At 39.9% G+C, this 72089-nt stretch overlaps 2 protein-coding genes and 1 non-coding gene across 4 annotated transcripts; 1 reads left to right on the forward strand and 2 right to left on the reverse strand.

Annotated features, from left to right (window-relative positions):
• The first annotated feature begins 18452 nt into the window (after positions 1 to 18452).
• On the forward strand, positions 18453 to 23152 carry LOC110917398 (DEAD-box ATP-dependent RNA helicase 15). Of its 2 annotated transcripts, none has more exons than XM_022161963.2 (12): positions 18453 to 18611; positions 18718 to 18838; positions 19529 to 19629; positions 19950 to 20122; positions 20236 to 20467; positions 20570 to 20688; positions 21073 to 21129; positions 21207 to 21391; positions 21880 to 22024; positions 22102 to 22185; positions 22770 to 22833; positions 22916 to 23152. In XM_022161963.2, exons 2-12 carry the CDS (start codon positions 18720 to 18722, stop codon positions 22924 to 22926), a joined length of 1290 nt encoding a protein of 429 aa, XP_022017655.1. In that variant the 5' UTR covers positions 18453 to 18611; positions 18718 to 18719; the 3' UTR covers positions 22927 to 23152. The 2 variants fall into 2 exon arrangements, with proteins under 2 accessions (XP_022017655.1, XP_022017656.1); XM_022161964.2 differs by having other exon boundaries at positions 18491 to 18611; positions 19844 to 20122.
• Positions 23153 to 25731: 2579 nt separating this feature from the next.
• On the reverse strand, positions 25732 to 31883 carry LOC110918082 (RNA polymerase I-specific transcription initiation factor rrn3). Its single transcript, XM_022162461.2, has 15 exons — positions 31647 to 31883; positions 30861 to 30944; positions 30698 to 30769; positions 30542 to 30613; positions 30224 to 30460; positions 30032 to 30142; positions 28737 to 28850; positions 28491 to 28616; positions 28334 to 28402; positions 28120 to 28226; positions 27725 to 27808; positions 27518 to 27605; positions 26523 to 26642; positions 26265 to 26452; positions 25732 to 26183 (listed from the first exon to the last, which is right to left on the reverse strand). The coding sequence occupies exons 1-15, from the start codon at positions 31731 to 31733 to the stop codon at positions 25940 to 25942; spliced, it is 1803 nt and encodes a 600-aa protein (XP_022018153.1). The 5' UTR covers positions 31734 to 31883; the 3' UTR covers positions 25732 to 25939.
• A 5458-nt stretch (positions 31884 to 37341) lies between these two features.
• Positions 37342 to 37448, reverse strand: LOC118488717. The gene has a single exon (XR_004885261.1). It is a non-coding gene; the product is annotated as a small nucleolar RNA R71 (small nucleolar RNA).
• Between the last annotated feature and the right edge of the window lie 34641 nt (positions 37449 to 72089).

Below are 72089 nucleotides of genomic sequence, written 5' to 3' on the forward strand. Positions count from 1 at the left end.
ACCCACTTTCAATTTCCATCTTGCTAAACCACTTACACCCAAGGGTGAAGGATCACGCATAAGGAGTCTCGGTGCTTACGGATTGCCAAAGACCTCTCTACGACGCTATTAACCATCCATTTTTCGTCTAGTTTCTTCCCTAGCCTTGAGCTAGTAGTAAGTGACTCTAAACGCCTTCTTGATCTATTCTAAAGTGGTTAATATGAACTTTGTCGGTTGAAAATCATGAACATACTAAATCACATACTAAAAGTTTACAAAAATGATAAACATGATGGATAAAAGCAATGTAATGGTGTAAAACTCATAAAACTAGTTTTATTATGATTATTTAGTGTTGTGTGATGCTAGTAGTAGCTCGGGTCGTCATCTAACCCGGCTAAGTCATGTTCATGTAGCATGACTTAGAATATGTTAAAGTATAAAAGGGGTTAAATGATGAACACTACTACATGTCAAGCATGAACTTGTGTAAAGACAATCTTTCTTATGAAATAGACTTGTAAACTAGTAGATCTACGGATCTACAAGTGGTATTTTCAAAGAACCAAGCGTCAAAAGAAATCATATTTTCTAAACCGGGTTTTACATGAACAAGAGTGATTTTTGTAAACACACAAGTGTGTAGACACTTGTGTAACACAAAGTTTTGACAAAAGAGCCATTTTTGTAAACGTTGACAAGAAGTTGTAAAGATGTAACTTCTTTAAAAACGAGACTCTTAAGAAACCAAGTTGATTTATACAAAGATCCACTAAAAGTAATGGAAAGTTACTACATATTTTTGATAAACCACAAGTTCATGTATTTTTGCAATTTATATCTATTTTGACTAGTTTGATGGTTGAATATTGTTGATTGAGAAAATTGTTGTTGGAAATTATAAAAGAAAATGATACGCATGAAAGCGTGGCCACCTCCAGTTACAGGGGAAACTCTGGCGAAATTTTTCCAAAAACCTAACACTTGGAAATATTTTCATCACAAGTGTTATAAATATATTTCTAACTTGATTTCAAAAATGTAAATTTCGCCACGATTTTATTTACAACATTTCTAAGTGTCGGAGGTGGGATTTTCACAAAATAAAACTTGATAAATATATATTTGATATATATATATTTTTCATAACAACACTTGTGAGATTTTTATGATTATTTTGTGAACTATACAAATATTATTTTTAGGGTAAAAATAATATTACCAAATATTAACGATTCCAAGATAATACGAACGCCATCACAATAAATATTAAGTTACAACGGTATTATTAATACCACCCGATCTTTTACCATAACTTACGCATTTTCGGAAAAATACTAGTGAATGTGTATTTTGACAAGGATATTATTTTGGAAGATTATATGGAATAAAATATAATATTTTTGGGAAAAATATTTATATTTTGGAAGTAGAATATTTTAGACAAACGAAATAAAATATATTGTATTAAGTGAGACTTAATAATAAATTTCGAAGTTATACGAACGCACGTGTATTAAAACCCTCATCCTTGGGAAGGAAAATATTTACCAAATAATTACGAAGTGTACATACGAAATAGTTGTCTAACTATTTCCCAAAGACATTAAACCTTAAGCTAAGGCACGACCGTCCGTCTAATAGAAATTAGTACGTGTAGGCATGGTTGTAAAAGTCCCGCCTAGGCTCCGAGTACTCCCCGAGTACTCACTACAAGGTAGGCTGCCGAGGCACGAGTACTTGTCTCTCAGGCCAGTTACTCCCCAAGTAATCTCCGCCTAAGCCGAGTACTTCCCGAGTACTCCCGAATCCGACTAGGGAGCGCCTAGCGACTTTTACAACCATGCGTGTAGGTCGTCGCATAGCAGATTGATCAGGAGATTTTCTTGATAGAGACGCACCACTGTGAGTTCCTGTCCCCCTTTTCTCTTAACTGTTTTCAGTTTTCTAAACTGCGGGGGTGAAATACATGTTACTATGATTACAAGTACTTTTTACATGGTATGGTTAGCGTAAGGAGGGTTATTACTTAGATCATGTGAGTGGGTAGGCGCAACTTGAGGCCATTAATCCTCATTGTAGGACCGAGGGACAGTAGCGGTAGATCTATCTGGGTGTAGCGAGCCCAACCCCTGAGCCCGCCTAATGGACCAGGTGGTGACTTTGTACCCATCGCGAAATCTGCTAGGTTTGAGTCTTCCTACTACACGTCACACATATTAATGGCCTTGCAAACCATTGGTGATCTCTGTTTTTTTTTCCTTATTTGCTACATACCAGGATTTTTATACTTACAAAGGTTTACATACTCACTACACATGAACTCGCTCAACTTTATGTTGACTTTTCAAACTACATGTATTTAAGGAAACTAACGAATCTGGCACGGTATGCACGTATTTTCAAGCTGCGTTTGAATAAAGAAGTCATCCAGGGTTTAGAAGGTGTAACCTCTTCCTGGACGGGTTACATATCCCTAAACCTAGTATTGTTTTAAAGTCTTTTGATAAGTTTTATGAACTCATTTAAATCAAGTCAAGGTTGTAACTTATTTTGTGATTGTTGAAAATGGGATTTTCTAAACTTTATTATTGGATGAACATCACATGTTTTTATCATATAGCATTGTTATGATTGTTGCTACGGTATTAAGAAGTCACACCAATTAACCCACGCTTCCACAAAGCTAGGGTGTGACATATTATGGCACCGGGGTCTAAATATGCTGTTTTGACTATTGGTTAGTCGGTTACTAAACTCCTTCACAGGTTATCTGTGACAACCCTCACAAAACCAGGTATCCGTACGACTTAATTAGCTATTAACTGTTGCCTAATTACTGTGCTTAACTGAGATTTCTGATAAACTGCTACTTGATTGTTGATACATGTACATGTCTGCATCATACTTTGATTTTTCCTGTCACTACATTATTTATTTACTGAACTCTAGTGACAAACTTGATGCACAAAAAGCACAGTAGCACTAAACGGATACACAGTGAACATGCTGATGTAGCCAGCGTCAGGCAGACACTGCCTCTAAAGGCCTGAATGAGCCAAAATTATTTTACTACACCATAGTGTGTGTAAGGATACAAGGGTTGTATGATTACGTCTCTAGGAATAAGATACAGAGATTGGATGTGCCTAAAACGTACTTTAAGCACGGAACACAGCACTTTTATTTACACACTAGCTTCTAGCTAATAAATAAAGTGCCAAAATATGAGGAATTATTCCTGACACTTTGCAGAATAAATTGTGTCGCTAAAAATATTATTTATGACGCTTAAAGGATATCTTAAGCACTTTAACGGATTACTATCCGACCGAACAACCGGACAATACCCGGAACATAAAAATATTGCCAAAATTAATATTGGTATTTTTCTGAGCCAGTTAGGGTCCCTGATTACCCTAACACCCGCTTTCTAATGCATTAAACAACTAACGGGGTTAGACCTCTCACTTAACGCACTTAACCAAACTGAACCGTAACTGAACGATTGGAAACGAACCGGATACCATTACATTCTAATGAAATCGGCCAACTAGTGGGACCCGGGGAGAGTACACCTTTGAATATTTAATTAGATTTCGCAAAGACCGAGACGACATTCTCTATATATATCACACTCTCTCACACACACAAACACACTCAAGATCACCAACTCTCTCTCTCCCTCCCCCTTGCTCCCTCTCGGCCGAACCACACACCCACACCCAACCATTTTTCGGTTCTTGATTCACCCATTCCAAGTCCATACAAGTGTCGGGGATCACGTACAACGAAGCTTGGAACAAACGGAACGCCAAGGACCTCTACCGTTTGCTTTTATCCACGCAGTTTTCGACTAGAATCTTCCCTAGCCCCGAGCTAGAGGTATATTGTTTAAAACTCGTTATTAATCATGTCTAAAGTGGTTAAAAGGATTTTTATCGGTTAAATGTCGGTAACCCGCTTCATGAATCTTTAAAGTCTACTAAAAAGTGAAAATCGTTGGATAAAAGAACATAACGCGTGTAAATGTCGTAGTATTTGAATATGTTGGTTTTTATGGCCCGATCTACGATGTGGTGGCTCTTATCATCGTTTAACCCGACTTTGTTAAGATCACGTATCTTGACATACACTTGTTTCTTTTGTACAAGGGTTAAAAGGTGAAACTCCACCACACGGGAATCATGAACTTGTGTAAAAATGTTTTAACGTGAAAAATAGTATTTAAAACGAGCCGATCTACGTATGTACAAGTGGTATATACGTAGGACCGGGTGTCGAGAAAATCATGTTTTATAAAAGTTGTATAACATGTTAACAAATGTGATTTTTATAATCTATAAGTGTATAAACACTTGTGAAATGAAAGATTCGACAAAATAACAATTTTTATAAAAATTGTCGGAAGTTGTAAAGAGTGATTTGTTCCAAAAACGGGGTTTTTGCAAGAATAAACTATTTTATACCTAGATCCACTAAATATAACGAGATCTACATAATAGTTTTAGAAAAACTACAAGTTCATGTAATATTGTGATTTTACATACTAGTCTACGAATTCGAAGTGTTGAAACTTGCTGATTATGTTGGAAATTGATTGATTGAAATAAAAGAAGTGATTTTGTAAAAGAAAATGATACGCTTGAAAGCGTGGCCACCTCCAGTTACAGGGGAAACTCTGGCGAAATTTTCTAAAAATCTAACACTTAGAATTATTTACAAGTGTTAGACTACTTTTGACATGTTTTCAAAACTATATTTCGCCATGACTTTATTTATTAAATAATCGGAGGTGGGATTTTCACAAAACCAAACGTGATAAATATATATTCGGTAAATATATTTTGTCACAACACTGTTTATGATTATTTTGTGAAAATGTATAAATATTATTTTTAGAGTAAAAATAATATTTGCTAACTTGTCAAACCCAAAATAATACAAACGCTTATACGACAAGCATAAAAGTTACAATGGTAATTTCTATTACCACCTAATCATTTAAAACGTAACTTACGCATTACGCGGAAATATTCATCGACACGTATGTTGTCAACGTATTATTTTGGAAAGTATTATGTAAAGAGAAAATATATTATTTTGAGAAAAATAATTATATTTTGGAATGAGAAATAAAAATATATTAAGTGGGACTTAATGAGATAGTATAAATACACATGTATTTAAATCCCCCATCCTTGGGAAGGAAAGTAAAATACCAAGTATGTACACGGAACGGTTGTCTAACCGTCTCCTAAAAATATAAGTTATAAAGCTAAGGCACGGCCATCCGTCTAATAGAATTAGCACCTGTAGGTCGTTGCACAGCTTCGGATATTCGGATTACTTGGTAGAGATACGCATTCACTGTGAGTTCATGTCCCCCTTTTCTCTAACTGTTTTCAGTTTACTTAACTGCGGGGGTGAAATACATGTTACTATAATTTACGAGTACTTTACAACGGTATGTTTAACGTAAGGAGGTGTTATACGATCATGTGAGTGGATAGGAACAACATGGGGCCATTAGTCCTCATGGAGGGACCGAGGGACAGGAGCGGTAGATCTATCTGGGTGTAGCGAGCCCAGCCCCCGGCCAAACTAGAAACGGACCGTGGGGTGACTTTGTCCACATACTTTGCCGTGGCATAAATCTGCTAGGTTTGAGTCTCCCTATTTGCACTTCACATATGTCAGTGGCCTTGCAAACCATTGATGATCACAAGTCCTCTTACACTGCTACATACCACAACTATTTTCATACTCACAAATGTTTTACATACTCACTTACACATGAACTCGCTCAACATTATTGTTGATTTTTCAACTCACATGTATTTCAGGAAATTAAACGGATCTGGCACGGTATGGAACGTTTTCCGCTGCACTGGTCATGAAGTCATCAGGGTTTAGGGTTGTGTCTCTTACCTGGACAAGACACAATCCCTAAATCACGTTTACGTTTTGTTATAAGTTGTAATGTTACTGAACAAGGTTATGGTTGCATGTTAAAAACAATGGTATTGTATTATGTTTTCAAAAACTTAATGGATGACTTGCATGGTTTTTAAATTCATATAGCTTTGTTATGATTAAGCTATGGTATTAAGAAGTCACACAAATTAACCACGCTTCCGCAAAGCCAGGGTGTGACAGCTTGGTATCAGAGCTCTGATCATAGCGAACTAGGATTCTTTCTCGAGTCTAGACTATGATCACTAGGGCTCTCACGAAAACATTTTTCTGCATACCACTTAAGTCCAGATCCACAAACTTTTTACAAACAAATGTTGAGCACATTTTATTCATTATTCTAGGCTCAGTCTGGGAGGCTGAGGTTCAGGCTAGTGGGACTAGGAGTGTTGGCTAGTGGGACTAGGAGTGTTGGCTAGTGGGACTAGGAGTGTTGGCTAGTGGGACTAGGAGTGTTGGCTAGTGGGACTAGGAGTGTTGGCTAGTGGGACTAGGAATGTTGGCTAGCGAGACTAGGAAGGACAGTCTGGGAGGCTGGGAGGCTAGTGGGACTAGGTGGATTATGTGATTATTATCTGGTAACTTATGTGACTATTTGATTTACCCATAGTGTCGGATGACATTGTGTCATCGGAGCGTGAGGTGCATACCTCAGATTTACACGAGCACGGACGACGATGACTTTCGGCACCCTCTGGTAGAGATTCCGGCACCCATACCTTGTGCCTATGAGCCTATTGATGGCGATCCTGCTGAGTACCTCCCTATTGTTGCGATTCCGGCACCGATTCCTCTTGCTTCTTACCCTGCTTATGAGCTTATGCCAGACGCCGATGCCGACGGCGACATCGAGCTTTACGAGGACGAGCCATTTGAGGACGAGGATCCTGACGTAGCTCCTCTACCTGCTGGTGGTCTCTTGATGATAGCTGACGTTCCAGCTGGAGACTCGCCCATTCACTCACCAGTCCCGAACTCTTTAGAGTCTGTGGCATCTGTATCATCTCGCGGGGCGAGCGCGCAGCAGTTTATTCACGACTCAGACCCTGATCAGGCGTCTTCAGCTGCCCCTGTTCCGAGCTACGCGTTTGAGCATGATGAGATCGAGGATTCTGACCCTGTTTTCCCTCCAGGATTTGATCCTGACCATGATATCGAGTATATTCCTATGGATGAGCATATAGAGGACCCTGATGATCCTATCGATCCCGTTGACCCAGATTTTGACTTTGACATGGCGTTCGACGACCCCGAGCCTGCCATAGCCCCAGAGCAGGCAGCTGCTTTTGATCCTTTACCTGAGCATGACCCTGTTCATGCTGATTTTCCTCTTGAGCCTGTTGATGCTGTTCCCCCTGTAGGTGTTCCTGTGATCGAGGGCGATCATGTTGCTGCTGATCCCATTGTTCCTTTACCCGTAGGTGACATACCTGCTGATCCTGTTATTGATCCTGTCGATCCTGTTATTGCACCTGTTGACCCCGTTATTGCTCCTATCGATCCTTTACCCATCGAGCCTGAGCACGCTCTTTTTGCTGAGCACATGGATCCTCCAGATGAGGAGGCACAGCACGGGTGGATACCGGCGGACGAGGATGTTCCACCGTTTCCCCCACATCACACTGGCACACATCATACTGATTTCTCATTTCAGATCCCATCATTTATTCCTCCAGCGGGGCCTGGAGAGGGCTCTTCAGCCCACCCTCTCGGTCATGTACCGATGACCATGCCATTCATGCCTCAGATAGCATCTATCCCATCTTCTGTTGCACCTATCGATCTTACCAGCACGCCATTACTTTGGTCATCTTCCTCACCGATGCCACCCACAGATCCATACCACCCATTTTATTTGGGCCATACTATTGAGGATCTTTTGATGTCGTTTGTACACCAGCACGAGTCTCATTCACAGCGACTCCAGGAGCTCGAGAGAGCTCAGTTGTCTTTTGGTCCATATCTTGGTCAGACATCTTCGTCATTTCAGCCTTTTCGATCATTTCCTCCTGACATTGCTGCCCGACTTACGACTATGGAGCAGCAGATTGCATCTGTTGATCCGTACTCAGCAGGCGATGGAGGAGGACTGGTATCACTTACGCCGCTTACTTTTCGCTCACTTTCCCCCTCCCCCACCCCCATCCGCATAGGGCTCATTGGTACTGTAGTGGTAGGCGATGGTGAGACGACCGCGATTGTGACTGCACAGCCTTTTGGAGACCATCTGACGATACAGATTTTTGCTGATATTTGTTGATGTACTGGTTGTATGTGACACTGATGTGATGTTGTTTTTGACAGGGGTGATGTAGCCCCTATTTGATTTGTGATTGTATGATACAGTGACGTGCTGACACACTTGCTACACTTTATGGTCTCGATATATATAACAATCGCTGTATTCTCACCATATCTGATTCACTTGATTGCTTATTTATGTTTTGTGACATGGGATGTTGTGTGTGATATATTGATAACATGAGATGTTATATGCTATTACTATTACTATATACGTATGTTTACTTTGGCCTAATCGACGTACGCATCTTTAGAAGATGGCACCAAGACGTCAACCGCAGCCGATGCCCACTACTCCTGAAGAACTACAGCAAGTTATTGCTGCAGCCATTGCTCAGTATGCTGCCTCGCAAGAAGGACCAAGCGGAAGTAACACGAACATCAACGGCAACCAAAATCCTCCTCATGGGTGCACCTACAAACAATTCTTGGACTGTAAGCCCATCAACTTCGACGGCACAGGTGGTGCTGTTGCTTTCGTTCGCTGGGCAGAAAAGACTGATTCCACCATCCGCATGAGCAAATGTGCGCTCGACCAGCAGGTCACTTACATCTCAGGGCTGTTTCTAGACGGAGCCCTATCTTGGTGGAACTTACAAGTGCAAACACTAGGCGAAGCTGCCGCCTACGCCCTGACTTGGGCCGAATTGAAAGAGCTTATGCGCAAGAAGTATTGTTCCCGTGCAGAAATTCAAAGGTTGGAGACTGAATTTTGGCACCTAAAGATGGATGGGCCAAAGGTTGCAGAATACGTCCAGAGGTTTCATGACCTATCTCAAGTGGTTCCTTATATGGTCACGCCTGAATACAAGCGAATTGAGCGTTTCATTTGGGGGTTAGCTCCCCAAATCATTAGCATGGTGACCTCCGCCAGACCGGCAACTATTACGGAAGCCATTGATTTGAGCGTGGCTCTCACTGAGGAGGCAATTCGTTTGAACAAGTTTGATGAAGTCAAGGCAAAGAAGACAGAGACTCACGTTGAGTCCTCAGGAGACAACAAAAGGAAGTTTTCAAACTTCAAACAAGGCGTCAGTATGGCAGTAAAGAAAGGAAAATCAGCTGGTAGTACCAAGAAAGGGAAAGGGTACCAGGGCACCCAGCCCAAATGCAACAACTGCCAACGCCACCATACTGGCAATTGTAACGTGAAAGTTTGTGAATCTTGTGGAAAACCGGGCCACTCAAAGGAATCATGTTGGGTTAGTGTAGAGGCCAGGGAGGATATATGAATAGAAACGATAATCGTGGTGGTTTGGGAAATCGCCCACAAGGGAATAATCGAGGCTACAATGCAAATCAAGCCGGAACTGCCAATCAAAACAACCCGCCAGTTGGGGGCGGTGCGGGAAGTGGAAAAAGATTAGGATGTTTTCATTGCGGTGACATTGGGCACTTCAAGAAGGATTGCCCGGGATTGAACCAAGCCCGTGGAAGGGTGTTCCAGATCGGTGCACAGGAAGCGCGCCAGGATCCCAACGTTGTTACTGGTACGTTCCCTGTAAATCAACGTTATGCATCTGTTCTGTTTGATACTGGTGCCGACTATAGCTTCGTATCACTAGAATTTAAGAATATACTTGGGCTAGCCGCTAATAAGTTAGACATTCCCTACGTAATCGAATTGGCTAATGGAAAGTTGATAAAAGCCAATGATGTGATCAGAGGCTGTGTGATTGAATTAGGAGAACGCGAGTTTACTCTAGATCTACTACCAGTCCAGTTAGGAAGCTTCGACGTGGTAGTAGGGATGGATTGGTTAACGAGAAACAAGGCTGAGATAGTGTGTCACGAAAAGGTTATTCGTATCCCGACCGGTGATGGTGAGACCATTGTTGTTCATGGAGAAAAGCGTGAGACGCCGTTAAGGATGATTAGTTGCCTGAAAGCAAGAAAGTGTCTGAAGAAAGGATGTGTTGCTTTTCTAGCACACATTGTGGATAAGAAGGCTGCTGAGCCGAAGATCAAAGACATCCCTGTCGTGAGGGAGTATCCCGAAGTCTTTCCTGAAGACTTGCCTGGCTTGCCACCTCAAAGGCAAGTGGAGTTTCACATCGACTTAGTACCAGGCGCTGCGCCTGTGGCTAAGGCACCTTATAGACTTGCTCCGTCTGAGATGCAGGAATTGTCGACACAACTTCAAGAGTTGTTAGACAAGGGTTTTATCCGACCAAGCTTCTCGCCTTGGGGAGCTCCAGTCTTGTTTGTGAAGAAGAAGGACGGTAGTTTCCGTATGTGTATCGACTACAGAGAGTTGAACAAGCTAACGATCAAGAATAGGTATCCCCTGCCAAGAATCGATGATCTGTTCGACCAGCTTCAAGGTTCAAGCTTCTATTCAAAGATCGATCTTCGATCCGGATACCATCAACTTCGGATACAGGAGGAGAGTATCCCGACGACAGCTTTCAGAACTCGTTATGGACACTACGAGTTTCTCGTTATGCCGTTTGGTTTGACAAACGCACCTGCAGTGTTCATGGATTTGATGAACCGAGTTTGTAAGCCGTACTTGGATAAGTTCGTGATCGTATTCATCGATGACATCCTGATTTACTCAAGGACGAAGGCTGAGCACGAGCAACATCTTAGAGCTATTCTGGAGCTGCTAAAGAAGGAACAGTTGTACGCCAAGTCCTCTAAGTGCGAGTTTTGGCTACGCGAAGTCCAGTTTCTTGGACATGTGGTTAATGGGGATGGAATTCATGTTGATCCCACCAAGATCGAGGCAATCAAGAATTGGGAAACGCCTACAACGCCAACCGAGATTCGGCAATTCTTGGGTTTGGCTGGCTACTATCGAAGGTTCATCGAGGATTTCTCGAAAATCGCTCAACCTTTGACGCTCCTCACGCAGAAAGATAAGAAGTTTGATTGGGGAATCAAACAGGATGAAGCATTTCAAGTGTTGAAGGACAAGCTTTGTAACGCGCCAATCTTAGCTCTACCGGAAGGTACCGACGATTTTGTGGTATATTGCGACGCATCGCGTCAAGGATTGGGTTGTGTGTTGATGCAACGTCAAAAGGTCATCGCTTACGCATCACGCCAACTGAAGGTGCACGAAAAGAATTATACCACGCATGATCTGGAGCTAGGCGCAGTGGTTTTTGCTTTGAAGATCTGGAGACACTACCTGTATGGTACGAAGTGCACAATCTTCACAGATCACAAGAGCCTCCAGCATATATTCAACCAGAAGGAGTTGAATATGAGGCAAAGACGATGGGTTGAATTATTGAACGATTATGACTGCGAGATAAAGTATCACCCAGGAAAGGCGAATGTAGTCGCCGATGCCCTAAGTCGTAAGGAAAGGATCAAGCCCCTAAGGGTTAGGGCTATGGAAATGATAATCCAAACCGATCTCTCCTCGCGCGTTCGTGCAGCGCAGAAAGAAGCTCTCAAGGAGGAGAACCTTGAGAAAGAGTATCTCCGTGGGATGGAGAAGATATTGGTGCCAAACGAGGAAGGAACGTTATGTTTTGGGAAAAGGATTTGGGTTCCTCTATTTGGTGAATTAAGGGAAGTTATTTTCGATGAAGCGCACAAGTCACGGTACTCTATCCACCCTGGATCGGATAAAATGTACCAAGATCTCAAAAATTACTATTGGTGGCCTAGGATGAAAGGCGACGTTGCAATTTACGTGAGCAAATGTTTAACGTGCGCTAAGGTCAAGGCGGAATACCAGAAGCCCTCAGGACTTCTGCAACAACCTGAGATTCCCAAATGGAAATGGGAACAAATCTCAATGGATTTTGTTACAAAACTGCCAAGAACGCCAAGAGGCCATGATATGATTTGGGTAATTGTTGACCGCCTAACAAAGTCCGCACACTTTCTGCCAATCAAGGAGAAGGACAGTACTAGTAAACTTGCAGAAATTTACTTGAGAGAGATCGTAGCACGACATGGAGTACCCCTCTCGATCATCTCTGATAGAGATGGAAGGTTTGTATCGAGGATATGGCAATCTTTCCAAGAAGCTTTTGGCTCACAATTGAATCTGAGCACTGCGTTCCATCCGCAAACTGACGGCCAGAGCGAGCGAACAATACAGACTTTGGGAGACATGCTGAGAGCATGTGCTATGGATTTGGGCGGTAGCTGGGATAAACACTTACCTTTGGTCGAATTCTCATACAACAACAGCTACCACACCAGTATTGGTGTCGCGCCTTTTGAAGCCCTTTACGGACGCAAGTGTCGATCACCACTATGTTGGGCTGACGCAGGTGATAGGCAGCTTGCCGGTCCCGAAATCGTCCAAGAGACGACAGACAAGATTGCGCAGATTCTTAAACGCATCGAAGCCGCTCGCCACAGACACAAGGCCTATGCGGATCCAAACCGAAAACATGTGGATTTTCAAGTTGGAGAGATGGTGTTGTTGAAAGTATCACCCTGGAAGGGTGTGGCACGCTTTGGAAAGCGTGGGAAGTTAAATCCACGCTACATTGGTCCTTTCAGAATTCTAGAAAGAATTGGAACCGTAGCATACAAGTTGGACCTACCTGCTGAACTAAATGGTGTCCACGATACATTTCATGTATCCAATTTAAAGAAGAGTCCAACTCAAGTTGAAGTTGCCATTCCTATCGACGAGATTCATGTTGACGACACGCTCCACTTCGTAGAAGCACCTGTCGAGGTCACAGATTGGAAGGTTAACAGGACCCGCCGGAGCAGTGTCAAACTCGTCAAGGTTCGCTGGAATGCCAGACATGGTCCTGAATACACCTGGGAGCGTGAGGACCGGATGAAAGAGAAATACCCCCACTTATTTCCTAAAAACTCTGCATCCACAAGCAGAACTTAAATTTCAGGACGAAATTTATTTAACGGGGGGAGAATGTGACAACCCTCACAAAACCAGGTATCCGTACGACTTAATTAGCTATTAACTGTTGCCTAATTACTGTGCTTAACTGAGATTTCTGATAAACTGCTACTTGATTGTTGATACATGTACATGTCTGCATCATACTTTGATTTTTCCTGTCACTACATTATTTATTTACTGAACTCTAGTGACAAACTTGATGCACAAAAAGCACAGTAGCACTAAACGGATACACAGTGAACATGCTGATGTAGCCAGCGTCAGGCAGACACTGCCTCTAAAGGCCTGAATGAGCCAAAATTATTTTACTACACCATAGTGTGTGTAAGGATACAAGGGTTGTATGATTACGTCTCTAGGAATAAGATACAGAGATTGGATGTGCCTAAAACGTACTTTAAGCACGGAACACAGCACTTTTATTTACACACTAGCTTCTAGCTAATAAATAAAGTGCCAAAATATGAGGAATTATTCCTGACACTTTGCAGAATAAATTGTGTCGCTAAAAATATTATTTATGACGCTTAAAGGATATCTTAAGCACTTTAACGGATTACTATCCGACCGAACAACCGGACAATACCCGGAACATAAAAATATTGCCAAAATTAATATTGGTATTTTTCTGAGCCAGTTAGGGTCCCTGATTACCCTAACACCCGCTTTCTAATGCATTAAACAACTAACGGGGTTAGACCTCTCACTTAACGCACTTAACCAAACTGAACCGTAACTGAACGATTGGAAACGAACCGGATACCATTACATTCTAATGAAATCGGCCAACTAGTGGGACCCGGGGAGAGTACACCTTTGAATATTTAATTAGATTTCGCAAAGACCGAGACGACATTCTCTATATATATCACACTCTCTCACACACACAAACACACTCAAGATCACCAACTCTCTCTCTCCCTCCCCCTTGCTCCCTCTCGGCCGAACCACACACCCACACCCAACCATTTTTCGGTTCTTGATTCACCCATTCCAAGTCCATACAAGTGTCGGGGATCACGTACAACGAAGCTTGGAACAAACGGAACGCCAAGGACCTCTACCGTTTGCTTTTATCCACGCAGTTTTCGACTAGAATCTTCCCTAGCCCCGAGCTAGAGGTATATTGTTTAAAACTCGTTATTAATCATGTATAAAGTGGTTAAAAGGATTTTTATCGGTTAAATGTCGGTAACCCGCTTCATGAATCTTTAAAGTCTACTAAAAAGTGAAAATCGTTGGATAAAAGAACATAACGCGTGTAAATGTCGTAGTATTTGAATATGTTGGTTTTTATGGCCCGATCTACGATGTGGTGGCTCTTATCATCGTTTAACCCGACTTTGTTAAGATCACGTATCTTGACATACACTTGTTTCTTTTGTACAAGGGTTAAAAGGTGAAACTCCACCACACGGGAATCATGAACTTGTGTAAAAATGTTTTAACGTGAAAAATAGTATTTAAAACGAGCCGATCTACGTATGTACAAGTGGTATATACGTAGGACCGGGTGTCGAGAAAATCATGTTTTATAAAAGTTGTATAACATGTTAACAAATGTGATTTTTATAATCTATAAGTGTATAAACACTTGTGAAATGAAAGATTCGACAAAATAACAATTTTTATAAAAATTGTCGGAAGTTGTAAAGAGTGATTTGTTCCAAAAACGGGGTTTTTGCAAGAATAAACTATTTTATACCTAGATCCACTAAATATAACGAGATCTACATAATAGTTTTAGAAAAACTACAAGTTCATGTAATATTGTGATTTTACATACTAGTCTACGAATTCGAAGTGTTGAAACTTGCTGATTATGTTGGAAATTGATTGATTGAAATAAAAGAAGTGATTTTGTAAAAGAAAATGATACGCTTGAAAGCGTGGCCACCTCCAGTTACAGGGGAAACTCTGGCGAAATTTTCTAAAAATCTAACACTTAGAATTATTTACAAGTGTTAGACTACTTTTGACATGTTTTCAAAACTATATTTCGCCATGACTTTATTTATTAAATAATCGGAGGTGGGATTTTCACAAAACCAAACGTGATAAATATATATTCGGTAAATATATTTTGTCACAACACTGTTTATGATTATTTTGTGAAAATGTATAAATATTATTTTTAGAGTAAAAATAATATTTGCTAACTTGTCAAACCCAAAATAATACAAACGCTTATACGACAAGCATAAAAGTTACAATGGTAATTTCTATTACCACCTAATCATTTAAAACGTAACTTACGCATTACGCGGAAATATTCATCGACACGTATGTTGTCAACGTATTATTTTGGAAAGTATTATGTAAAGAGAAAATATATTATTTTGAGAAAAATAATTATATTTTGGAATGAGAAATAAAAATATATTAAGTGGGACTTAATGAGATAGTATAAATACACATGTATTTAAATCCCCCATCCTTGGGAAGGAAAGTAAAATACCAAGTATGTACACGAAACGGTTGTCTAACCGTCTCCTAAAAATATAAGTTATAAAGCTAAGGCACGGCCATCCGTCTAATAGAATTAGCACCTGTAGGTCGTTGCACAGCTTCGGATATTCGGATTACTTGGTAGAGATACGCATTCACTGTGAGTTCATGTCCCCCTTTTCTCTAACTGTTTTCAGTTTACTTAACTGCGGGGGTGAAATACATGTTACTATAATTTACGAGTACTTTACAACGGTATGTTTAACGTAAGGAGGTGTTATACGATCATGTGAGTGGATAGGAACAACATGGGGCCATTAGTCCTCATGGAGGGACCGAGGGACAGGAGCGGTAGATCTATCTGGGTGTAGCGAGCCCAGCCCCCGGCCAAACTAGAAACGGACCGTGGGGTGACTTTGTCCACATACTTTGCCGTGGCATAAATCTGCTAGGTTTGAGTCTCCCTATTTGCACTTCACATATGTCAGTGGCCTTGCAAACCATTGATGATCACAAGTCCTCTTACACTGCTACATACCACAACTATTTTCATACTCACAAATGTTTTACATACTCACTTACACATGAACTCGCTCAACATTATTGTTGATTTTTCAACTCACATGTATTTCAGGAAATTAAACGGATCTGGCACGGTATGGAACGTTTTCCGCTGCACTGGTCATGAAGTCATCAGGGTTTAGGGTTGTGTCTCTTACCTGGACAAGACACAATCCCTAAATCACGTTTACGTTTTGTTATAAGTTGTAATGTTACTGAACAAGGTTATGGTTGCATGTTAAAAACAATGGTATTGTATTATGTTTTCAAAAACTTAATGGATGACTTGCATGGTTTTTAAATTCATATAGCTTTGTTATGATTAAGCTATGGTATTAAGAAGTCACACAAATTAACCACGCTTCCGCAAAGCCAGGGTGTGACATTATCTTGGTTTCTAAAAGTACCCTAATATAATTCACTCCCCCATAGGCTATAAATCTATGATAAGTTTGAAATCTCAGCTTAACTTGTTAGACAACCATCACTAAGGAAAGTAGTTCAGACTTCTCACACATATACAAAGACCTGACAATAATTACGCACCTCACAGCTCTTGAAATTAGTAAAACACTTTAATTATTAAATTATCAATTATTACTTCTAAGGTTTGATGGCCACTTAACCCTAAAGATTATAAATTTATTCCGTGATATAGACACTCACAAAAACTTATAACCTAGTATGAATCTATTATGTGATATAGACATTCACCAAAATTCATACGAAGTAATAAAAGACAATAAAACAATCTAAAGCACGCATATAAATTAAACCTACTAAACCAAACCAACTACTCTTATAAACGGTTCATAAATAATTAATTAAACATAATAAAAATCAAAACGTCATAAATCCATCATCCAATCTAGGTAATTAAAAGTTCGTAGCCAAGAATAATTAAACTTAAACACAAAGAACAAGTATTTTCAAAGCGAAGAAACATGATTAAAAGAAGAAAGTTGAAAACAAAAGAACCGGTTGCTAGAACAATCGACCCGAAGGCTTCTTATGCTTCCTATCTTCAACCAATGCTCCGAATGCTCCAAAAACGCTTCCAAATCAGCTGAGTTTTGTCCCCAAGTATTGTAAATTCGTCTAGGGTTGTCTAGGATTGATTAGGGTTGTAAATTCGTATGGGCTTAAATATGAATTTTTCCGCGCAAATCAGGGAAAGCTTCGCGTCGCGCCAAGGGTAAATGGGAAGAGCTTCTCGTTTGTCCAAGGCCCTGCGAACTAAGAAAACCGTTTTGGCCATAACTTCTTCGTTTCAATTCTGTTTTCGCCTACGAGTTCGTAATACAATTCTCTATCTTCTTATATAATCAAATATCCTTTTTCATTCCATGAGAATCCTTCACTAAGCCCAAACCCCCTCTCGGGTGCTCGTTTCTTCAACGTTTCAGCTTGTTTTCGCTCCCGGGACCCTGCAAAGCACACAAGACACCATAATATACAAAAACCAATGATAAAATGACACAAAACAATTCAAATTATTATACAACCTATACATGGAAACAAATGTAATTTGCATTACATCACCCACTATCCATAGCGCCGGCCACACCTACCCTACCTCCACCGCCGCCGACGAGCATCATCATCATCATCATCCCCTACCTCCACCACCGGCGAGCGTTACCTTGATGAAGACGGACTATTTCTAATATGCCGGACGCTTGTTTGTCGATTAAGTGGATTATTGAGTTAGAGATTTTGATTATTGTTTCTTCAGATGATTGGATTGGTGTCTGTGAGTGGATCGATGAAGAGATCTTCGTGTTTCAAACCCCCTTGGTATTCAGTGTTTCCCCTTCAATCTTGCATTAAAAATTCATGGGTTTTGAGAAAATTTTCTAAAGAATATCAACCCTTATCTTCATTTATTCAAAAAGAGCTAAAGTTGCTACCTTTACTACAAAAAGAATCGAATCTTGAGGTGATGAATTCTTGTTTTCTTCACTTAAAATTCTTGCAAAAAGAATCGAATCTAGGGTAAGCTGAATGTTTCTTGAATCATTAGGTTAAAAGATTGAAACTAGGGTAAGCTGAATATGACGGATTTGAGTTTGGGTTCGCCTAGATGATTTCTGGATAGAGGTTTTGATTTATAGGGTTTTGCAGAAGTTAAAAAACAAACAGTTTTCTTCTTGCAGACTGCAGAGGTTTGGTTCACATTTTCAGCTACAGATGTCTACAGATGTGGTCCGCAGACTACACCATTATAACCAAATAATGAACACTCTTAAAGTTGTCATAACATAACTTATGTTGATTGATTAAAAATTCAAGTGAGTTTGCTATAACCCGAAAGTTGAAGGGCTTAAACCGAAACATTGAGGATCCACTTGCTCCACAAACCCTATCTCCCCGTCCCTAAAAAGATCGCCCTACCGCCTTCCATCTCTACCATACCAATTTCGCTAACATTTTTATCTGCAGACAGACAGACGCTTCAATCCCTAAACCCTACCTTCGTCAATCTCACAGATCTAAGGTCAGAACAACCCTACAACACCAAATTATATCTATATATCTCTATCTTTTGTCAATTGCTCCAATTTCCAAACCCTAATTTCTGGATCTGGTTCAAATTCAAACAGAAATGGGCGAAACAGAGATTAAGGATAACGAATACGAGGAAGAGCTTCTAGACTACGAGGAGGAGGACGAGAAGGCCACTGATTCCGCTGCTGTTAAAGTCAACGGCGAAGCCGTTAAGAAGTAAGCTTTATTTCTTTTTATGTTGCTGGTACTGTAAATCGTTGATCTGTTTTGTAGTTAATCTGTACAGATCTTGTTTTGTTATATATTTTAATTTTTAGGTTTTTGATAAACTTTAAAAGTTTTTGATTTGCAAGGATAATTTGGAGTAGGGATCTCAGTCTGTTATGTTAAAATAGGAAGGAATTGTGATTTATTTATATGATTCTGTTGTTTAGAAACGTGAATTATTGTTGGGAAGAACTTAGACAGTCAAAGCCAGGTCATGTATGCATACACATGAAGTATGCACACACTTGTGTATGTTTTATGGTTGAATTTGTGTTATTATGTATGAACACATGGGAACAGAACAACACGTTCATTTAACATTCAGTTGTTTGTGGTCAACGGGCTTACTGTTTTTTTCTAGGGGCTTGATTGGTTATAATGTGCGCATAAACTATATAGGCTGTTCAAGGTAGATTTTTGTTAATACAAGTGGTTAATGGTAGAGTCAAAGCGGATAATGGTATAGTCAAGTTGTTGGGATGAGAGAATTTTTAGATGCAATTAACAGGGTCATGCAATGTAGAGTCAACTATTTTAGATCATATAAGTTGTTTGTATGCATAGAGTCAACTGTGTATGCTCTTGGAGTAAACTTTCTTACATTGACTGATCTTTTTTCCAATTTTGTTGTTGATGCAGGGGCTATGTAGGCATTCACAGTTCCGGATTCAGAGATTTTCTTTTGAAGCCAGAGCTACTTCGTGCTATTGTGGATTCCGGATTTGAACATCCTTCTGAAGGCAAGCATTTTTCTAACTATTCAAAATTCTTTTTTATGTTCAAGATATTTTCATAGTCATCATTGTTTTAAATTTGAATTTATTTGCTTGAGCTGTTAATCTAATACCAGTTTGATACATGTGAAGATGTCTTACTGGTATTACTATTACATGCTACTGTTCTTCAGCAGCAGTCCAGTAATCTCTTTTAATAGTGTTTAGTATTTTGTTGCAGGTAAATATCACCCATTACCCATGTCATATGGAGAGGTGCTCAGATTTGGTATATTTTTTTAAAAAACTGAGGATTGCTTAGCTCAATTTGTTTGGTTCTTCACCAGTGCAACACGAGTGCATACCACAAGCTATTCTGGGAATGGATGTTATCTGTCAAGCAAAGTCTGGTATGGGCAAAACAGCTGTTTTTGTTCTGTCAACACTGCAGCAAATTGAGCCCGTTGCTGGTCAAGTAGCTGCTCTTGTCTTATGTCACACAAGAGAGTTAGCTTATCAGGCATGTATTTTATCTACAATATTTAGATTGCACACATGGCATCGTTATTCTGGTTAGATAAGTTACTGACCTCATTATTTATATATGGTGTGGGTTGTTTACCTCACTTGCAGATTTGCCATGAGTTTGAAAGATTCAGCACATACCTGACTGATATCAAGGTTGCGGTCTTTTATGGTGGCGTTAACATCAAAATTCACAAGGAGCTTCTGAAAAATGAATGCCCTCACATTGTTGTTGGGACACCCGGAAGGATTCTCGCACTTGCTAGAGACAAAGACCTTGCGTTGAAGAGTGTGAGGCATTTCATACTAGACGAGTGTGACAAGATGCTTGAGTCACTTGGTATGCTTTCATGTTTTTAGATGTGAGTTATGGCGTTTATGGGTTCTAGAGACTGTTCGTTGATTAATTTTTTTTTTGTTTATATTTATGTATGATCCATAGACATGAGGAGAGACGTGCAAGAAATCTTCAAGATGACTCCTCATGATAAACAAGTAATGATGTTTTCGGCTACACTCAGCAAGGAGATCCGCCCTGTCTGCAAAAAGTTTATGCAAGATGTAATGTTTCATGGCCAGCTCTTCTACTTGAATTTTGAAGTCAACATTTTCATAATGGAATTGCATGTTTTAAACGAGGGTTCTGAGGGTGTGAAAGTAGTTGAGGGTTCACTTTCTTTCTCTTCTCAAGTCTTGTATTTCTTCTTAGCTTACAAAGCCTTGTGGAAGGGTTTCTTTTTGTTTTATTAAATTTTAATAGTAGTAGATAGCTATGATGGATTACCAACATGGTGGTCTGATTTGAAAGCGTCTGCAAAAGGGGACCAATCAGATGGGACCAGAATCCTGAATCAGCGGATGTTCATTCATCGTTCATTTCATAATGGATCCGTTAGCTTCTGAAGACTCCTAATATGCTTTTACTATGATATTTGTTCATTTCAGCCAATGGAAATTTATGTTGACGATGAAGCCAAGTTGACTCTACATGGTCTCGTACAGGTAAGGGCTTGTTCTTCCAGTTGTTATCAATATCATATTTTTGAAATTATTTTCACTTACGTATCTATTCATGGCAGCACTACATCAAATTGAGTGAGCTGGAGAAGAACCGTAAGCTGAATGATCTGCTCGATGCATTAGATTTCAATCAAGTCGTGATATTTGTCAAAAGTGTAAGCAGAGCAGCTGAGCTCAACAAATTGCTTGTGGAGTGTAATTTCCCGTCAATCTGCATCCATTCTGGCATGTCCCAGGAAGAAAGGTTTGTCTTGCGTGAATACTGAAGTTTTTATTTTTATTCTATTTGTATTTGATCTATGCAGTTATAGCGGTCCAAAATCGAATAGCGGTCAAGGTCCGCTATATGATATATAGGTTATAGCGGTGGTATAGCGGTAATTTTTATACCATGCATAATTTATTTATTTTATATACTCTTTGAAAAATATTAATAGTAATATCAAAATTCATAGTAATATCATTCCATTATCAAAAACCTGTTTCTAATCAAATACTAATAGTGACTTTGAAGTATTTAATTTAAGAATTAACACAATCAAACACCGTTAGTGCTATAACCGCTATAGGCTACCGCTATAACGGTATTTAGCGGTATTTAGCGCCGCTAATAGCGGAACCGCCATAGGCGACCGCTATTTGGACCGCTACACACCCTGAGGTCCGCTAACTGCTATAGCACCGCTATTGACTGCTTATATAAATCCATCCGGTTACAATTGAGTTTTGCAGGCTGACACGCTACAAGGGGTTCAAGGAAGGGCACAAGAGAATCTTGGTGGCAACAGATTTAGTCGGTAGGGGTATTGATATCGAACGAGTGAACATTGTTATAAACTATGACATGCCGGATTCTGCTGATACTTATCTCCATCGTGTAATTATTTTCTTCAGATATTTCTTTACAAACTTTTTTTTGATCTAGTACCTGAGGGATGTTTTGGTAATTCACAGGTTGGAAGAGCTGGAAGATTTGGAACTAAAGGTCTTGCAATCACATTTGTGGCTTCGGCTGCTGACTCAGATGTTCTTAATCAGGTATATAACCACTTCTAATTACTAAAATGTCACTATGTGTAGACATGGTTGGGTTTGGTTGAGTATGTTGGTAATATTTTCATTTTCTTACGTGGTTGTTAGAATAGTAAATGGACTTTCTCCATATTAAAAGGAGGTTGTGATTCTAAACATAAACATATATGTTTACGGGCATTATGCATACATAATTTAGGGATGGTCATGGTCCGGTTCGGTCGGTTCCGATGAAACTTTTGAGCTCGGACCGCTGACTATGATTTTGCAAAACGACAAACCATACTGGACCAGCCCAGTTTTAATGGTTTGGTGTTTCACGGAATCATTGGCCTGTACTGTTGATGTGAACTCGGTTTTTATTCAAAATCGTTATTCTGTATTAATATGGACTGTCCTTTTTTATAATACATATTTAAAAAAATAAAAAAATAAAGGTTAACAGTTTGTTTGGTTACTGCTGGTGTCAAGTTATAAATTGGACCGAACTGTTGAATTGCCAAACTGGTTTAGGCGGCTTAGTTTGTTGCATCATTTCTTAAACACATGGTATATTTTTCAACCTGTTGATTATTTTGGTGGCTCTGTAGGTTCAGGAGAGGTTTGAGGTTGATATTAAAGAGCTTCCTGAGCAGATCGATACTTCAACTTATAGTAAGTCTATTATAACGGCGTGTTTTTTTATTTTGGTTTAAATTCTCATAGAAACTAATATAAAAATCAATTTTGGTTGCAGTGCCTTCGTAGGATCAACAGCAGTAGTATTTAGTAAGTGTGACGGCCATCTGGATCATAAACAAACGATTGCGAACGTTGTCTGTCTGATCATGAGATGGTTCAGTCTTGAACTTATGGTTTGTTGAGTTTTGTAACATCTATAAACTTGTTTTCCAGACTTTTGTCTAGTTTAACTGCAGTATGCAATCTAGACCATTTGTCAGTAGTTTTTTTTGTTACGTGGATTGTTCTTGAATATGAAATTTTAGGAAACACATCAAAAGTATATTAACTTTAACAAAAAAGTATATAATTAAGTTTGCGTCCAAAAAAAAATAATCAAGTTAAACTTAAATCAACCGGCCTATATTGACCAAATGAGAGAAATGAATATTAATTATATCTAGATTAAATTCTGATGTTAGTAATATCTATTTTTTCGAAAGCTATTATTTGCTTTTAAGTTAGTCAAATGGTACCGAAATTGAATTTTAGTATACCATTAATAGCTTTGAATTGTTGCCGTGCCTCATGGTCAATGTTTTTAAACTTGGGCCGGCCGGTTAGACCTGGTTGTTGTTTGGGTGATAGAGGTTTTATATTAATTGAGGGTGGGAATATGGACGGTCGAGATGGTTTGGTTTATTGATGTATATGATGATGGTGAATGGTGATAGAGGTTTTATATTAATTGAGGGTGGGAATATGGACGGTCGAGATGGTTTGGTTTATTGATGTATATGATGATGGTGAAATGGATGGACAGTAATATACAATTTGATGCAAAAAGAAAAAAGAAAACTATAAGGAGCAAATGCAGACGTACAGCTTTATGCTTCTTTCCAAAAAATCTTTTTTTACTAATTAGTTGACAGCTATCAAACTATCCCCCATATATTAATATTTTTTTTTTGTTTTTTTACATGAAATTTGATTTTATACATGTATAAAAAATTGAACTAGTAAGAAATATCTCTGTTTTAATAAATAAGTAAAAAAATTTGACGTAATCCAGATCTTAAATCCGGTTGAACCTGTCCGACCTTTGACCCCGTAAGGTGACCGGGTCGACCTCCGGTCCGGTCCTGAAAACATTGCTCATGGTATCGATGTTAACTATCGATGTCAAAGTTGAGTTAATTCAAAACTGAATATGTTATCGTATATGTTCAGTTGGTATTGATATACTGCAGTACCGGTATTCAATACAAAATTTCTCAGTCCCTATTTTAAATAAGTAGAAGCATACTATAGAGTTGAGGATATTTACGTTTTCAAGTTTTAGGTTTTAAAAGTTGGCTGCTAGTATCGCACGTGATTCTATTTAAATTCCTCATGCTTATTTGTTCTTTATATATACCTCAACTAGCAATTATGCATTCCCCTGTTAAAAAAATGCATTACCAAATGTTTGTTTTATTACACAATACGAACTACACAACCACTCAAGACTCCACTTCAATGCACATGTGAATCAAACATTCCAAACAGCATTCCGAGGTTCACAGTTCACTAACCTAACTCATATGAATCAAATCTGTTTTTAACCAATTTAAGGTTCTTCGACTCAATTATACTAGTCGAGTTCACAACCCTTTTTATGCAAGACGTGTAATCTTAGTTATGAAAGTTCATACCTTTGGTTTCATTTTGTGAAGTTCTTGGACTTCTTTAAAGAAAGTTTCTCTAGCTTTCCCACAATTAGGTTCCACATAATAAATTTTACATACTTTGTGTGAATGTATAACACAACCAATTTTGAAATTACGACATAAACACAAGTACACAAAATTAAATCATGGTATCAATTTCATAATTTTCTAACCTTTGAACATATAGTTAACTCAGACGTAACTATTGGAAAGAGTTTACGTTTAGAGCTCTCTATCTTCAATTCTTTGACTAACTAAATTTAATAAACTCAGTAGCATTACTCATTGTTGGTCAATACTACCAATTTACCACTAACCAAACTCTAATTAATATTAGTAGTAATATAAAACATTCCTATAGTGATGATGTTAGCTCAAACTCATCCTTGATTTGAGTCAAATTTATACCAAAAATCCCAAAATCACAACTTGTTGATTTTCTCGTGAGCACCACCTTACTAAGGGGTTGTATGGTAGCCTCTTAATGACCATTCAGATGCTACCTCTTAATGGTTTAAAACCTCTGGATGAATAAGAGGTAACCTCAAGTCTGAATGGTTAAGAGGTAACCTCTGAATGGTAATCATTACATGTCACATTCTTCTACCTTCTCGTTGGTAAAATTCTTAATGGTTACATTAAGAGGTAGCATCTTAATGACCATTCAGAGGCTACCAAACAGCCCCTAAGTGTAAAGAGGAAGACTCAATTTCAATTATATGAAACCATATACATAATTATATTAATTTGAGTAAAGTACAATTTGAGTCCCTGTTGTTGACACCAGATTGTATATTGAGCCCTTACATTTTTTGTATCAACCTCAGTCCCAAACGTTGCACAATAAAAGAAAAGGGGGCTCCACATTGTCAACCACAAATACTTAAATAATACTTTACTCATTAAATTTATTGCTATGATACATAAGATATTTATAATTGACTGAATTTGTTTCACCATATCCATGCCTGCCAAGCAATGTGCATAAACTGTTTATATGGTTGTATTTATAAAATTAATTTTGTATTAAGCATGCCATAATATATAAAATTTAAGAATTTTTATTTGTAAAAATTCGTTTTTATGAATCTTTTTTTTAGTCCGGTAACAAATAACAATATGAAATTTTATTCGATGGCAAAAAGATGTTTAGTGATGAACTTCAGCAGAGGATTAGGCATTATTTACAACCACAAAACAATATTAATTAAATATGAAATCCAAAATAAAACATGTCATTACAAGTAACTGGTTCTCTTTTATAAGAAAACAATTTTAACTAACATCCCTTTGTTTCAACTAAAACAAAATTAAATTATCAACACTCCTGCTTAAATCACCATCCAGATCCATCAAGGGTAATAATGTCATTTTCTCCACACAATTGGGAATCACAAAGATTCTGGACTAGTAGAAGGTCTGATTCTAGAAGGCATCTGCATTTTTCTATCTTGTAGATTTCCAAACATGAAGGAATCCTTGGGCGTAATAGACATTTTACTCAAGTTCATGTCGAATTCATCATCATTATCATCTTCGACATCATCATCATCATCATCGTCGTCATCATCATCCTCGTCATCGTCGTAAGTAGTTCTCACCATTGACCAGTATATGAAGTTTGGTCGGATGAATCTGCACATTAAACGGACAAAGATAATCAGCATTGACCTTCAATGGCAATCACGAGATTTGTAACAGATGCTATTAACCAACCTGTCGGACTTCTTCAATAGATATGGATCAAAGGGGAAGAAAACATCGAGCCTTTGAAACCCACCAAAAGCACGAGACAACTCTGATTCAAACAGATGATCAAAGAGAAAAGTGCCATTAGATACGGTAAACAGATGGGCTGCTTTCGCCTGACGCAGAAATTCCTCTACTATCGATGGCAAGCACACCTGTTACAAAACAAATTCAGTAAAAACTCATAGGATGGATGATATTTATATGTAATGATATGAAAGTTACCTCTAACGGGTTCAAGGCATGCTTGAAAATTTTCTCTAAAGGCATATTCACCAGCTGTGATTTGAGCCGTGGAGTTGCAAGAATCGATCTCATACGGAAACAAAGTACATACATAAGGGCCTGTAAGTTAAGACGAGCACAATGATATTGAAATCTTAGATACCAAAAATAGCCACACACACATTTTCTCTACTCAGCTAGTGTTCGTTTCACAGAATGGAATGGAATCTGGATGGAATTGGAATCTCAATTCCATTCTATTGCTAACCGAACACGTTCAAGTAAAGTCATTAGAATCTTTAACCGGTATCTAATGTCTAAAATGTCTCAACCCGAACTCGTTCATCGCCAACACACAGCGCCTCGCCCCAACCCGGCCCGCCGCCTACCCGTAAAAATTCAACCCTATTAGCTCGCGCTGACCCGCAATGTCTCGACACGACCCGACATAGTAGGGATGAGCAAGTACCGGTACGTACAGTACCCGGTATTTACCGGTAAATCAACCAAAATACCGGTACCGAAAAATGGTTAAAACGGGTAACGGTACCGAAAATGGTTGGTACGGTACTGGTGTACCAAATGCTCATCCGTACGACATAGCATCGACCGGACACGTCTAGACCCGGCCCGTCAACAAACTGAAACGTCTTGACCCGACCTGGCCCTGTTAGCGACCCAAAACGTCCTGACCCATTACCGGCTGAAACGTCTCGATTCGGCTCGAAACATATTGAATTAACCCAACCCGTTAACGACCCGAAATGTCATGATCCGATCTAGTTCATTAGTGATCTGAAACGTCTCAACCCACCCTGGCCCGTTAAAGACCCGAAAAGTCTCGACCAGAATTAGCGGGAAGAGATCGGTAGATTCCAATTCCATCAAATTCCAATTCTTATTGGAATTTCCAATTCCTTCTGATTCCAATTCCTATGCAAATTCCAATTCCATTGCATTCCATGAAACAAACACTACCTAAAAATATCTCATACCTGGCACGCCGCATAAAAAACGCGATGGTTCTTTAAATTTATTTCTCCACTTTGGTTTTTGCTATATTTATAACACCAATCCACCAAGCTGAGACAACAAACAATATAACAAACTCATTAAATGCAAGTCCTGGTGAAGGTTTATATCAAACAATTAAAATCTTCTATTAATAGTAGTTTCAACAGTTATAAAAAAGGCATGCCAACCTTTCCAATATGATTGTCACATACGAAGTAGACAAAAATTTTGCCCGAGACAGGTAACTTGCTAGATAAGCAACAGCACTCATTCTGCAAAGTATCAAAAACATATTAGCCTACCATACATGAAAGCGGGTTGAACTGAAATTGACCAGTCAAACTTTTTTGTGTTCATTTTAGATCATAAAAATACCCTTTTGTCCTGTGTTTGAATCATTTTAGGATATTCTAAAAACTCAATGATGCCATTGATGACTATTGACTACTAAGCCATTAGTCATCTGACTGAAACAATTTAGAATAAATGTAAAACTCGATGATACCAATGACCCGTTTTCGTATTAACGGGTTAAAATTTCCCCATCTATGTTCATAGTAATAGTAATGAGTTGTAGCATTACCTCCATTCTTGAGGATAAACAGTGCTTTTAAATATCTCAAGAAGCTTGCTCACAAACTGTGTCCCACAATCTTCGGGGTCAAGCGAACAAGCATAGAACATAACAAACTACAATTTCAAAAACAAAACTTTGGGTTAAAAAATGTGTATTTAATGGATTCACACACATTTAGAAACTAGAAGCATATGAAAGAAAGAAAGGATTAACTTGTTACCTGTGCAAACTTTGACTTGTATGCATTCAACACAGTACTTTGAAATGACTGGAGAAGTGCCTCGAACACCTAAATAAAAATTTCAATACGTAAATGAACAGAATAACATTGAGCATGTATCAAGTCAAAAAGTGAAAGTTAGACTGTTAAGAGGTACCTGAGGCAAGCGGCCGTTTTTGAAACAAGATTGAAGGTGGTCAAAGGCGAGCTCCATCAATGTATCCAACTTCTGAGCTACTACGTTTCCCCAAAGAACTTTTCGACCAGTGTATTCTATTTGAGGCTAAAGAAAGACAGCGATACATACCCTTTAGTAATTTTGAACTCAAGAGCGTAAAAAATTAGATATTTATGAAATAAGTTATTTTAGTAGTTAAAAACAGTGATGAAGCATTGAGGTTACCTCATCCATATCCATCTCTGTTTCATCAGTTCGTGCCAAATCTTCTAGCTCCATCAAAAAAATCCCTTTATTATTTGGATCATCCAGCAAAACTTCATCCCATCCTATCTCCACCTATAAAACGTTCAATCCATCTATCAATTACATAACATCGCATTTATAATAATAATCATAGTTGTTAAAAGCCATCGCCTCTTGCGCCTAGGCCCATTTTTCAGGCGAGGCGAGGCAGTTGCGCTTTAATTCTCCAGGTGATGGTTCAGGCGCACATTCCAGCAAGATTCCTAGATTCCGGATAGTTTCCGGCCAAATTCTCTAAATTCCGACGACAAGATTCTAGCCAGATTTCTACTTTTATCTAAGGAAAACTACTTTTCTACACTAATACACTAATATTTTTAGAACTTTTGGTTTTAAATAGATGATATATAGTTTTATATAATAGCTTTTGTTTATTTTTTTTTTTGAAGAATAGTATTCTTTTTCTAATACATAATATATTTTTAACTTTTTTTCATTGAGCGCTTAATTTTTCTCAGGCCCTCGCTTTTTTTGCGCTTTGCGCCTAGGCCCCAGGCAAGGCCTATGCACCTTGAGTGTGCTTAGCGCCATAGTTATCGATAGCGAATAGCGACAAATAGCGACGAGATACCTATATGCTACGTAGCGATAGCGACGAAATAGCGCCCGCTATTTTGTGTTTAGCGATAAGGTAGTTAAAAATTTAAGAAATAAAAAATAGCTAATTGTAATTTGTTTTATATATATATAATGTTAATTTTATACTTTTTATGTATAGATTTTGAAGTTTAAGGATCAAATGTAAATTAGTGATGATAGAGGGGGTTAAATGTTAAAATACACAAGCTATTTTTACACTTTTATGTAATTTTTTACAAGTTTTAGGGACTATATATTAACTAGTGAAAAGATAGAGGGGTTAAAGGTTAAAATCCAAAAGATTATTTAACCCTAAAAAGCGCCGCTCTTATTCTTCTTCTCTTCTTCTTCCTGACTTGAGACTGCAGCCGCTCATTCTTCTTCTCTTCTTCTTCTTCCTGACTTCCGGTAGGTTTCCGGCAGAAATTACAGCACCGGAGCCGGAATTCGTGGTCGGAATCCTGCTACAATGACACTATTTTCCCGCTTTTCAGGCGCTACAGCAACTTAGCGCTCATCTACTTATTCGCATCGCTATTCGCTATTGCGCCCGCAATGGTCGCAATTGATAACTATGCTTAGCGCCTTTAATAACTATGATAATAATCAGAACAGTGCTTTAAGAAATGACTTACATCAAGGTCTATCAGCCTATTCACCAATTCAAATATCATAGAGTTGCCAACAAACTCTCCCATATCACCACTCTCCAACATTAGCATGTTCTCCACATACACAACTATTTGCTGCAAAAATATAAAAAAGTTAACACCATTTGAGATTGTTCAAAACAAACGTATTTAATTCATAGTATGTGCTAGACTCACAGCTTCCTTGGCGAATACATTTGGCACTCTCTCCCGGACAATTTGTTCCAATCTAGAAGGTGCTAGAGGCACTAAATCAGCAATTCCTTTCAATGCTGCATGTACACGGGCAAGTACTTGGTCCTTTTTTGCTAATCCACGTGGCTGCTTCAATATCTCTAGAAAATTGAAAGGTGGTATGAAGTTGCTTACAAGCATGTCTAAACACAAATCAACGTATTTTCCGTTTGATGTAGCCTGAAAAAACATATCGTAATTAGTACAAGAAACTGTTTAAACTTATTATTCAGACAAATTATAAAACTTAGCACAACATACCAAGGTCACAACCAACTCCATCAATGCGTCCATCACATCTGGCCCATAGTTCCAGAACCTCATTGCGCATATCTAGAAAGTATTATTTTCAAGATTATATGCATACCCATCAAAAGAAAAGGGGAAATAACCGTAGTAAAGTAATAAATATCTTACAGATGAAAGAAGAGAACGGTGATGCACAATGTCGATGAAAGAAACCGCTCCAGACAAGGCCCTTAGAATTGTCTGGCAACAAACAAACAAACAACAAATTTAGAACTCCGTCTTATAACTTTTAATATAAACTCAATTTGTTTAGAAGCAGCAACAAACTTACCACAAGCATTGCCACCTCATCAGGAACTAGGCGCTCGGTGTGATGCATATTTCCAATGAGTTGATCATATTCATCCGTGTCACCCTGCAACAACTCACACCACATCAATATATCATCATCATCATCATCATCATCATCATCATACTCAGTAAATCCCACCAATAGCAAAGCTAAGGTAGGGTCTGAGGAGGGTAGATGTAGACAGCCTTACCACTACCCCGTAGGAATAGAGAGGCTGCTTCCAGTGAGACCCCCGGCTCGATTGTATTTTTGTATCAAGCCTTGGACCTAAGACACATAACACTCAAACAATCGGGACAAAGACCGATTAGTGCATATACCCTTTTGTCTTTCAGCTATCAACACCACCACATGATGCATGATTAACCGTCCTCAGCTTTTAACGTTATTTTCACGAAATTAGTAAAATAACGTTAAAGTTAGTACCATAGGCTTTTCTCAGGCCCTCGCTCTTTTGAGCGCCTAGGCCCCAGGCGAGGCCTATGCGCCTTACCTTGATAACTATGGTACATCGTTTCCCATGTTATACAAATCACTAAACCTCAAAATAAAGTCGTTTGCAAAACAAAAGGCACATGATCATCAGTTCTAGCTCAAAAAACACATAATTAAGTAACTGTATCTCAAAAAAGACGCATAAAAAACCCTTTTTTTGTCAAGTCTTGAAATCCCTAAATTACACAACTGAAAATAAAACAAAAAACCAACTTTTGTACAGATAACAAAAGTAAAACACAAAAATAAATAACAAAGAGGTGTACTTACTTCGAGAACAGCTTTTAGAGCTTGACGAACATGATGAGTCAACTCATAATCACTAACATCTCCAATATCATCACCTACAGCTCCCATCGCAGCTTGTAATTCGACAAATTGGGATATTATGAGATTGAAGGGGGTCTGTCTGTCCTCCGATTATTGTAGGCTGCAGCAGAGTTGTGTTTGTTTCCACCAGACCAGCCAACAAAAGAAGATGTTAGGCGGTTTTAAACCCTAGAGCATAACCCTTGCCCAGGGGTAGAATGGTGAATAAATGAATTTGTTAGGGTTATTGTTGGGATTTCATATGGCAAGATTCCAATTACAAACTATACATCGAATCTTTTACATCTTCTACGGGTAATACATGGGCCGGCCCAATTTTGTTATCTTAATAACTAAGGGAGGACTTTGGGCCCATATCATTATTTTGGCATGCTCTCTTTTTATTTTTATTTTCCTTTTATCTACTTATTATTTTTAATGTTTTTTTTTTCTCATTCTTTTTGCCACTTTAAAAAAAATTTAATTGATATTAAGCGGGTGTTTGACTTAGCTTTTTTAAACAACTTATTGACTTATTGGGTTTTTAAAAAAGCCAATAAGTCAAAATAATGTTTGGATATGTGAAAATGACTTTTTAGAACAATTTTTTTGTATAAGGTGGAAAATTCATTTTGAAAAGTCAGGAAACCTTGACTTTTTGAAACTCCTTTTAGCTTTTCATGAAATATTACCCTTTCCCACCTTATAAGCTCATCCAAACATTTTTTTAAAAACTCATTTTGGATAAGTCATAAGTCAATAAGTCCTTTTGCCAAAAAGTCCTTTTTGAGTTAAATAAGCAATCCCAAACACCCCCTAAAAACATAGTATATATTGCTCATAACATCAACTTACCAATAGTTCCATAAAATCGAATTTGGTTTATGGGATGTTGGATGGTTAAAGAGTTGATGGAAACTTTCACATTTCAGTTCATAGTTTATAGTTTGATTCATTTTGTGCATAGATGGCAAGTCAAATTTGGTTTACTTTATAAATTTATATATTATCAATTAGCAACATTTTGGTGCTTTATGTTGTTGTACGTGTGGCTTTGGTTGTGTTTTAAGCTTGCGGGTTTTGTACATTTGCATATGTGGGTTGTACAATATTTGGGTATTTAAGTTGTTCTTTGGGGTGTGTCATTTGCACCCGCCGTTCCCTTTTACCGTCGTCTTCGTCGCTTATCTCACCTGTGGTTGCCGGCAAACGATCGGTTGCCATTACCTTTCTTCTCCAATCTGCCTATTGTCTACGACAAGTAAGCCATGGCGTTTTAGACCTGTTTAATCCAGACTCAATTAGGGTTTTGAGGTGATATTTTGGTCGCCTTTCACGATCGTGTGTTTCTTTGGGTGTTTTGTTTAGTGTTTGTGTAAGACTTACAAATTGTGGTTGCATATTGTTTTTTCCTTGGTGATTTTGGCTTTCCAGCTTCTTTCCAAGTGCCTTTTTAGGGTTATCATCGGACTATGTATTTTCCGGCGGCATGTTTGTTTGGATTTTGTTTTTTTCGGCTAGGCCTTTGGTATCTTTTTGTTGCGTTTATGCTCTAGATGCGGTAAAGAGACAAGTTCATGTTGAAATCTTAAGATTTAGTAGGTTAATCTTACCGGTGGTGAAACGTTTATAATATGATTCAATTTAGGCATGTGTTTGATGGAGTTTTATCAAGTATGTTCATGGTTTAGTCAAGTGTGTTCGTGATGAAGGTGATTTCTTGATTGCTGATTAGTTGAAGATTGAGCCTTTATCATATGCCGGTTAGAGTAGAGAAGATTACTTCTCTTGGTCCCTCTTCCAAATTGTTGATAGTTAGATTCTCGAAATAATTTGGAGGGTCTTACATTGAGGGGGAGATTGGAAATGAAAGGCATCAGGCAATTAGTGGATTCATGAAGATACGTATGAATCATGACGATACGAGACAAAATGTAATTATGCATTTATGATTGAAGACTTTGATTAAACTTTGGTGGATGTACATGTTCGGAGTTCAGTTTGTTATTAACTTATCAAACTGAACTTCATGTCTTTGTGATATTTGAAGTGTTTAATGTTGGGCATTGAAAATCCGACGTTTCTATCTTTTGCTGATTAAGTTTGAAGATTAAGAGATCGAGCGACGTTACTTACATTTGGTTATAGGTTGGTTCACTTTAGCTTGATTTGGGATAAGATTGAGAAGGAATATCTTCGGTGTTGAATGTTGGATTCTTTGAGTTTATAAAGCGGCCATTTGAGTGATCGACAACATCTCTTTAATTAGAAAGGTTGAACATCGTTGTGCTCTGCCAAAAAGATCAAGTCTTTGCCAAAGTGAAAAGCAGACATGATATCTTCAATTAAGGGGGAGTTTGTAAGTGCAATACCTGGTGACTGAAGATTATCAGTGTCATACAAAATTGATAGCAACAATTAAGGGGGAGTCTATAAGTGCAGTAATCTGCATGGTAACTGTGGCATTATCAATTTTGTGAAAAGTCCAAGTTCTAAAAAGAAGACAAAGTCAAAGTCAAAGATGTCAGGAGTAAACTTCAGGGAAAGAGGAATATCCCTGAAGTAGTATGGATCACTTTGAGTGCTAGATTTTTTTGAGTTGTGTGTGTTTAGGGAAAGTTTCCCTAAAGGATTGAGGTTTAGTACTTAATTTGTCTAGCATATATATACACACACACACATATATATATATATATATATCTGTGTGTGTGTGTGTGTTATATTAGGTTAGATTTGTGATTCATTCAAGTGAGCTCAGTTCATAGCATATTTTAGAGAGACAGGGAGAGTTTATAGAGAGAAAGTGTGGGTTTAGGTCAGTTGGTAGATGTATATTCTTTAGATTTATCGTAACTTGTGATGACTGATTAATGAAGAAAGACTTCGTTTGCATCTTATCTCTTCTACACTTCCTTGTATTTTATTTTTTTGTCTTGAATCAAATGCAATGTTTTGATGTTCATCATCTGTCAAGGGGTTTCGGGGGCTTAATAGAGTATTCGTTGCCTGATGTGCACAAAATGCAACATATAAATTACATCAATTGTGGCATAAAACTAACCCTTTTTTAGTACTAATGTTGGAAAAAGTGTGTTTTTGTCTTCTTTTCGTATTTTCACGATTAAATGAGCTCAAATAAACAAAAGAAGCAAAAAGGCAGCTAAATCTAACATAAATACAAGAAAAGGAACAAACGTGGCATGCCCGACCTCCCAACAGCATCTTCCCAAGCAAAACAAGAGAATAGAAGGTTGAGCACGCCCCGTGCTTAGTGAGCACGGGGGCGTGCCTAAGTGTCAGAAGAAAAGACAAAGCTACAGAAGCTTCTATCACCCACAACGGGGGCGTGCCCAGCGGACACGGGGCCGTGGTCAACTCTAAGATTCGCAGGATCTAGGGAAATCTTGATGGTACAGATACGCTTCTTCACATGGGGTCGTGCCCAGCGGACACGGGGGCGTGGTCAACTAATGCAGACAAACTACAATTAATGAAGAAGGAGAAGGAGGATGGACACGGGGCCGTGCCCGAGCTTCTGTTCAGCCTAAAAATAGGAGTGCTTGGATCACTTGCAACTCATCCCTTGGCACACCACCTCTCTCACACTTCACCCACCACCCACCACCATCACAACACCATCACCCACCACCATTATCCATTGTCCATCATAGAGTGTGTGAGTCGTCTCGGGATCCAAGATTGATCGTAAGAGTTCTTGACAATCAAAGGCCATGTTTGCCTAAGTCTCTTACATCACTTGGTGAAGACAAGTGTTTAGTGTAATACTTTTTATTTTTAATCTTTTCGCACTTTTTACTTGGTTATGTATTAATGACTTTAATAACTAGTTTCTTATGTTGAAGGTAATTCTTCCTTATCGTTTGTCTGTGGTGTCTTGGCATTATTTTACTGTCTATATAAAATAAAAGATTTTCACCATTCATATCTCCACGGTCTATATGGAGATATGTTGGCTACCTGGTCGGGGGTTAAGGGAACGGTTTGGTAAGAGTCTTGCCATTGTTCAGTGTATAGATCCTGCAAAGGACCTGGGTCAAATTTAGTAGGACCTCCTTCAATACCCACCGGTATTGGATGGCGGGGGTCCAAACTCTTTGATCCCCTCATAAGTTAAGCTACTATTAAAACTTTAACCCGGCTACTTAGGACTGTATCCCTGCTGACTCAGACTACTTAGCCAAGGGTAACGTCACCTTCAAAAGAGGGGCCTACCACATTATGCATTAATAACTTAATTAATTATCTTTCAATAATCCGACCCTTTAGGATTGTATCCTTGCTGACTCAAACTACTGGGTTGAGGGTAACGTCACCTTCAAAAGAGGGGCCTACTACAATAACTAAGATAATCTCTTAAAACTTGCAAAATTGCGGAAATAATCAAAGGTTACACTACACACGAGTCGGATCCAAGTGATTCATCTTGTCTATCTATTTTTACTTTTATTTTACTTTTCAGCATTTTAGTTAGTTTTATTTTTCTAGTTTAAAACCTTTTTCTAACTTTTTGATTTGATTAGACGTTGGGGATAAACCGGTACTAAAAGCTCTTGTGTCCTTGGACGACCTCGGTATCTTACCAGCACTATATTACGTCCACAATGGGTGCACTTGCCCATATGTGTGTTTAGTGTTAGTAAATATCGTGTTTTATAAATTTAATACTTGGCTAAAAAGTGTAAAAGGGCTTAAAATATACACCAAAAATATATAGCACCACGTACACATCAAGTTTTTGGCGTCGTTACCGGGGACACAAGAATTTTAAGAAAGTTAGGAATCAACGGCCTAATCGCTTTTTCTAAATTTTCTGTTTTTTTTAGGATTTTTCTTAATTTTTCAGTTTTCTGCAGAGCTCAGCACGGGCCGTGCCTGGTCGGACACGGGCCGTGCCCAGCATTGTCACTGGCAGTTTTTATTTTCCGAGTTACAGAGAGCTGAGCACGGGGCCGTGTCGGTGCAACAAGGGGCCGCGTCCAACTCCCCAGTAACAGGGATCCGGAAAACAATCAATGTATCTCCGACCACGGGTCGTGTTCATCTGAGCACGGGGCCGTGGTGAACCTTCTGACCAACGTTCTTTTCTGTTTTTTATTGCAAGACTTGGAACCTAGGCGCCGCATCTGAACTTTCTACGTAGTGTATGAGCTCCAGTTCTAGTAGAGACATAAAAGAACCTCTAGAAGAACCCGAACGCTTTCTCAGAAAAAGACTTAAAGCTAAAAACCAAGAGAAAGTTTCGGGGGACCCACTTCCAATGGCGAACCAACGAACTCTCATGGATTACTTACGCCCCACCGTAGGTAATCTAGGCGTCGCTATCAATGCACCGAATGTCGAAGCCAACAACTTCGAACTTCGGCCACATTTGATACAAATGCTTCAAAACTCCGCAACCTTCCATGGACTTGCGGACGAAGATCCTCATCTACATATTACTAATTTCTTAGAAATATGTGATATCTTTCGGATCAATGGAGCATCAAACGACGCAATTTGCCTTCGCATGTTTCCATTTTCACTAAAAGACCGAGCTAAGGCTTGGCTCAACGCCCTCCCAGTTGGCTCGGTAAACACCTGGGATGAACTAGCCCAAAAGTTTCTATATAATTATTTCTCTCCTGCTAAAACGGCTAAATTAATGACTGAAATTAATACATATTCACAAGAGGATGGGGAATCCTTATATGAAACTTGGGAGAGGTTCAAAGAGCTACTAAGAAAGTGTCCTCATCATGGTCTTGTGGTGTGGCAACAAGTATCCACTTTCTACAATGGGTTGTTGCCACACACAAGACAAACACTTGACTCTAGCTCCGGGGGACTTTTAGGTAATCATCGCCCAAATGAAATTTACAATCAAATTGAGGAAATTGCTCAAACCAATTTTCAGTGCCATACTCCCCGAGGCAATAAATCTATTGCCCCGGGCGCCCATAAGGTTGATGAAAGCACCTCTTTACAAGCCCAAATCGAGGCCCTTTCTTCAAAAATCAAAAAGTTAGAAATGACAAAAACAATCTCGGTTATTGTCACACCCCCAAAATCCACCTGCGGAGTACCACCGCTAGGAGGCGTGACATGACCAGGATCAAGCCACCAATCATATTGAACATGTAATTAAATAGTAAAAGTTATCCATCAATACGAAAGGTGTTTATCAAAACCAACATAAGTAAATGTAGCGGAAGCATTTATGTAAAACCCAACATAAGTATTAATGTTTGAAACGTCATAAGTGTTTAATAAGTAATCACGATCCATCTGCCCACAACGACCTGCTCCTCCTTGTGCAAGCTCCATTAGTACCTAAGGTCCTGCAAGGCATACAGCAGAGAGTCAACAACTAGTTGAGCGAGTTCACAGAAAGTAAATGCGTAATAGTAAGTTCATGAGTATCAGGTGGCTCTACTGGGCCAATATAAGTTTCTATTGGTGGGGGCTTCCCATGTTATTAATCCACTAGACTATGCGTAACCATAAGTGTTCTTCACAACCGAGAACAGTAATACGTACAAGTTTACGTAGGATTTACGTAAGTATCCTTCACAACCGAGGATAAGGTACGTGGGGGTTTACGTAGGTTTTACGTAAGTGCCTGACACAACCGAGGCAGTAGTGAGTATCTGTTCACGCAGGTTTTACGTGAGTATCCTTCACAACCGAGGATAGCGAGTAGCATAAATATACGTAGGTTTTACGTATGTATCCTGCACAACCGAGGACGACGGTATGGTAGTCTAGTAATGGTATCCGTATGAATCTATTCAACCTTATCCTTTCAATCCCATTCCCAACACCCCGGGAATCCCATGCCTTGGTAAGAGTGTGAACTCACCTTGGGTTGCTCGGCAGATACACAAGAGGTTTTCTTGAACTAAAGTGGTCAACCACGTCCTAACAGGGTTACCATACAAGTCAGGTTTTGGTTTCAAGTAGTGCAGACAAGCATCACATAGATAGCATATAAAAACACATACGGATCATGGCAACATGCAACATCACGTTCAATAATCATAACTTATTCAAGATTGGGCTCGCACAAGCTTAGCGGCCTTGTGCGAGTCATCCGTTGGAGTCCACTAGTACCCGGCCCAATGTCAAGAAACCCAAACAAAACCATAACATGAACATAACCATAAAAACATGTCTTGAGCGATCCAGAAATACATACGGCCCAACATACATCCGATCGGGTTGTGCGACCAGGTTTGGGCCTTGAGGCCCAACAGTTAAACAGCATTACCATTTGTGCGGCTGGACATGCCTTGTGCGACTGGACATGTCTTGTGCGACCAGATCAGCTTGTGCGACTGATCTGCTTGTGCGAGTGGGGTCTTGGGCGGTCCAACTGATCTTGTATGATCCGGTTGGGTTGTGCGATCGGAAGTGGGCTTGTGCGGTTCTATCTGGGCTGGTCGGCCCAACTGCTTAACAACATTGCAACAGTTTGATCCAAAGGATCTTGTGCGATTGGGCCATCTTGTGCGGTCAGGAAACTTGTGTGTGATCCAGCCATGATGTGCGACCGACTGGCTTATGTGATTGAGGCTCTTTGTGCGATCAAGGCCCCTTGTGCGATAGGTTTAATTATCCGAATATTATGCATATCAGTTACACAACTATTATCTTGCAATCAATTTCGAAGTTTCCAAGTTTATCATATTCAATTAACAATTTCCATTCAAATCTTACAACCTATACGGATCAAACATGCATAATTCAAATGTTTCCTTAAGAACCCTAATTACATATCAAGTCTAATCATCAAGCATAGCAAGCAAATATAACAACTCGATACTTATCCAAGTTCGATACATCACAGCCGAAACATCATTGATCAAATATAACATCCAGATTATCATGCAAATCTAATTCGCAAACAAGACATGATAGCCGAACAATAACTACAATCACATATCCGATTGGCTAGAACATTAACACATGATCAATATTAAAACACTATCGATTATCATCATACTAAATCATGCTATCAAGAACCCTAGGTTATCATTCGAGATTATCATATCACACACAACATAATATCATCAAACAATAGTTAATCATACTAACCGACTAGAGAACGAACGAGAGTTGATCCGAACAAGAGAATGGTCCGAACCCTATGAACTTCGATGAGGATGATGTTTGGCTGCCTTCGGTTCGTGAGAGAGAGAGAGGAGAGCTAGGGTTTTGTGTGTGATAATGTTTTGCAAATATGAGAGGATTTCAAACACACCAAGTGTTATGCATGTGAGGTGGGTGGGCCGAACCCAATCATGGGCTGCCCTTTTGGTCCGTGTGCAAACATTACGGCCCAATGGCCATGTGCGATCGAGTGATGGTTGTACGGTTTGTGCGGTTTGGGCTCGATTAACATACATACATACACATATTACACAATGCACATAACAAACATATCCTTAAATAATATATTACACATAAGCATGTAGCGTTACAAGATAGGTCTAAAGTACGAGTTGTCACATTATCCCCAACTAAAAAGAAATTTCGTCCCGAAATTTGGTACGCACTCACTGAGGAAGCTAGGTAAGTTATATCGTTCACTGGTTTTCCTGGGGTGTCACATCCTCCCCCCGTTGATCTGGAATTTCGTCCCGAAATTCCGTAGTAGTAGCTTCAGCCTCAGTAGTGGTTGCATTGGTTCCGAATAACTGGGGGTACTTTTCTGTCATCCTGCCTTCGCGTTCCCAGGTATACTCTGGGCCACGTTTGGAGTTCCAACGAACTCGAACAAGAGGGATTCTCTTGTTTTTGAGGACCTTCACATCCCAGTCCGTGATTTCAACTGGTTCCTCGACGAACTGCAACTGCTCATCGATAGCAAGTTCCTTAAAAGGAACGATAAGGGTCTCATCTGACAGGCACTTCTTCAGATTCGACACGTGAAAGACATTGTGAACTGCACCGAGTTCAGCTGGTAGATTCAATCTGTAGGCTACCTTGCCTATTTTCTCAGTGATCTCGAACGGTCCGACATACCGCGGATTTAGTTTGCCCCGTTTGCCAAAACGAACCACACCCTTCCAGGGTGAGACTTTAAGTAAAACCCGGTCCCCGACCTGAAATTCCAAAGGCTTTCTACGCTTGTCCGCGTAGGCTTTCTGACGGTCGCGTGCTGCCGCCATGCGTTGTCGTATTTGTGCAATCTTTTCTGTGGCGTCCACTACAATTTCTGGACCCGTAATCTGACTATCCCCCACCTCCGCCCAACAGAGAGGTGACCGGCATTTACGTCCGTACAATGCCTCGAATGGAGCGGCTTGTATGCTGGTGTGATAACTGTTATTGTACGAGAACTCCACCAAAGGGAGGTGCTTTTCCCAGCCGTTGCCGAAATCAATAACGCATGCCCGAAGCATGTCTTCAAGAGTCTGGATCGTTCGCTCAGACTGCCCATCCGTCTGAGGATGATATGCTGTGCTCATGTCTAATCGTGAGCCGAAAGATTTGTGCATCGCTTGCCATAGTTCTGACGTGAATCGTGCATCCCGATCCGAAATAATGGAAGTGGGCACCCCGTGCCTCGAAACAACTTCTTTGAGATAGATGTCTGCGAGAGTGGAGAACTTATCCGTTTCCTTTATAGCTAGGAAGTGTGCAGACTTGGTGAGTCGATCCACGATCACCCATATAGTATCATTCCCCCGCTGGGATCTAGGTAGGCCTGTAACGAAATCCATGGAAATTTCTTCCCATTTCCATTGCGGTATCTTAGGTTGTTGAAGTAGGCCCGCTGGTTTCTGGTATTCCACCTTGACTCTTGCACAGGTCAAGCACTTGCCAACGTAAGTAGCGATGTGGGCCTTCATGCTAGGCCACCAATAAGTAGTCCTGATATCGTGGTACATTTTATCCGATCCTGGATGTACCGAATAGCGAGACTTGTGAGCTTCATCCATCACAAGTTCGCGCAAACCGCCATAAAGTGGGACCCAAATACGCCCCGTTACATAGTAGGCGCCGTCTGCCTTCTGTTCCATTCGTTGTCGTGAGCCGCGTAAGGCTTCAGCTTTGACATTTTCGGGTTTCAATGCTTCTACCTGAGCATTTCGTATCTGTGCTGGAAGACTAGACTGAATCGTAAGCTGTAGCGCTCGCACGCGCCGAGGTAAAGTGTCTTTCCGACTGAGGGCGTCAGCCACAACATTGGCTTTGCCTGGATGGTACTTGATGGCGCATTCGTAGTCGTTAAGCAGCTCGACCCATCGTCGTTGACGCATGTTCAATTCCTTCTGCCTGAAGATATGCTCGAGACTCCTGTGATCGGTGTAAATTGTGCACTTGGTACCGTACAGGTAGTGTCGCCATATCTTGAGTGCAAAAACAACAGCTCCCAGCTCTAAATCGTGCGTCGTGTAGTTTCGTTCGTGAATCTTAAGTTGGCGCGAGGCGTAAGCAATGACCTTGTCGCGCTGCATTAACACACATCCAAGACCCTGGATGGATGCATCACAGTAGACCACAAAGTCGTCCGTGCCCTCTGGCAATGAGAGGATAGGTGCACTGCAAAGTCTATCCTTTAGGTGCTGAAAAGCAGTTTCCTGCGTGTTGCCCCAACGGTAGGTGACACCCTTCTGTGTCAGTAGTGTAAGCGGCTGAGCAATCTTTGAAAAGTCTTTAATAAACCGTCTGTAGTACCCCGCCAAACCCAAAAATTGGCGTATTTCCGTTGGCGTACGTGGTGCAGGCCAGTTTCTGATCGAGTCTATCTTGGATGGATCGACATGGATCCCATCCTTGTTCACTACGTGGCCTAAGAAGTGGACTTCACGAAGCCAGAAGTCGCATTTCGAAAACTTAGCGTACAGCTGTTCCTTCCGAAGGAGTTCCAAAATAAGGCGTAGGTGCTGCTCGTGTTCTTCCTGACTCTTGGAGTAGATCAGAATGTCGTCGATGAAGACAATGACGAACTTGTCAAGATAGGGTTTGCACACCCTGTTCATAAGGTCCATAAATACGGCAGGTGCGTTCGTTAACCCGAACGGCATGACAAGAAACTCGTAGTGACCGTAGCGAGTTCTGAATGCTGTCTTGGAGACGTCCTCCTCCCGGACTCTCAGCTGATGATAACCAGACCTCAAGTCTATCTTGGAGTAGTAACACGACCCTTGCAACTGGTCGAATAAGTCGTCTATGCGTGGAAGAGGATAACGGTTCTTCACCGTCACCTTGTTCAGTTCACGGTAGTTGATGCACATTCTGAACGTACCGTCTTTCTTTCTTACGAATAATACTGGAGCTCCCAAAGGCGAAGAGCTTGGACGAATGAAGCCCTTTTCCAAGAGCTCTTGTAGCTGCTTTGACAGTTCCTCCAATTCTGATGGAGCTAGACGATATGGTGCGCGAGCTATGGGTGCTGCTCCTGGAGCGAGCTCGATTTGAAATTCGACCTGACGATGAGGCGGTAATCCAGGTAAATCTTCAGGAAACACCTGAGGATAGTCGCGTACAACTGGGATATCCTCCAGTTTCTTTTCCTTCACTGATGCATCCGAAACGAGTGCCAAGATTGCGGTGTGACCCTTCCGCAGACATTTCTGAGCCTTCAAGAAAGAGATGATGCCAACCACAGAACCACTTTTGTCACCTTGAACTTCGAGAGGTTCTTGACCAGAACGGGGAATGCGAATGATCTTCTCACTGCATAAGATCTCTGCCTGATGCTGGGATAACCAATCCATCCCAATAACAATATCAAAACTTCCCAAGACTATGGGAATAAGGTCGATGGAGAAAACTTGACCGGCTAAGACGATACTACAACCCCTGACTATCTGCGTGGCTTCTAAACTCTTACCATTAGCTAGTTCTACGACGTGTTTGGTGTTTAGGGGAGTTGATGTACGTTTTAACAATTTACTCATTTTCAAAGACATGTAACTTGTATCCGCACCCGAATCAAACAAAGCAGTAACGTAAATGTTGTCGAGAAGAAACTTACCCATAACGACGTTGGGATCATTCCTGGCATCACCCTGCCCTAACACAAATGCACGACCCCTTGCCTCGTTGCCGTTGTTGTTTCCCCCGTTGTTGTTGTTGCCATTGCCCTGATTGTTGTTATTGTTGTTGTTGTTCTGGTTCCTGTTTAACTGAGGGCAGTGCCTTTTGAAGTGACCTTCTGCACCACAATGAAAGCATCCATTGTTGCCCTGTTGCTGATTCTGCTGTGCTTGTGGCTGCTGCTGGTTCTGGTTCGCAGGACGAGGGCTTCTACAATCCTTGGCCTCATGACCCATCCTGAGGCATCTTTGACAGCGACCCTTGTTACACTGGCCACTGTGGTGTCTGCCGCAGTTGTTGCACTTTGGGAGGTTCCCTCGATATCCGCCCTGCCTGTGACTACCTGAAGAATGCTGGCTGGGACTCTGATAACTGTCAGTCTTCCGCTGCTGGGCCTGAGACTGAACTGAAGCTGATCCCTTGCTGGAATCCCCATCCCATTTTCTCTTGCTGTCACTGGGAGTAGTAGGAGTAGCTGAAGTAGTAGCAGTAGCGCTGATACGTTTAGGCAGTTTGTTCTGATCCACTGCCTGGTCTGTGATGCGATGAGCGAGGCGTTGAATATCCTGGATGTTATCAAGATTAGCCGAAGTAACATGGCTCTGGATCTCTGGCGCCAACCCTTTGAGATACAACTCAATGCGCTTAACTGGAGGGTCCACCATAGTTGGACACAGCACGGCCAGTTCGTTTGACCTTTTGGTGTAAGCTTCAATTTCCGATCCAGTCATCTTCAGATGGTACAACTCATCTTCCAACTTATGAATGTCTTCCCGAGTGCAGTACTCTCTCTTGATCAGTTCCTTGAAATCATTCCAGGGTGTGGCGTTAGCAGCTGCCAACCCTAAGATCTGAACTTGGGCGTTCCACCAAGTTAGTGCTATTCCTTCTAGCGTGCCAGTGGCGTATTTCACCCTGCGAGCCTCAGGGCATTCACACATCTCGAACACAGACTCGAGCTTTTCAAACCAGTGGAGGAGTCCAACCGCTCCTTCAGTGCTACTAAAGGTACTTGGACGACAGTCCATGAAGTTCTTGAAAGTGCAGACAGGTTGCTGCGCGTGTTGACCTATTGTGTATGAATAGGACGAAGTTAAATACGAGAGTTAATGCAGGATCTAAGGATCCTAGTGTGAGTCTATACTGCAGGGTATACTACCTGCTTGTGCGGCTGCAAGTGCCGCAGCAACTTGAGCTTGAACGAGAGCCTCTAGCTGGGCTTGAGTCATGTTCACACGTCTGGACATGATCTTCATAGTAAAGGTAGCGTAAGTGAGAATGGTTAGCGAGTAGGGCGATGACAGAAAAGCGTAAGCACGTAGGTATTCTCATGTAATAAAGTCATGTGTATCTAAGCGTAATGCGAGCAAAGTTCTATATAGTTTCTAGCAAGCAGGTAATAAACATAAACCTTATTACCTAGGATGTCGAGTCTTGCACGTGGAGCGAAGCATCATTGTGGATCGTTGAGAGCACTGTTCTGGTTATAGTCTGGTTTTAATAAAACGTTTTCCCATATTAAAACCGAGTTCTCTATAACCAATGGCTCTGATACCAATCTGTCACACCCCCAAAATCCACATGCGGAGTACCACCGCTAGGAGGCGTGACATGACCAGGATCAAGCCACCAATCATATTGAACATGTAATTAAATAGTAAAAGTTATCCATCAATACGAAAGGTGTTTATCAAAACCAACATAAGTAAATGTAGCGGAAGCATTTATGTAAAACCCAACATAAGTATTAATGTTTGAAACGTCATAAGTGTTTAATAAGTAATCACGATCCATCTGCCCACAACGACCTGCTCCTCCTTGTGCAAGCTCCATTAGTACCTAAGGTCCTGCAAGGCATGCAGCAGAGAGTCAACAACTAGTTGAGCGAGTTCACAGAAAGTAAATGCGTAATAGTAAGTTCATGAGTATCAGGTGGCTCTACTGGGCCAATATAAGTTTCTATTGGTGGGGGCTTCCCATGTTATTAATCCACTAGACTATGCGTAACCATAAGTGTTCTTCACAACCGAGAACAGTAATACGTACAAGTTTACGTAGGATTTACGTAAGTATCCTTCACAACCGAGGATAGGGTACGTGGGGGTTTACGTAGGTTTTACGTAAGTGCCTGACACAACCGAGGCAGTAGTGAGTATCCGTTCACGCAGGTTTTACGTGAGTATCCTTCACAACCGAGGATAGCGAGTAGCATAAATATACGTAGGTTTTACGTATGTATCCTGCACAACCGAGGACGACGGTATGGTAGTCTAGTAATGGTATCCGTATGAATCTATTCAACCTTATCCTTTCAATCCCATTCCCAACACCCCGGGAATCCCATGCCTTGGTAAGAGTGTGAACTCACCTTGGGTTGCTCGGCAGATACACAAGAGGTTTTCTTGAACTAAAGTGGTCAACCACGTCCTAACAGGGTTACCATACAAGTCAGGTTTTGGTTTCAAGTAGTGCAGACAAGCATCACATAGATAGCATATAAAAACACATACGGATCATGGCAACATGCAACATCACGTTCAATAATCATAACTTATTCAAGATTGGGCTCGCACAAGCTTAGCGGCCTTGTGCGAGTCATCCGTTGGAGTCCACTAGTACCCGGCCCAATGTCAAGAAACCCAAACAAAACCATAACATGAACATAACCATAAAAACATGTCTTGAGCGATCCAAAAATACATACGGCCCAACATACATCCGATCGGGTTGTGCGACCAGGTTTGGGCCTTGAGGCCCAACAGTTAAACAGCATTACCATTTGTGCGGCTGGACATGCCTTGTGCGACTGGACATGTCTTGTGCGACCAGATCAGCTTGTGCGACTGATCTGCTTGTGCGAGTGGGGTCTTGGGCGGTCCAACTGATCTTGTATGATCCAGTTGGGTTGTGCGATCGGAAGTGGGCTTGTGCGGTTCTATCTGGGCTGGTCGGCCCAACTGCTTAACAACATTGCAACAGTTTGATCCAAAGGATCTTGTGCGATTGGGCCATCTTGTGCGGTCAGGAAACTTGTGTGTGATCCAGCCATGATGTGCGACCGACTGGCTTATGTGATTGAGGCTCTTTGTGCGATCAAGGCCCCTTGTGCGATAGGTTTAATTATCCGAATATTATGCATATCAGTTACACAACTATTATCTTGCAATCAATTTCGAAGTTTCCAAGTTTATCATATTCAATTAACAATTTCCATTCAAATCTTACAACCTATACGGATCAAACATGCATAATTCAAATGTTTCCTCAAGAACCCTAATTACATATCAAGTCTAATCATCAAGCATAGCAAGCAAATATAACAACTCGATATTTATCCAAGTTCGATACATCACAGCCGAAACATCATTGATCAAATATAACATCCAGATTATCATGCAAATCTAATTCGCAAACAAGACATGATAGCCGAACAATAACTACAATCACATATCCGATTGGCTAGAACATTAACACATGATCAATATTAAAACACTATCGATTATCATCATACTAAATCATGCTATCAAGAACCCTAGGTTATCATTCGAGATTATCATATCACACACAACATAATATCATCAAACAATAGTTAATCATACTAACCGACTAGAGAAGGAACGAGAGTTGATCCGAACAAGAGAATGGTCCGAACCCTATGAACTTCGATGAGGATGATGTTTGGCTGCCTTCGGTTCGTGAGAGAGAGAGAGAGAGGAGAGCTAGGGTTTTGTGTGTGATAATGTTTTGCAAATATGAGAGGATTTCAAACACACCAAGTGTTATGCGTGTGAGGTGGGTGGGCCGAACCCAATCATGGGCTGCCCTTTTGGTCCGTGTGCAAACATTACGGCCCAATGGCCATGTGCGATCGAGTGATGGTTGTGCGGTTTGTGCGGTTTGGGCTCGATTAACATACATACATACACATATTACACAATGCACATAACAAACATATCCTTAAATAATATATTACACATAAGCATGTAGCGTTACAAGATAGGTCTAAAGTACGAGTTGTCACATTATCCCCAACTAAAAAGAAATTTCGTCCCGAAATTTGGTACGCACTCACTGAGGAAGCTAGGTAAGTTATATCGTTCACTGGTTTTCCTGGGGTGTCACATCCTCCCCCCGTTGATCTGGAATTTCGTCCCGAAATTCCGTAGTAGTAGCTTCAGCCTCAGTAGTGGTTGCATTGGTTCCGAATAACTGGGGGTACTTTTCTGTCATCATGTCTTCACGTTCCCAGGTATACTCTGGGCCACGTTTGGAGTTCCAACGAACTCGAACAAGAGGGATTCTCTTGTTTTTGAGGACCTTCACATCCCGGTCTGTGATTTCAACTGGTTCCTCGACGAACTGCAACCGCTCATCGATAGCAAGTTCCTTAAAAGGAACGATAAGGGTCTCATCTGACAGGCACTTCTTCAGATTCGACACGTGAAAGACATTGTGAACTGCACCGAGTTCAGCTGGTAGATTCAATCTGTAGGCTACCTTGCCTATTTTCTCAGTGATCTCGAACGGTCCGACATACCGCGGATTTAGTTTGCCCCGTTTGCCAAAACGAACCACACTCTTCCAGGGTGAGACTTTAAGTAAAACCCGGTCCCCGACCTGAAATTCCAAAGGCTTTCTACGCTTGTCCGCGTAGGCTTTCTGACGGTCGCGTGCTGCCGCCATGCGTTGTCGTATTTGTGCAATCTTTTCTGTGGCGTCCACTACAATTTCTGGACCCGTAATCTGACTATCCCCCACCTCCGCCCAACAGAGAGGTGACCGACATTTACGTCCGTACAATGCCTCGAATGGAGCGGCTTGTATACTGGTGTGATAACTGTTATTGTACGAGAACTCCACCAAAGGGAGGTGCTTTTCCCAGCCGTTGCCGAAATCAATAACGCATGCCCGAAGCATGTCTTCAAGAGTCTGGATCGTTCGCTCAGACTGCCCATCCGTCTGAGGATGATATGCTGTGCTCATGTCTAATCGTGAGCCGAAAGATTTGTGCATCGCTTGCCATAGTTCTGACGTGAATCGTGCATCCCGATCCGAAATAATGGAAGTGGGCACCCCGTGCCTCGAAACAACTTCTTTGAGATAGATGTCTGCGAGAGTGGAGAACTTATCCGTTTCCTTTATAGCTAGGAAGTGTGCAGACTTGGTGAGTCGATCCACGATCACCCATATAGTATCATTCCCCCGCTGGGATCTAGGTAGGCCTGTAACGAAATCCATGGAAATTTCTTCCCATTTCCATTGCGGTATCTTAGGTTGTTGAAGTAGGCCCGCTGGTTTCTGGTATTCCACCTTGACTCTTGCACAGGTCAAGCACTTGCAGACGTAAGTAGCGATGTGGGCCTTCATGCTAGGCCACCAATAAGTAGTCCTGATATCGTGGTACATTTTATCCGATCCTGGATGTACCGAATAGCGAGACTTGTGAGCTTCATCCATCACAAGTTCGCGCAAACCGCCATAAAGTGGGACCCAAATACGCCCCGTTACATAGTAGGCGCCGTCTGCCTTCTGTTCCATTCGTTGTCGTGAGCCGCGTAAGGCTTCAGCTTTGACATTTTCGGGTTTCAATGCTTCTACCTGAGCATTTCGTATCTGTGCTGGAAGACTAGACTGAATCGTAAGCTGTAGCGCTCGCACGCGCCGAGGTAAAGTGTCTTTCCGACTGAGGGCGTCAGCCACAACATTGGCTTTGCCTGGATGGTACTTGATGGCGCATTCGTAGTCGTTAAGCAGCTCGACCCATCGTCGTTGACGCATGTTCAATTCCTTCTGCCTGAAGATATGCTCGAGACTCCTGTGATCGGTGTAAATTGTGCACTTGGTACCGTACAGGTAGTGTCGCCATATCTTGAGTGCAAAAACAACAGCTCCCAGCTCTAAATCGTGCGTCGTGTAGTTTCGTTCGTGAATCTTAAGTTGGCGCGAGGCGTAAGCAATGACCTTGTCGCGCTGCATTAACACACATCCAAGACCCTGGATGGATGCATCACAGTAGACCACAAAGTCGTCCGTGCCCTCTGGCAATGAGAGGATAGGTGCACTGCAAAGTCTATCCTTTAGGTGCTGAAAAGCAGTTTCCTGCGTGTTGCCCCAACGGTAGGTGACACCCTTCTGTGTCAGTAGTGTAAGCGGCTGAGCAATCTTTGAAAAGTCTTTAATAAACCGTCTGTAGTACCCCGCCAAACCCAAAAATTGGCGTATTTCCGTTGGCGTACGTGGTGCAGGCCAGTTTCTGATCGAGTCTATCTTGGATGGATCGACATGGATCCCATCCTTGTTCACTACGTGGCCTAAGAAGTGGACTTCACGAAGCCAGAAGTCGCATTTCGAAAACTTAGCGTACAGCTGTTCCTTCCGAAGGAGTTCCAAAATAAGGCGTAGGTGCTGCTCGTGTTCTTCCTGACTCTTGGAGTAGATCAGAATGTCGTCGATGAAGACAATGACGAACTTGTCAAGATAGGGTTTGCACACCCTGTTCATAAGGTCCATAAATACGGCAGGTGCGTTCGTTAACCCGAACGGCATGACAAGAAACTCGTAGTGACCGTAGCGAGTTCTGAATGCTGTCTTGGAGACGTCCTCCTCCCGGACTCTCAGCTGATGATAACCAGACCTCAAGTCTATCTTGGAGTAGTAACACGACCCTTGCAACTGGTCGAATAAGTCGTCTATGCGTGGAAGAGGATAACGGTTCTTCACCGTCACCTTGTTCAGTTCACGGTAGTCGATGCACATTCTGAACGTACCGTCTTTCTTTCTTACGAATAATACTGGAGCTCCCCAAGGCGAAGAGCTTGGACGAATGAAGCCCTTTTCCAAGAGCTCTTGTAGCTGCTTTGACAGTTCCTCCAATTCTGATGGAGCTAGACGATATGGTGCGCGAGCTATGGGTGCTGCTCCTGGAGCGAGCTCGATTTGAAATTCGACCTGACGATGAGGCGGTAATCCAGGTAAATCTTCAGGAAACACCTGAGGATAGTCGCGTACAACTGGGATATCCTCCAGTTTCTTTTCCTTCACTGATGCATCCGAAACGAGTGCCAAGATTGCGGTGTGACCCTTCCGCAGACATTTCTGAGCCTTCAAGAAAGAGATGATGCCAACCACAGCACCACTCTTGTCACCTTGAACTTCGAGAGGTTCTTGACCAGAACGGGGAATGCGAATGATCTTCTCACTGCATAAGATCTCTGCCTGATGCTGGGATAACCAATCCATCCCAATAACAATATCAAAACTTCCCAAGACTATGGGAATAAGGTCGATGGAGAAAACTTGACCGGCTAAGACGATACTACAACCCCTGACTATCTGCGTGGCTTCTAAACTCTTACCATTAGCTAGTTCTACGACGTGTTTGGTGTTTAGGGGAGTTGATGTACGTTTTAACAATTTACTCATTTTCAAAGACATGTAACTTGTATCCGCACCCGAATCAAACAAAGCAGTAACGTAAATGTTGTCGAGAAGAAACTTACCCATAACGACGTTGGGATCATTCCTGGCATCACCCTGCCCTAACACAAATGCACGACCCCTTGCCTCGTTACCGTTGTTGTTTCCCCCGTTGTTGTTGTTGCCATTGCCCTGATTGTTGTTATTGTTGTTGTTGTTCTGGTTCCTGTTTAACTGAGGGCAGTGCCTTTTGAAGTGACCTTCTGCACCACAATGAAAGCATCCCTTGTTGCCCTGTTGCTGATTCTGCTGTGCTTGTGGCTGCTGCTGGTTCTGGTTCGCAGGACGAGGGCTTCTACAATCCTTGGCCTCATGACCCATCCTGAGGCATCTTTGACAGCGACCCTTGTTACACTGGCCACTGTGGTGTCTGCCGCAGTTGTTGCACTTTGGGAGGTTCCCTCGATATCCGCCCTGCCTGTAACGCCCTGCGTTTTCAAACTTCCTACATTTAGAAACCTTACGTGAAATTCTAACTTTGGAAATCTTGTGTTCTTATAACCATTCTTTCATTGTAATCGTTGTAAAATACGGAACTTGCTTCGTAAATAAAATTTGTACATTACACTTTTTACCTAGTTAAATCATGTTTTATTTCATATTTCACCTTGTTACAAGTTAGGGGGAAACATTGTTGCACATTATTACACAACTTAATTAACAAAATTACTCATTATAATGTTTTAAAAAAATAAAAAAATAAAGAAATATGGCAGCCCAAATCAGCAAAATTCAGCCCCATATAGTTGGGTTTTGTGGACTAGTTTCAAGGTGTAACCCCTTCTAAACACTTCCAAAGCCCAACCCATTGAAACCCTAATCCTTCCCCCTATAAATACCACTTATAACCAGCCTCCCTACCACTTTTGCAACCCTAAAAACTCACAAAACATCCACCAAACCGTAGCTGAAAGCAAGGGTTCGAGTAGATTGACACCCCTTCACGAAAATGAGCATAACTCACTCAATTCTTATCCGATTCACTCGATTCTTTTTCCTACTTGCTTGTATAATCATGGGGTTCGATTCCTAGACTTCTCCTTGGAGAAATCAGACCTGGAAATGCCCCGAAATAGTCCATAAACTTTCTGTTTGTTTTTATGTTCATCAAAAACTTGTTTAAACCTATGCAACTTGTGTCCAACACATCTCATACCTATGTCCTAATGCTTACAACTTATCCCATGGTTGGTTAAGCTTAAAAACAAGGTTGAGACATTTAAAATCAGAGGATTAAACCTCATAAACTTGGTGTTTTGTTTAGGGTTTTTAACCCACAAGTCATGTCAAACTTTGTCTTTGATACATGAGTGATTATGGAACAACTTGGGTTGTCCAAACATACAATCCTCACATGATTTGATGATTTCTCTTAGTTAGTGTGTATATTTCTTATTCTTTATTGTATGTTCATGACCCTCCTTGGTTGTTTTTTTTACATCAAGTGTAGTGGTGAACACATAGAGGTGCCTAAATGGAAGACTTGATCTTCCTACCTCCTACATGACTTCTATGACATTTAGAGGTACCAAAATGAAGATTTTAATCTTCTACCTCATGCTTGAACTATTGGACATATATTATATAACCTAAATATATTATTTGAATAATCGAATCTTTGATGATGAACTAGTGTTCATATGTCGGGGTACTAGATTACATCATCCTAGACTATGATAACTTGTCACGATTCTAATGGAACCTTGTTCCATGAAAACATCTAAACTCCTTCGAGTTTCCTAGTGTCAAGAACAAGCATCATATGTACTAAATGATTATTTTCCATGTTATTCTCATATCTTATTTTTATGTTGTTTTAAACACCGAATCTCGACTCTAAACATACTTGAACTTTAACCCTTATACATTCGGACTCTAAATCTCTACTCGTCAACAATTGGATAATCGGAAAACATATGCAAACTTTGTGAGTATACTCGTACTTTTCCCCTTTTTACTTTTACCACTTTTGGGGTGTAACATGTTTACCTATTGAAACTTACACATGAACTTTTGTCTAAACACATGAACATTCCTATAACATGCTTGTATATGTGATGGCTTGATACTTTAAATTTGGGTGATTCTTATGTGTTGAACTTATCATTAACTTCGTACGAGCCAAACCTTGACATATGTAGCGCTATAGGATTAACGACCCGCCTCTACTGAAACTTTGGTTATGTCATGAGCAAGTTGCGTTTTCTTGGTTTGATATGTTATACACATGCCATATTTAATGTTTATCTTGAATCGCATGCTTGCTATGAGGAATTGTTCACATTTTTATCTTATGCTATGTATGTACCAAACTTGTATACTCGCCTTTGCTTTTGCATTGAATTATTTTAAACATGTTACAGGTTGATGAGGACGATGCTAAGAAAAGAGATAGCGTTGATGCCTAGATACACATATAGACGTTAGGGTTTAAAATGTTGTATCAAAATTTTGTTATGTTATCATGTTGTTTTGTTAAACTTGTCGTATTTGAATTTCTTGTAATGTTGACTATTTGAAGTTATGAAATGAAATTTGGATTTTCTAAATATTGTCACAAATAGCGTTATGATGTCTCTAGCAATCTTCACACTTCGTCTCATCCCGATGTTTCCGCCATTGGTTGGGGTGTGACAGATTGGTATCAGAGCCATAACTATAGGGAATTAGGGAAAGTAGGAATGCTTTAGCCTAGTCTATAGTTTTAGAGATTTATTCTTATGTTTTGCTTGAAACTACTTGCATGCTACCTTATTTGTTCTTATTTATTCCTTTTTTATCTTTTAAGCATATATGTCGCTTATGTGTTAACACTTGGCATGCTATATTTGCTTTATTATGTGCTAATACATGTTTTATTGTCCCATTCATTATGTGCTATTCTTAATATGCTTCATTGTGCGTTTAAATTTGTTTGTTTATTCCTTTAACATACTCTTTCCCTCATGCATTTTACTCGACTATTCTAAATCCGTAAACACTCGAGACGAATTCACCAAAATAGGCGTGAAACCCACAATTTGGTGAACGACTCTCAATCTACCTATTTTTTTACACGAGATATCGCGATTAAGCTAGGAGTGAAATCCACATCTTAATGGTAAATCTCAAATTTCAAGTTCTAGTGGACCCTCGTCAACACGTCGAAATTAAATTTTGACCCGACGAGTACCAACCACACTTAGGATACGAAATCGTCAAGTTAGGGGTGAAACCCGCACCTTGTCGACTAGTTCCACTCCTTGGCATTTTTTTTCACAAATCCCGCCAAGTCTCGAAATTTCGATTGATTTGGGACATGTAGTAACCGGAAGGGTAAATACCGTTAACCGACTTGTCGGCGAGAGTATTTTACCTATTAGGCCAAAACATGCTCCTCAAATTCAAAAGACTTTTCGACCACTTTGGTTAGTCAAAGTTCCGTTTTGGAACACTCCAAACTTTGGTCAAACATGTGTTTCTATTGTTCATTTTATACGATGCAATCTTTCAACCTCGAGTTTACCTTTGATTTCTCTTTTCACACGCACAACATATCGAACCTTTTCGATACACTTATATACGCATGATTTTCATATAATTTAAATTCATATTCCTTGTAACAACTAGTGGAGATATATCATCGAGATTGGAGTGACTTCCTTACCTTGACGATTGACTCCACCCCTCTTCCCTTAAAATGACTTCACCAACGAGTTAGGGGTGATTCCCTTACTTAGGTGACCGTTACCCAAAACTTCTCTTTCAAAATATTTTATTATGCAAACCCGATCATGTTTTATACCTAAATCATTTATCATTATTCAAAATACCTACTTATACCGATTTCAAAATACATTGTTTATCAAACGTACTTCTTATTCTACCATCCATTTTCACTCAAATCATATACACGAGATTCTTAATCATGTCTTTACCGTTTTACTACACGAATTTCCAAACCTACGAAATGCTACCTATCAATTTAATCGGTCTAATGAATCTCTTGCCCATGAACTTCACATCTGATTTATTAACTGAAACACGTTCACATTATATCATCATACTAGAGACTTCCACTCTTAATCGAAATCAAACTAACCTTTCTCAATTACTTATAAGACCTCATAGATGTTATATGACCGTTTACCAAATACTCTTTCCAACATCAATAAATCCTTTGTTAAAATTATTTTTAAACAATCACTAAGTTCTTTTACTAAATTTCTTTTCTAAGGGTCGATGTTTTCACAAGAACTTTCAAAGTCCAAAATTTTCATGTTTTGATGCAAATGAAACAAACCCGTTATTAAAAAAAAAAAAACCTTCTCTACAACGCTTAACTCGTCATCCAAATCTCAAAACACGTGGGCTAGAAGACTTCATGGGGACCGACAATTTTCAACATACGTGAACTCCTTTTTTTTTAAACAAAAGTAGCATTTCAATCATTACAAAATACGTTAAGCATGACCAATGAGTACTTTATGTTCCTTTACATATATAAACTATATTCTACCTTTCAAACCAAGCTCAATCTAATTTTGATTCGACAAACTCAACGTTTTGTTTAAACAACTATACATGCACACCATCATACACATTTTAGTCGATATCTCGCGATAACATCATTTATATCGTTCGTATCTACATACTTAACCTTTTTTTTTTCTCCGCAATGTCTCAACGTACACCATATACGCAATATTTATTTTTCATACCTACACCTATGTTCATACGTTTTATGCTTGTACTCATACACATACTACTTATACGTTTTACGCTTCTACTTGTACACATACTACTTACACGTTTTATGTTTATGCTCATACATACATGCGTATTCATACTTAAACTTATTCTCATACTTTCATCCTTACTCATGATTCGTACATTCGTACCTATACGCGAGCGTAATCCGAGGGATTCGCTTACGTGGGTCCCATACATGCTTAAACATAAACATGCTTACATACGACATTCTTCTACGTACACATTCTTATTTTCAAATTCATGTATACCTTGATTCATACATAACTAGTACAAGCTATGTGGATCATGCGACGATCAGTATAATCGCGGGTGCACACGAGATTATAGTGATAGGCGTATGAGAACCATAGAGTGTACTACTGTGTATGGTAAGACACGGAACGTAACATGACCCCGAGTAACGAAACGAACGTAATGTGGTTAAAACATGGTGGATACGCCGCTGGTACTTCCTATATATAAGTGTTTTCACCATGTTACCAAACTTTCGTAAAACGTGCCATGAGAAATTCAGTGTGTTGCAGACCTTTTGGACCTAATACAACTTCACGCAACTCACAAACGCATTATATCCAATTATTCATGACGAGACTTCATCCTTAACACACTACGTTCATCTATCCAACACTTATGCTATTCACATACTTGTACTCTTTAAGAGCCATTCGTTCATTCTATACTCGTATTATTTTATACAAAACTCGTTCGCAATCCAGCTTGTTTAAACATTTGAGTCCTAACTTACCTCATTACCTATAAAATAGCCTCCCTATTCTTGATTCTTGTGTAACTATACTTAGTATCTCTCTATTGCTTTATTTAAAGTAACAAACCTTTTCGTTCCTCTCAATAAACAGGTTTTACGAAAGTATGATTTTTTTATACTATCCTTAAAAACTTCCCCTTGCAAATCTACCTTGATGTTCTCCAAAATTTGGTACTTTCAAAACTTTCAAACTTCCTAAATTTCAATTCTTAATGATCACCTTTATGCCAAAAACTCTTTCAAGCCTTCCTCTTGAATAAATTTCGGGACGAAATTTCCTAAAGGAGGGGAGACTGTAACGCCCTGCGTTTTCAAACTTCCTACATTTAGAAACCTTACGTGAAATTCTAACTTTGGAAATCTTGTGTTCTTATAACCATTCTTTCATTGTAATCGTTGTAAAATACGGAACTTGCTTCGTAAATAAAACTTGTACATTACACTTTTTACCTAGTTAAATCATGTTTTATTTCATATTTCACCTTGTTACAAGTTAGGGGGAAACATTGTTGCACATTATTACACAACTTAATTAACAAAATTACTCATTATAATGTTTTAAAAAAATAAAAAAATAAAGAAATATGGCAGCCCAAATCAGCAAAATTCAGCCCCATATAGTTGGGTTTTGTGGACTAGTTTCAAGGTGTAACCCCTTCTAAACACTTCCAAAGCCCAACCCATTGAAACCCTAATCCTTCCCCCTATAAATACCACTTATAACCAGCCTCCCTACCACTTTTGCAACCCTAAAAACTCACAAAACATCCACCAAACCGTAGCTGAAAGCAAGGGTTCGAGTAGATTGACACCCCTTCACGAAAATGAGCATAACTCACTCAATTCTTATCCGATTCACTCGATTCTTTTTCCTACTTGCTTGTATAATCATGGGGTTCGATTCCTAGACTTCTCCTTGGATAAATCAGACCTGGAAATGCCCCGAAATAGTCCATAAACTTTCTGTTTGTTTTTATGTTCATCAAAAACTTGTTTAAACCTATGCAACTTGTGTCCAACACATCTCATACCTATGTCCTAATGCTTACAACTTATCCCATGGTTGGTTAAGCTTAAAAACAAGGTTGAGACATTTAAAATCAGAGGATTAAACCTCATAAACTTGGTGTTTTGTTTAGGGTTTTTAACCCACAAGTCATGTCAAACTTTGTCTTTGATACATGAGTGATTATGGAACAACTTGGGTTGTCCAAACATACAATCCTCACATGATTTGATGATTTCTCTTAGTTAGTGTGTATATTTCTTATTCTTTATTGTATGTTCATGACCCTCCTTGGTTGTTTTTTTTACATCAAGTGTAGTGGTGAACACATAGAGGTGCCTAAATGGAAGACTTGATCTTCCTACCTCCTACATGACTTCTATGACATTTAGAGGTACCAAAATGAAGATTTTAATCTTCTACCTCATGCTTGAACTATTGGACATATATTATATAACCTAAATATATTATTTGAATAATCGAATCTTTGATGATGAACTAGTGTTCATATGTCGGGGTACTAGATTACATCATCCTAGACTATGATAACTTGTCACGATTCTAATGGAACCTTGTTCCATGAAAACATCTAAACTCCTTCGAGTTTCCTAGTGTCAAGAACAAGCATCATATGTACTAAATGATTATTTTCCATGTTATTCTCATATCTTATTTTTATGTTGTTTTAAACACCGAATCTCGACTCTAAACATACTTGAACTTTAACCCTTATACATTCGGACTCTAAATCTCTACTCGTCAACAATTGGATAATCGGAAAACATATGCAAACTTTGTGAGTATACTCGTACTTTTCCCCTTTTTACTTTTACCACTTTTGGGGTGTAACATGTTTACCTATTGAAACTTACACATGAACTTTTGTCTAAACACATGAACATTCCTATAACATGCTTGTATATGTGATGGCTTGATACTTTAAATTTGGGTGATTCTTATGTGTTGAACTTATCATTAACTTCGTACGAGCCAAACCTTGACATATGTAGCGCTATAGGATTAACGACCCGCCTCTACTGAAACTTTGGTTATGTCATGAGAAAGTTGCGTTTTCTTGGTTTGATATGTTATACACATGCCATATTTAATGTTTATCTTGAATCGCATGCTTGCTATGAGGAATTGTTCACATTTTTATCTTATGCTATGTATGTACCAAACTTGTATACTCGCCTTTGCTTTTGCATTGAATTATTTTAAACATGTTACAGGTTGATGAGGACGATGCTAAGAAAAGAGATAGCGTTGATGCCTAGATACACATATAGACGTTAGGGTTTAAAATGTTGTATCAAAATTTTGTTATGTTATCATGTTGTTTTGTTAAACTTGTCGTATTTGAATTTCTTGTAATGTTGACTATTTGAAGTTATGAAATGAAATGAAATTTGGATTTTCTAAATATTGTCACAAATAGCGTTATGATGTCTCTAGCAATCTTCACACTTCGTCTCATCCCGATGTTTCCGCCATTGGTTGGGGTGTGACACTGCCTGTGACTACCTGAAGAATGCTGGCTGGGACTCTGATAACTGTCAGTCTTCCGCTGCTGGGCCTGAGACTGAACTGAAGCTGATCCCTTGCTGGAATCCCCATTCCATTTTCTCTTGCTGTCACTGGGAGTAGTAGGAGTAGCTGAAGTAGTAGCAGTAGCGCTGATACGTTTAGGCAGTTTGTTCTGATCCACTGCCTGGTCTGTGATGCGATGAGCGAGGCGTTGAATATCCTGGATGTTATCAAGATTAGCCGAAGTAACATGGCTCTGGATCTCTGGCGCCAACCCTTTGAGATACAACTCAATGCGCTTAACTGGAGGGTCCACCATAGTTGGACACAGCACGGCCAGTTCGTTTGACCTTTTGGTGTAAGCTTCAATTTCCGATCCAGTCATCTTCAGATGGTACAACTCATCTTCCAACTTATGAATGTCTTCCCGAGTGCAGTACTCTCTCTTGATCAGTTCCTTGAAATCATTCCAGGGTGTGGCGTTAGCAGCTGCCAACCCTAAGATCAGTTCCTTGAAATCATTCCAGGGTGTGGCGTTAGCAGCTGCCAACCCTAAGATCTGAACTTGGGCGTTCCACCAAGTTAGTGCTATTCCTTCTAGCGTGCCAGTGGCGTATTTCACCCTGCGAGCCTCAGGGCATTCACACATCTCGAACACAGACTCGAGCTTTTCAAACCAGTGGAGGAGTCCAACCGCTCCTTCAGTGCCACAAAAGGTACTTGGACGACAGTCCATGAAGTTCTTGAAAGTGCAGACAGGTTGCTGCGCGTGTTGACCTATTCTGTATGAATAGGACGAAGTTAAATACGAGAGTTAATGCAGGATCTAAGGATCCTAGTGTGAGTCTATACTGCAGGGTATACTACCTGCTTGTGCGGCTGCAAGTGCCGCAGCAACTTGAGCTTGAACGAGAGCCTCTAGCTGGGCTTGAGTCATGTTCACACGTCCGGACATGATCTTCATAGTAAAGGTAGCGTAAGTGAGAATGGTTAGCGAGTAGGGCGATGACAGAAAAGCGTAAGCACGTAGGTATTCTCATGTAATAAAGTCATGTGTATCTAAGCGTAATGCGAGCAAAGTTCTATATAGTTTCTAGCAAGCAGGTAATAAACATAAACCTTATTACCTAGGATGTCGAGTCTTGCACGTGGAGCGAAGCGTCGTTGTGGATCGTTGAGAGCACTGTTCTGGTTATAGTCTGGTTTTAATAAAACGTTTTCCCATATTAAAACCGAGTTCTCTATAACCAATGGCTCTGATACCAATCTGTCACACCCCCAAAATCCACCTGCGGAGTACCACCGCTAGGAGGCGTGACATGACCAGGATCAAGCCACCAATCATATTGAACATGTAATTAAATAGTAAAAGTTATCCATCAATACGAAAGGTGTTTATCAAAACCAACATAAGTAAATGTAGCGGAAGCATTTATGTAAAACCCAACATAAGTATTAATGTTTGAAACGTCATAAGTGTTTAATAAGTAATCACGATCCATCTGCCCACAACGACCTGCTCCTCCTTGTGCAAGCTCCATTAGTACCTAAGGTCCTGCAAGGCATGCAGCAGAGAGTCAACAACTAGTTGAGCGAGTTCACAGAAAGTAAATGCGTAATAGTAAGTTCATGAGTATCAGGTGGCTCTACTGGGCCAATATAAGTTTCTATTGGTGGGGGCTTCCCATGTTATTAATCCACTAGACTATGCGTAACCATAAGTGTTCTTCACAACCGAGAACAGTAATACGTACAAGTTTACGTAGGATTTACGTAAGTATCCTTCACAACCGAGGATAGGGTACGTGGGGGTTTACGTAGGTTTTACGTAAGTGCCTGACACAACCGAGGCAGTAGTGAGTATCCGTTCACGCAGGTTTTACGTGAGTATCCTTCACAACCGAGGATAGCGAGTAGCATAAATATACGTAGGTTTTACGTATGTATCCCGCACAACCGAGGACGACGGTATGGTAGTCTAGTAATGGTATCCGTATGAATCTATTCAACCTTATCCTTTCAATCCCATTCCCAACACCCCGGGAATCCCATGCCTTGGTAAGAGTGTGAACTCACCTTGGGTTGCTCGGCAGATACACAAGAGGTTTTCTTGAACTAAAGTGGTCAACCACGTCCTAACAGGGTTACCATACAAGTCAGGTTTTGGTTTCAAGTAGTGCAGACAAGCATCACATAGATAGCATATAAAAACACATACGGATCATGGCAACATGCAACATCACGTTCAATAATCATAACTTATTCAAGATTGGGCTCGCACAAGCTTAGCGGCCTTGTGCGAGTCATCCGTTGGAGTCCACTAGTACCCGGCCCAATGTCAAGAAACCCAAACAAAACCATAACATGAACATAACCATAAAAACATGTCTTGAGCGATCCAGAAATACATACGGCCCAACATACATCCGATCGGGTTGTGCGACCAGGTTTGGGCCTTGAGGCCCAACAGTTAAACAGCATTACCATTTGTGCGGCTGGACATGCCTTGTGCGACTGGACATGTCTTGTGCGACCAGATCAGCTTGTGCGACTGATCTGCTTGTGCGAGTGGGGTCTTGGGCGGTCCAACTGATCTTGTATGATCCGGTTGGGTTGTGCGACCGGAAGTGGGCTTGTGCGGTTCTATCTGGGCTGGTCGGCCCAACTGCTTAACAACATTGCAACAGTTTGATCCAAAGGATCTTGTGCGATTGGGCCATCTTGTGCGGTCAGGAAACTTGTGTGTGATCCAGCCATGATGTGCGACCGACTGGCTTATGTGATTGAGGCTCTTTGTGCGATCAAGGCCCCTTGTGCGATAGGTTTAATTATCCGAATATTATGCATATCAGTTACACAACTATTATCTTGCAATCAATTTCGAAGTTTCCAAGTTTATCATATTCAATTAACAATTTCCATTCAAATCTTACAACCTATACGGATCAAACATGCATAATTCAAATGTTTCCTCAAGAACCCTAATTACATATCAAGTCTAATCATCAAGCATAGCAAGCAAATATAACAACTCGATACTTATCCAAGTTCGATACATCACAGCCGAAACATCATTGATCAAATATAACATCCAGATTATCATGCAAATCTAATTCGCAAACAAGACATGATAGCCGAACAATAACTACAATCACATATCCGATTGGCTAGAACATTAACAAATGATCAATATTAAAACACTATCGATTATCATCATACTAAATCATGCTATCAAGAACCCTAGGTTATCATTCGAGATTATCATATCACACACAACATAATATCATCAAACAATAGTTAATCATACTAACCGACTAGAGAAGGAACGAGAGTTGATCCGGACAAGAGAATGGTCCGAACCCTATGAACTTCGATGAGGATGATGTTTGGCTGCCTTCGGTTCGTGAGAGAGAGAGAGAGGAGAGCTAGGGTTTTGTATGTGATAATGTTTTGCAAATATGAGAGGATTTCAAACACACCAAGTGTTATGCGTGTGAGGTGGGTGGGCCGAACCCAATCATGGGCTGCCCTTTTGGTCCGTGTGCAAACATTACGGCCCAATGGCCATGTGCGATCGAGTGATGGTTGTGCGGTTTGTGCGGTTTGGGCTCGATTAACATACATACATACACATATTACACAATGCACATAACAAACATATCCTTAAATAATATATTACACATAAGCATGTAGCGTTACAAGATAGGTCTAAAGTACGAGTTGTCACAGTTATGGCTTGTGAGGGGTGTGGTGGGTCACATGAAAATTGGAGTTGTATGAAAGAAGTAGATGATCAAACCGAGTTGGTAAACTACATTGACAATAGACCTAGGCCGTCGGGTCCTCCAACGGGTACCTACAACCAAGGATGGCGTAACCACCCTAACCTTGGTTGGAGAGAAACCTGGCAACAGTAGTAACCAACAAAATCTAAACCAACGGACTAACTTTCAACAACCAAGAGTCGAGTCACAAAATTTCTCTCAACAACAAGGTGGACGAGAAAGGCTCGAAGATACTGTATCTCGCCTCATCTCCGACACCGAAAAGAAAAACTCAGATCGATTTCAACAATTGGAATCGAATTTTAGAAATGAACAAGCTAGTATACAAAACATTGAAAAACAATTAAATCAAATAGCTCAGAATTTCTCTGAGAGACCACAAGGCGCGTTACCAAGTAATACCGAAACCAACCCGAAAGCACAAGTCCATCTCATAACATTGAGAAACCGTACTGTGGGTTCCGAAGAGGCTTCATCACCGCCAACTGAAAGAAGCACAACTCCGCCCCAACAGGAGAAGGCTTCTCCACCAATTCAAGAGACTACTAAGGCTCCTCCGGTTCCATACCCCAGTCGGTTAATTCGTCAAAAGACCAATGAGTAATTCGCAAAGTTCGAAAATTTATTAAAAGATTTGCATGTTAATATTCCATTTATCGAAGTCCTAACTCAAATGCCTAAATATTCAAAATTTATGAGGGACTTCCTCACTCATAAAAGGAAAATTGAATCATTGCAATTAGTTAACTTAGGCGAAGAATGCTCCGCCTTGCTACTCAACAAACTCCCGCAAAAGAAGATTGATCCAGGAAGCTTCACGATTCCTTGCTCAATTGGGGAATCCCCCATTCGCAATGCACTAGCCGATCTTGGGGCTATCATAAACCTCATGCCTGCCTCAATGTTCAGACGACTCGGCCTAGGAAAAACGAGCCCTACAAAGATGAGCATACAACTTGCCGACCGATCCATCAAATATCCACAAGGTGTCGCTGAAAAATCTATTGGTCAAAGTCGAAAATTTCGTCTTCCTGGCCGACTTTGTCATACTAGACATGGAAGAAGACGTCGAAGTTCCTCTCATCCTAGGGAGGCCATTTCTAGCCACAGCACAAGCAGTGGTAGACATGAATGACGGAACACTAACATTGAAGTTTGGGGAAAAGGAAGTGAAGTTTGGGTTGGAAAAAGAGTAGAAGACGAAGATCCGGTCAACTACATGAAGGTCATCGACTCAAGCTTAGATGATGCTCTCCGATGGTGTAGCATGGGATGCAAACCATCCCACTTGGGTAACATATGACCAACCTTTGGGTCTAGCCAAGGACCCTTATAAACGTGGCGCACCATGGAGGCATTCCGCGGAACTATCCTTAGTTTAGATTAATTTTTATGTTTTCTAGTTTAGTTTTAATTTTCAGGAATAAAACACACTCGGGATGGTGAAGGATAACAAAGGAAACTTGCACCAGCACCCCATGCACAAAAACAGGCCATCCGAAAAAATTTTCTTCATTACAGCAAGTTCAGCACGGGCCGTGCCCGCCCAACACGACCCCGTGCTGCACCGTCTGCAGAAAATACCAGTTCAGGTAACTGGACACGGGGCGTGTTCACTGAACACGCCCCCGTGCCCAGGCTTCTGTTTCTTTTTACAAACTTTTGTTACTGGCGATCTGAACACGGGGCCGTGCCCGGACACCACGGGGCCGTGTCCAGACGCCCAGTAACATATAATTTTGCTTTTTCACACCTTTTTACACATTCAATCAACCTAAAAACTTATTTTTGGAACACATTGAGGACAATGTGTAATTTAAGTGTGTGTGTGGGGGGGGGATGCTAAAATCTTGAATCTTGCAAGTCCACAAGCCTTACACGAAACTCTATTGGAACCGCTAATCATCCCAATTTTTTTCAAAAATTTTCATTTTTTTTACTTGTCTAGGTTTAAGTTGGGAAATTCAAGTTCTAAAAAGGTTATATTTTTACAAATTTACAACCGATAGCGTCGTGATAAAATGAACCAACATAAGAAAATTATGAAACAGCATGACAAGTTTAGTTAAAATTTGATTATATATACTTAATCACATAAAAACCCATTCCCACAAAAGTGAGTTTTGAGCCTTTATTGAGCATACAAATACATATCTTTAAACTAAATGCTCATTTTTCGTTTCTTGTGTGAATAGCCGCTTGGTTCGTACGACTCTAAAACTTGCCACGACGATACATTCCTGGTCCTTATCAACTTAAACCTGAGTAAGTAAATGATGGAGGCATTAGGACTAACCCTTTTTATTTCTACACCATTATTTTTCTTTTTTTTACCACCTACCCAAAATCCCCCTAGTTAACCCCTTTGAGCCTAAACCTTTTCATTTCTTAACACAAACCAAAAACCCTTTTTACCCACCTAAACCCTTTTGCATTTTAAACCCTTTATTTTAGTAACAAAGCTCGGTTTTTCTTATGAAGGTGAAAAAAAAATGATGATGATGAAGCCTAAAGAAATAAACAAACAAGTTTATCAAAAATAACTTTGTTTGAAAGAAATGCTTCATCAAAATAAAAAGTTATGAAAAATAAAAAGTCTTACGAAAACCGACGCTTTTTAAGCTTTTCGCCCTTTCTACTAACCACTAACCCAACCACCCACCTTTAGCCCACGCCTAACCCTTCACCCCAAAAGTCCTCTTGATATTTACAAAGATATATAGTTAAAAAAGGAGAAGTATTAATCGCTTGGCAAGCCTATGGTAGGAGTAAGTTCCATGCCGCTCTCGAGTGATTCACTAAAAATACATCTTCGGCCGAGTGTTGAGTGATTCCCCCGTGAGGAATGTGAACTTGTATATAAATGGAATTTAAAAAAAAGGCATGTTATGCCCTAATAAGTAATTTATCTTATGTAACGTTTTCAATAAATCATGACGAATAGGATTGTAAATAAATAAAAATAAAACTTAATAAAGAATCTTGCAAATCCCGACACTCTATGACAAGCCCAAAAACCTTCTCTTCTACCCATTCCATTTGGGAGTGTAAAGCCACATTATAAAGAGTTTTGTTTGAGGACAAGCAAAGATTCAAGTGTGGGGGTATTTGATGTGAACAAAATGCAACATATAAATTACATCAATTGTGGCATAAAACTAACCCCTTTTTTTAGTACTAATGTTGGAAAAAGTGTGTTTTTGTCTTCCTTTTGTATTTTCAGGTTTAAGTGAGCTCAAATAAACAAAAGAAGCAAAAAGGCAGCTAAATCTAACATAAATACAAGAAAAGGAACAAACGTGGCATGCCCGACCTCCCGACAGCATCTTCCCAAGCAAAACTAGAGAACAGAAGGCTGAGCACGCCCCGTGCTCAGTGAGCACGGGGGCGTGCCCAAGTGTCAACAGAAAAGACAAAGCTGTAGAAGCTTCTATCACCTACCACGAGGGCATGCCCAGCGGACACGGGACCGTGGTCAAATCTAAGATTCGCAGGATCTAGGGAAATCTTGATAGTACAGATACGCTTCTGCACACAGGGTCGTGCCCAGCGGACACGGGGGCGTGGTCAACTAATGCAGACAAACTGCAATTAGTGAAGAAAGAGAAGGAGGATGGACACGGGGCCGTGCCCAATGGACACAGGGCCGTACCCGAGCTTCTGTTCAGCCTATAAATAGGAGTGCTTGGATCACTTGCAACTCATCCCTTGGCACACCGCCTCTCTCACACTTCACCCACCACCCACCACCATCACAACACCATCACCCACCACCATCATCCATTGTCCATCATAGAGTGTGTGAGTCGTCTCAGGATCCAAGATTGATCGTAAGAGTTCTTGACAATCAAAGGCCATGTTTGCCTAAGTCTCTTACATCACTTGGTGAAGACAAGTGTTTAGTGTAATACTTTTTATTTTTAATCTTTTCGCACTTTTTACTTGGTTATGTATTAATGACTTTAATAACTAGTTTCTTATGTTGAAGGTGATTCTTCCTTATCGTTTGTCTGTGGTGTCTTGGCATTATTTTACTGTCTATATAAAATAAAAGATTTTCACCATTCATATATCCACGGTCTATATGGAGATATGTTGGCTACCTGGTCGGGGGTTAAGGGAACGGTTTGGTAAGAGTCTTGCCATTGTTCAGTGTATAGATCCTGCAAAGGACATGGGTCAAATTTAGTAGGACCTCCTTCAATACCCACCGGTATTGGATGGCGGGGGTCCAAACTCTTTGATCCCCTCATAAGTTAAGCTACTATTAAAACTTTAACCCGGCTACTTAGGACTGTATCCCTGCTGACTCAGACTACTTAGCCGAGGGTAACGTCACCTTTAAAAGAGGGGCCTACCACATTATGCATTAATAACTTAATTAGTTATCTTTCAATAATCCGACCCTTTAGGATTGTATCCTTGCTGACTCAAACTACTGGGTTGAGGGTAACGTCACCTTCAAAAGAGGGGCCTACTACAATAACTAAGATAATCTCTTAAAAATTGCAAAAGTGCGGAAATAATCAAAGGTTACACTACACACGAGTCGGATCCAAGTGATTCATCTTGTCTATCTATTTTTACTTTTATTTTACTTTTCAACATTTTAGTTAGTTTTATTTTTCTAGTTTAAAACCTTTTTCTAACTTTTTGATTTGATTAGACGTTGAGGATAAACCGGTACTAAAAGCTCTTGTGTCCTTGGACGACCTCGGTATCTTACCAGCACTATACTACGTCCACGATGGGTGCACTTGCCCATATGTGTGTTTAGTGTTAGTAAATATCGTGTTTTATAAATTTAAAACTTGGCTAAAAAGTGTAAAAGGGCTTAAAATATACACCTAAAATATGTAGCACCACGCACACATCATTGCCCTTTTTCATTTTAAATTTTGGGTGTATCCTGTTTTTCAAATTCAAAATACTTTATTTCAATGATGCGAATTCATTCATGCCTATGTGTTTGTTATGCTATATGTTAGACATATTTTACCAGTGTTTCATGCTTGATCATTAACAATACCAAGCCTAAGGTAGCAGATAATAGCACTATTGGATTGACCCCATCCAAATTGATATTCGGGTATCAAAACTGGGTATTGTCATAGGTTTGAACAATGCAACATTGTTTATCATATGTGCTTAACTTATACATTGGAATTATGACTCGCTAACATATTTCATGTGTGTCAAAACCTATGTTTACTCGCCAACTATTTTAGTTGAACCTTTTATTTTAGGGTAAATTACATTTTTCGTCCTTTATGTTTGTACCGGATTGCAACGGATAGCCTTTAACTTCAATAATTACAATCACGGTCCTTTATTTACAAAACTCGTTACACTCTACGTCCTTTAGTACTAACAAGGTTAAAAATTTCGGTTAAGTTTATTCACTTAAGGGTATTTTGGTCAATTCATAATTTTATTTAAATGTTTAATAAATAAAACCAAAAAATTACATATACCTTTCATCTTCCCCAATTTCCTAACCCTAAAACTCTATCCACCACATCTTACCACCACCACCACCTCATCCTCCCGTCACCACCACCATCACATATAACCCATAACAATGTCAATAATGATGCATAAAAACCTGCAACTTTTCACCCTAATCAAGATAACTTCAAGTTCAAACACAAATTTCAACAAATAACATCCATTTCAAAAGTGGGTGTAATCTAAAAATCAGAACCATCTAGAAACCCACAAAAATTAAACAATGGGTGCAAGATTGGGGGTTTTAACAAACGTCGACATCAAGATCTTCCAAAGGAAACAGATCTGACCAAAAACTACAGTCGTCATGGCTCAAACTCGTCGGAGCTCCGGTCTCCTAAAACCTCTCTCCTCCGCATCCTCCTAAAACATCTCAGGGGTCGGTAAACCGTCGATCGACGCCAGACTCGCCGACGGCTGACTCGGTTTCGTGAACTCGTTCATCACTACCATGTGTTGTATTAGTGGGTTGATCAGGACGATCCGGTTCGATTCTTGTTCTGGAGATGAGTCGGGTCGAGTTGTTGAGACTCTGCGGTGTGGCGATTTGGATGGAAGGAGGTCGCGATGTGGCGGATCTGGATGGAGGAACTGTGACGGTGTGGTGGATCTATATGGAGGCGGTGGTGTGGTGGATCTGGTGGTGGTTGTCACAGTGGTGGTGGGGTTGATTTGAGAGAGAGATTGGAGAGACAGGAGATTGAGAGGTAGAGGATGAGATATTGTTTATTTTCTTAAATATATTCCAAGTATAATAGTAAAATTACTAAACTACCCTCATGTGCAAGACATATGTTATATTTAACTGAAAAATTTAACTTAGTTAGTGCTAAAGGACGTAAGGTGTTATGAGTTTTATAAAAAAAAGGACTGTGATTGTAATTATTGAAGTTAAAGGCTATCCTTTGCAATCCAATACAAACATAAAGGACGAAAAGTGTAATTTTTCCTTTATTTTATACATGATACAGATAATACTACATGAGACGTTATCAAGTTGAGGATTTTATATAGCAAGCATGGACCTAGTTAAAATAATAAAGAAATTTCTATTTCACTTTATGTTATGATTTGTCGAGACAATATGTTATGTATTTGAATCTTTAACTTTGGGTATGATTAAATGTCACGTTTTTAATTAGTACTATGAGTGATGAACAATCTACATACCTTGACACATTCCGCCGTCGGTTAGGGTGTTACACATTGATCAGAGCCGTCCCCGAAAACTCTTGAAAAAATTTAGGCCTCGGGCGACAAAAAGATTCGGGCCCAAAATTATGGTTAAGGGTAAATGAATTACAAAAATAAAAGCTTAGTGTTGGAGCAAAGACTTGAACTTGAGACCTTTATATTATTTTGAGAATGTTTTTGCCAGTACACCACCAATACTTTTTTGCATAATAAATGGATAAATATACTAAATATATAATTTAATAAATATATACAAGCTTATAAAGCCTTTTCCGGCCCTTTAAAATTTTGGGCCTCGGGCGCTGGCACGGGTTTGCCGGGCCCAAAGCCGGCCCTGACATTGATACTCCAAAGTCAATAAAAATCATATTAATACCATCTACGATGGTTGGTCAAAACGTTAAGATTTCAACACATAATATAACGATGTTAAATATGATTGCTTAGTTTAGCATAAAAAAATCAGTTTGTTGACCCAACTTTAAAATAAAAATTGAATTACTTAAAGAAAAGTATGGTTTTGAATTTGTGTTTCTTATTCATATGACTATTTAACATGTGTTACAATTTATGTATTTTATCATTTTTGTTTAAATTAAAAATTGAATTACTTAAAGAAAACTATGGTTTTGAATTTGTGTTTCTTATTCATATGACTATTTAACATGTGTTACAATTTATGTATTTTATCATTTTTGTTGTTCAACTCGTGTAGTATACGAGATACTAACCTAGTTCTATTATATATATTAATTTGAAGTCTTTATGAATAGTAGTTCAAATTAAATTCAATAATAAACCATTATAAATTCATCATGATTCCATGAATATGATATTTCTAAAATTATTAATGTAATATGGTTTGTAAATATTTAGTTGTTCTATACACATTAAAAACAAACTCATATTTTCTTATGGTATGGGTTTTGATAATTATAATACAACTTTGTGTGCGATAATTAAACCGATATCTTTACCGATCTCATGATGAACCGAATCAATATCATCCACTACGCCAAAATAGGGATATAGCCACACCAAAAAAGTGTGACTATATGTCTTTCGCCACACATATTTTTTTCATGTCAAGTGTGACCAAAGCTCGAGTCATCGTAGGTAACATACTGCCACACACACTTTTTAGTGGCGTAGAACTTAAAAATGTGGCTAAAGGGTACAAACATTTTTTGGTTAAAATCTTACATTTTCTCCATTAAGTGTGGCAAAAAGATAGCAACGGCCACATGTATTTACTTTAAGCGTGATCGTTACTACTATATAGTCACATAAATTACCAAAAATTTTGTTTTAGCCACATCAATTAGAAAAAAAGGTGTGGCAAAAAGGGTTGTTGTTATCAAGCATTTTGCCCATTAAGTGTGGCTAAAGGGTAAAAACGGTCACATGAATTATTATAAGTGTGACCGTTTCTATTATATAGTCACATGAACTTACTATAAGTGTGGTTGTTTCTATTATACAGACACACAAACAAAAAATAAAGTGACTATGGTGTGGCTAATGGTTATTTATAGCCACACGAAATCTTGTAATTTTAAGTGTGGCTGTTGTCTAACCTTTGGTTACACATATTTTTTTTTTCTTATGGCGATTTCTATCATGTGGTCACACAAACAAGAAACAAAGTGACTATGGTGTGGCTGTTGTCTAACCTTTGGTCTCTTATATTTGTTTTTTCCATGACATTTACGATAATTTCGTCACATAAACAAAAACAATGTGACAAATTGTGGCCGATTCTATTATATAGTTACATTAGTTTATTGTAAGTGTGGCTAAAAATGTTTACTAGACACAACATTTTTGTAATGTTAAGTGTGGCTATTGTCTAACCTTTGGTCACACATATTTATTTTTCCCATGACTTTTGCTATAATTTAGTCACATAAACAAAAAACGATATCACGAAAGTGTAGCTAATGGTTATGTATAGCCACATGTTGTAATGTTAAGTGTGACTATTGTCTAACATTTGGTCACACATATTTGTTTTTCCTATGACTTTTGTTATAATTTCGTCACACAAACAAAAAACGATATCACGAAAGTGTGGCTAATGGTTATGTATAGACACATGAAATTTGTAATTTTAAGTGTGCCTATTATCTAACATTTGGTCACACATATTTTATTTTTCCATGACATTTGTTATGGTTCCGCCACAAAAACAAACTGACAAAAGTGTGCTACATGAAACTTTATAATTTAAGTGTGGCTATTATCTAACTTTTTGTCACACATATTTATTGTGGCTTTATGTGGCCATTTTCATATAATTAGACATTTATTTTCAAATTTTTGTAAAATTAAAACATTAGTAA

The sequence above is a fragment of the Helianthus annuus genome, chromosome 16 (genome assembly GCF_002127325.2).
Source record: "Helianthus annuus cultivar XRQ/B chromosome 16, HanXRQr2.0-SUNRISE, whole genome shotgun sequence".
NCBI classification, from domain to species: Eukaryota; Viridiplantae; Streptophyta; class Magnoliopsida; order Asterales; family Asteraceae; genus Helianthus; species Helianthus annuus.

Coding starts and splice junctions, on each gene's coding strand:
- LOC110917398 (XM_022161963.2), top strand. CDS start 18,720: ATGGGCGAAACAGAGATTAAGGATAACGAATACGAGGAAGAGCTTCTA. Junction 18,839..19,528: donor AACGGCGAAGCCGTTAAGAA/GTAAGCTTTATT, acceptor TTGTTGATGCAG/GGGCTATGTAGGCATTCACA. Junction 22,025..22,101: donor CTGATACTTATCTCCATCGT/GTAATTATTTTC, acceptor GGTAATTCACAG/GTTGGAAGAGCTGGAAGATT.
- LOC110918082 (XM_022162461.2), bottom strand. CDS start 31,733: ATGGGAGCTGTAGGTGATGATATTGGAGATGTTAGTGATTATGAGTTG. Junction 30,945..31,646: donor CTCTAAAAGCTGTTCTCGAA/GTAAGTACACCT, acceptor GAGTTGTTGCAG/GGTGACACGGATGAATATGA. Junction 30,614..30,697: donor ACCGTTCTCTTCTTTCATCT/GTAAGATATTTA, acceptor AATACTTTCTAG/ATATGCGCAATGAGGTTCTG.